The 72,089-nt window shown below is 35.0% G+C and overlaps 1 protein-coding gene across 1 annotated transcript; it reads right to left on the bottom strand.

Moving 5' to 3' along the window:
• Positions 1 to 34,457: 34,457 nt before the first annotated feature.
• Gabra6 (gamma-aminobutyric acid type A receptor subunit alpha6) lies at positions 34,458 to 50,345 on the bottom strand. Its single transcript, XM_046426270.2, has 9 exons — positions 49,773 to 50,345; positions 49,464 to 49,573; positions 48,776 to 48,843; positions 46,518 to 46,738; positions 46,351 to 46,433; positions 45,946 to 46,089; positions 45,410 to 45,562; positions 43,847 to 44,106; positions 34,458 to 35,532 (listed from the first exon to the last, which is right to left on the bottom strand). The coding sequence occupies exons 1-9, from the start codon at positions 49,832 to 49,834 to the stop codon at positions 35,257 to 35,259; spliced, it is 1,377 nt and encodes a 458-aa protein (XP_046282226.1). The 5' UTR covers positions 49,835 to 50,345; the 3' UTR covers positions 34,458 to 35,256.
• Positions 50,346 to 72,089: the final 21,744 nt, after the last annotated feature.

Raw genomic sequence — 72,089 nt, 5'->3', positions numbered from 1 at the left:
AAGAAGAAATCACAAGGATCCCCCTGAATATTAAGTGATTAAACAAGTAATAATCTGAAAAAATGATTAAACAAGTAATAATCTGAAAAAAAATGTATTCCCACAAATTTAAGAACTGATATTAAATAGACAAAGTGTCAAAACTTACAGAGAATACTAACTTGAATAAATGTACAACTACTAAATAAGTTGAATCCATCATAATAACTTTCTGAAGCAAGAAGCTGTGTTACCCTTCTAAAAAGAAAGCAGACCCTAATGGTTTCTCTGGTGAATTCTATCAGTTAAGGAAGAGATAATAACAACTTCCCACCAGCTCTTTGAGAAAATAAATGCAGAAAGGACTAAATTTAACACATTTGATGGGGACATAGATAAAGACATTACAATACTAAAGCCAGTTAAAGACCTTCCATAAAGAAAACCACAGACTAACATTTGACATGATCATTTATGCAAACACCCATGAACAAATAAACTATAAAAATGTGTAACAAGAATATGAAGTATGACCAAATGGGGTTTTTTGGGGGGATGCAAGTCAAGTTTATCATTCAGCAATCAATGTGATCCAACAGATTAATGGGCTAACAACTCAAAATTATGGTTTTTATTTTAGTAATAAACCAAATTGAGTGCCTCATGTGTAAGAGAGAGTTTACAATAATGCTAAAAGGGTGTGTCAAAAAAACAAAAGCAAGATTAGAAAAGCCCGAGGAAGAACCCAGAAAATGATATAGAAATATGACTGGGGTTTCTTACCACTATTTATCTCCACATTCCTGCTTTATTATTTTCTAACTAACACTTTCAGTTTCTCAGGCTCCAGTGAAGAACTTTCCTTATAGCTTAGTGGGGAGGGAAAAAGCTACTAAGCTCCCAAGGACATTTTAATATCTGCATGCATTTAGACCTTCCCGTCTTTGCATATATCCAAAACTGTCTCTTTGCTGCACCTTTACTTGTATTGTATAGATCAGAGTAGACTGGCCGCTAGTCTTTGTCAATTCATTTCTTTAAAGCTCAATGTGAATTTCATCTATAAAAGAAAGTCTTCTTATACTACCCTAGAGAGACTATTCTAGTTTGTGTAGTTTCAAAATATCTATTGTCCAGTTTTAATATATTTTGCCTTTAACTATTTGGAAATAAAGTTCTTTTGTAGTTTCTATCATGTCAAAAAAATTCTAGACACTTAAGTTTCAGAATTATGTCTGTGTAACTCTTTGTATGCCTCCCTCTGCATCAGACACATAGGAAGTACCAACTTTGCATGACTAACTAAGTGAAAAAATTTCATGAAGTACATAAAAATATTATTTGTAAAACATGTTTAAATGTTTTCATGATGTCTCTGTGGAATTTATGAAATACCTACATTCGACCAGCACTAATATAGCTCTAGGATAGATTTACTTTATTCCAGCTGGCCCACAATATAAAAACACGTTATCCGTCATGGAGAAAGGGTATTGCCATTGAGAAATGATACTCTTCCAGTATTCTTAGAGATCATTATTCAATATTTCTGTATTTCATCTGGGTTATTGTGTTGGTGGGTGCTCAGGAATCTTTGCTTGGTCTTGCTGGTCTTTCGGTCCTCCTTAAGCCTCCAGAGGGGTTCTTCTAATGTATATATATGAAGGGTCATTTCCCTGGCCAGAATCCTTTAGTGCATTCTCCTTGCCATATAGATAAAATCCTCATGGTAGCATAACACTCAGGTGCTTGAAACCAAGCTCCTCTCTTGAGTTGTCCAGGGCCAATCCTCTGGAGAGATATCAGCCATTCTAGACTTTCTCTCACCTAATCTACTCAAGTTGAACCCTATTCATCCATAAGGTCATAGTTCTGGAAGCTTCTCCTTCAGTCAATGAGTGGAAAGACTGATATTTCTACTCTTCGGTTGCCAATGATCATCTTGTGTTAACCACGAATCCTTCAGAGCAGGGATGGTGTCTCTTACCACCTTTTAATCAGTCCCTTGCCCAGGGCATGACATTTAGTAAGTTGTCACTTAACATGTTTAAATAAATGAAAGAAAGTAAATGTATTGAAGGACACACTTTAAAAATCCAAACTGCTTATATGGTCAGATGAGAAGTTTCTGCAGCTTATGGGGAGATAGGTAGGTAGATAGATAGATAGATAGATAGACAGACAGATAGATAAATGTATTTGGTTTGAATTGAGTTAATAGTCCCAGAAGACAGAAGGCTCAGACTATTTAAAACAATTTTAATTAGAAATTCCTGAAAACATTTGAAATCAGAATTTTCTTTTTAATAAAGAAGCCTTTGGTAACCTCGGTGACCATGCCATCTGTCACACATTTTAGTAACATCACTTAGCGTGAATTGCATTTTCTAAGTTTGGCCCATTGCTCATCTGTTCCGTGTGCTAAATGGCATGGCATTTTTAGCATGTTTAAATTGCAAGTAATTTAGCATTTATGAAAGTTCCTTGGTGATTTGAGTCACATTCAGACAGTAATTATGATTTGTTTGAAAATGGACCATAATGCGTGATTATTGTATCGTATACATGAAATGCATTTATTGACTTTCTAAATTTTGAGTACAGTAATTACTCTGAAATGAAGCAAAGCCAATTTTACTTGTTTTTATCAACTTCAAAATGTGCAAGATAATGAGATTTGTACACTGGATTTTTTTTTTCTTCTTCTTCTGATTGTTTCGAGTTTTAGCATCAAAAATCCATAGTCTATCCCTTTGATCTGATCAGAGGTTAGGTTTTATTGTATACATTTTTTTTCACAGAGGAATACTTTAGACCTTGAGAACAAATAAGGCTGGAATGAGTTTATCTTCCTCAAAATGTGTTTAAAGATTGCTCAGGAATAATGTATCTATATACCATCCCCTCCCCCGCATGCCTGCTTCCCCACCAGACACATGCAAATTGTATGACAGTCTGAGAACCAATGATGAGATGAATGTAGGTCATTTGCATGCTCCATACCTTTCTAAAAATATAAAGTGAAGTCTTCTACTTATTCACTTGTTCTTTCATTCATCTGTATTTAGCCATCACTTATTATAGAAGAGACACCATTAAGATGCCCAAAGATTCTCATTGAGATGAAAGACATGCCCTCCACCCTCACCTTCACAGAGCTTATAGTAAGGGGCAGGGGGGATGCAGTAAATTGAAAAGGAAAACTACCAATGTGAGTTGTGATGGGAGAAATAAAAAGCAGTAAGGGAATGTATAGGAAAGGCACACAAGAGCCAATCTCGAAAATGAAGAAAATCTTCTTGACCAAAATGACATCTCAGTGGAGAGCTAAATATCAATAGGAGGCAGCTCATCACTTAAGGTGTGCAAGCAGAAACTGATATTTAGAGACCTAAGTATGAGATTGATTCTGGAATCCTGGAGGAGAACAATCTGGACTATGGCATCTACACAGTACCCAAAGGGTCAGGTCAGAACGATTCCTGAGGATCATTATTTTCCAATTTATCGAAATTTTCTGTATTTGTTGTTAAATGAGTTGGTAGAAGGTCTCATCCCAAAAGGCATAGCTTTGTACTTTTGTACTCCTTTGAGAAAAAACAGGATTCTGCCAGCTTTTTCCTGTTTAATCATGTGTTGAATCTTGAGAGTTCCTTTTAGGACGCTGTGTCTTTAAATGAGTCCCTTAGCAAGTCCAGATGTTAAAATTACACATCCTCACCTGAATATACTTCAGAAAGCTTAGTGCTGTGCACGAGTCCTCATTAGGAAAGTGACAGAGCCTTGATCGCTATTTAGTTTAGAGAAAATGATACCTCATGTCTGGGCAGGCTAGCTTGTGGTTTTAAAAATAAATGTGAGATCTCAGAGTCAGGTGGACTTAGCTAGCTCAGACTGTGGAATTCTGAACAGGAAAGATGATTCAGGGACTAGAACAATTTAGCGAAAATATTTTTATTCATTCTTTAATTTTGTATTTTTAAAGGACGTTCAGATTATTTGCAAATTGACCTCAGGAAACATTTAAGCCTGTGAGACTTTTCAAGATGAAATCTTTCTTTACCCTGAATTAGAAGCCTATATAATTGAAACACAATTAGAAATCTGTATGATCACAGCAATAATTCCCTTTTGAAGGGCTTCAGTTTTGTCATCTATAAACTGAAGGAGTGTATTTAGATAACAAATGACTAACACCTGAGAGATAACCATAATTTCCACATTCTGGATGCATAGCAGACATCACTAATCAATCACAGTCCTCTTTCCTACTGAAATCGACTTAAGCTTCAAAATCATTCTTAGCACGGTGCTTTAGGCAACTATGAATCAACTGGAGCTGGAAAAGGAGATAAAATACCTTTCCCATTCATCAGCCACATATCCAGGCCTCTCATACCACTAAAAATCCTCAGGATAATTTTGTAGAGTGTTGTATTTACTTTAGTTCTTAATATTATTTTAATGGAAAATAAAGATGTACATTTAAAAAAAACAAAAATCCTCATAAAAGCAAAACAGAGTAACAGTGAACCCAGATCTCACATCCAGAGATAGCTATCATTAATATTTTTTTAAAGTTTTTTTTAGTTCTATATCCGGTCTTTAAAAGTATATAAACATGCTTTGATTGAATCATTTTTCGTTTTCAAATTTTGTGCCACACAGATGAGCAAGATCTGTCAATTTTCAACTACTCTACAACACATTCTCAAGGAATTTTAGTGATTTTTATTTTTTAAATATGAGATCCTATTATTGTCCTTCCTTTAAGAAAGCAGAGCTTTGTAATGTTTTCAACAACTAATAAAATAAATAAATAAATAAATAAATAAGAAAGCAGATACAGGTCTAACCACAGGGTCTTTGTAATTTTAGACACCAATATGGTTCCCTGTGGGAACAATCCTTAATTCCTGGTTTGGAAACTCTCTCATTTTAATAGGCTAGCTGAGCACTTCATGGGTCCTGTGACTGAAAGGAACTTACAGCACATTTTTATCTTCATGGTCAAATGATACTAATGATCTCTTTGAAATCTAGAGCAAGCTTTTCTACTTGTTCTTTGTTAATACCTTATTTTTTAATCTTCTTCATAGCAGTGAATGTGATCTGTCTAAAACTCAAAGCATGCAATAGTTCTGTGGGCTACCATTGTTCTTATGATAATATACAAATTCTATGACATTGCACATGACATTATTTGTGATCTGGAAATTTCTGAAATCTTCATCTCTTGGTGGCTGTAACCTTAACTTGAACTGACTATAGTATTTTCAGTTATTGAAGGAAGCTTATTTTCAAGAGACATTAGACCTTTGCACATTTATTCCTGTCTTTTCTAGCAAACTTCCCAAGTATGTCTTTTAGGTATTGTGCATTTGCTTTCTCTGGAAAACCTTTATTCTCACAGATTAAATTGACTGACTCTTGCTTGGTCTCCCTTATGACCACAATAGTGACAATTGTAAGCACAACAGAGTACAGCAGACCTTGAGGGTTCTTGGCCATCATCTCAGCAATAAAATCCTCTTACTGTGCATGTATCCCCCCACCCCTGACCCCTAGGGCTTTCTCAGGGGAATACACGGGCACAGCAACATATAATAAACAACATTTTCCTATGCTTCTTTCCACTTTCATAGCTTCTTTGATGAGATGTCTATTTCTTCTTTGGTTCACTTTTTAAGTTGAGTTGTTTTCTTATGGATGAGTTTTAGAGTTTTCCATATATTTTCCATAGCAGTCCTCTATTAGATGTGTCTTTCGCAAATATCCTTCTGCAGTCTGTAACTTTTCCTTTTTTTTTCTGTTGAAAGCATGTTTCACAGAGCAAACCACTGTAGTTTTAATGAAATGTAGCTTATCAATTCTTTGTTTCATGGATCCTGCTCTAAGAAGTCATATCCCAACCCAAGACCATATGGATTTTCTTCTGTGTTAGTTTTTAGGAGTTGAATAATTCCAAAAGCTTTTAAGATCATTTTTGGATTGTATAATCACAAATTTATGTTGATTTTTGTTGTACTCAAATGTTTATACTTAGTATTTTCTCTTCCTTTGATTGTATTGGTCAGTACTTCCATGATAACATTGTGCAAATATATTAACAAAATGCCTTAATTTCTTCTTGATATTAATAGAATTGTCCTCAGTATTTGAGAGAGGTGATGCTAAGTTAGATATTTATCATTTCTGTTTTATAGACCATCTAAAGTTGTGTTTAAGTTGCCCTTTGGCTAAGAGTTTTCAAGTAGAGTGCAGTTTTCCTTCTCAGTTCATTTTTTCTGATTTTAAGTTAATTTCTGATTAAACTGAACTTTAAATAGTCAGGAATTTCTATGAAATGTCTACTATGTAGCATTTACTGAGGTTTACTCTAAGATCTTAAAAATGGCCAATTTTCATAACTGGCCCATGGGTTCTTGAAAATAGAGTGAATTTTCTGTTATCAAATTTATCTATACTAGCCACCTTAATTAACTTAATACCTCTTTTCCTATTCATTTTTTGTCAATCTGAAATATTACAAACTGGAAGAAACATTAGTCTACTCTCTTATTTCCATAAATGATCCTTGTTTTTCCTATTTATTTTGTTCTCAGTGAATTTTATTTCTATAACTTTTTGTTCTACAAAGTTTCATGACATAGAGATCTTCATTCCTGCCATTCTTTTTCAAATTAAATATTGTGTTTTGAATTGCACATTGCTCAACATTAATATCATGATCCTTGTTTTATCTGCACCTCATTTTTATAGTCACTTAACATTTTTTTTTAATTTAGGGAGTCTCCCTTTTGATAATCAATTTACAACATAAGTATTTTTAACAGAAATAGGATTCATTTTAACTGTTTTTTCAATCTCTCTTCCAGTACTCACTTTTACATGTCCTTTAAAATCTTCTTTATGTTGAAAATATCACTATGAACATTAAAATAAATGTTTTTTTCATAAATTAATTTTGATATAGTCATAGGATTTGGAATTTTTTTATAGTTTAGAAACTCATTAAAAGCACCTCTCTTTACACAATTCTGTACTTTGTCTTTTATTCTGCAGATACAAACATTTATTATGGAACAGATGTTCTTTTTCTTTGCTTTTTCATCTTTTCTAACTTCTACCTCAAGAACATCAAAAATGCATAAGTTCAATCTCCTTTGCCCCTCTTCTATACCCAGAGTTTCCTCTCTGAAATCTACTGTCTATTTCTTTCCCAAATGGTTTTGCTGAATTTTCACATCATGCTTTTTTTTTTTTTTTTTGGTTTGGTTCTGATTTGCCCCTACATAACTAACATTGCTGTAGTAATACCTTTCCTCCTCTTGTTGTTTCTGATCTGGCTTGTAATTTGGTGATTATTTCATATACCAAATTACACTCACAGAATTAGAAGCCTCTTTTGCTAAAAGCACTGACTCTTCATTTTGGGTCTGCAGATGCCAAATGGGTAACTAAAAGAAGGACAACGCATGTGGCATGTGTGTTTTCCTTTTTATCTGTGGCCTTGATTACCTTCATCCTGGGCTCATCTTGCTAACTCTGCACATAGGCATGTTAGTCACTAAAGGAGAATAACACAATGTTATTAGCCCTAAATTTACTTAATCTATTTCCTCCCTTTTTAAGACTGGGGATACAAAAGTAAAAGTAACTGAGATATTTTAGAGGTTTACCTGGCCATTCAACTGCCAGACCCTAGAACTGGCACCTAGATGTCTCCAGTCATTGGTCTAAACCTGTAGTCGCCTTGACTACCAGGAAGAATAGAGCCTCACAAGCAATCACCGCATGACTAGGTCACCCCTGAACAGGAGCAATTACCTCATGGCAGTAATCCAGGCTACTTCCAAAGGAGGGACAGCCATCTTATGGGAAACAGATTGTCCCCGCAAGTGGTAAGAACTTCTCCAGAACCACCTCACAGAACTGGAAAATAATCAACCAGACACTGGCATGATCAGATTTATCCTGTCAGTTCTGCAAAACCCCCAGCCATACAATCCCGCAACAATTGTGCTTGTTCTCCTTTTCTACAAAAACCTCAAAGTGTCTGTCAGTCCCTTGAACACAGAACTTTGGTCACTGTACCTCCATATCTGTTTTTCTGATCTGACCATAGTGATTAAAATTCCCTTCTTTCCCTTCATCCCTGATTATCTGTTTGTTGGGCATATTTGGACCAGTGGCCGAACCTGGTCTGGTGAGATCACTAGGTTTGGGGCCTTCACCCAAGGAATCTAGTAACAAGTTCACTTTGCAATATGTTATTTTCCTTGGAATGCTCTGTTCTTTCATCTCTGTTTAATCTTCTTTGATGTTTCTATCTATTGAGATATTTTTAAATTATTATTAATATCTGGTGACATGAATCCACATTAGCTTGAACTTTCATGCTCTCTTATGGACTTCTTATTCTAATTTGTACTTTTATATCTGTCTCCTCTTTTTTGTATGTTTTCCTCTTTCTTTGTTTTAGAGAAATTCTGTGCATGATATGGGTGACATGGGTCCATATAAATCCTTTGTTTACAAGTGTTGTCTACAATTGGGATTTTGGTAAAGTTGTACCCAGTCAGTTCTCTATTTATGCATATGCTTCTTATTCATTCACTCACTGCTTGAAGGAGTCCATTGCAAAGTGTTATCATCACAATATTAATAACCCTCCTTTTTGATTAACTATTCTTTTCATTTTGGGGGAAAAAAACAAAAAAAAAACTTCTTTTGGCCTCTCTGCCTCCTTGGAGGTATCTTATCATTTTCCTGTTCTTGGAAGTTTTCTCTTGATTTTCGACATAATAATGTTATAATTATTTTCCTATCACTCAACTAATAGATTAGTAGAGTCTGAAAACTACTGCTCTTCTTTCAACTAATTATTGCCACAGTTCAGGTGGCATATCTTTTCCTATGTTGCTTTGCTTAGTTTTCCTTGGTAAGATTGACTGTTGGCTTAAAACTTCATAGAAACTTACAACCTGTGAAACTTGATTTCTCGGTTGAGCTCTTGCCTGCTCCAAGAGCCCACTAACCAGGGCAATACTCTAACATTGCAAGTTTACAATTTCCATTTGCAACATTTAACTTTCCACACCAAATTTGATACCTTTCTTGTTGTTTTTAGCTCAGTGAAAAGAATAGGACTTGAATTTCTTCCTTGTGCAATCTAGTAAGTTGGACATCATCCTAAAATCATCCCTATATTCTCCTTCATATTCACTCACCAAATGTTTAAAATGTAATCTTCATAATATTTGTAGATTTCATATACTTAAATTCAGAGCACTGTTTTCTCTTGTATACAGCAAATATTTACCTGATCTTCCTAATTCTATTTTGACTCCTTTTCTTCCATTCTCTCTACTGGTCATTAGTGTGAGCTTTCTTTAATACATGTCTTATGTAGTATCTTTGCATAAACCCATCAGCATTATCCTACTATCTGTAGGAGTGGATAAGAAATCAAAAGGTGTGTGTAGTTACCCCCTAATAAATATTCCTCTGCTTACTATTTTAATTTAATATACTTCCATAGTGAAAAAGAATTTTGTTTCCTATTATACAATACAAAGTTTTCTTTCCTGTTCTGTGTGCAAAACAACTGAATGATATTCAAGCATGGTCTTACCTATACCACTATGGTTAGTAAAGAATGTTCTTTATGGACCATGGCATTATGGCTTTTTTTTAACCCAAACAGCAATTTATAACTTCAAATAAATTTGTACCTCCTGACAAAGTAGATTAGTTAAATTTTTGACTTGGATCATGCCTGCACATAATTCCCCATATTAAAGATTTAACAGCTAAACTGAGGATACATAAAGCAGTATAGCAAGTGATATGACATGTCTTAAGTTCAGGAATAGAAATGTCATTTGTATTGTATGACAGAAAACACAACTGCATTGCTCTCTGCACTCCAATGCTGGCTTTAAGTATCATTCAAATATACACATATGCATGCATGCACACATGCACACATGTATGTACACACAAATCTGATGGGTAAATATAGTAAGGAAAATAACATTTTAGAGATTATAGATAGGGGTAACTATAACAGTGACACACTTTGTCCAGAGTTTATAATTCAAATTGCCCAAGAAACATTACTGCTAATAAAACCAGCCAACATGTTTACATAATAGAAATTCTGCTTTTTGTTGAAATGCAGAACAGAAATATTACTAGTTACTAGGTCTAGCATAGTGCTTTGCATATAGTAGACCCTTGATTTGTAATTGCAAATTGATGAATATTCCAGGTTGCTATGTCAGGAAGCTATTTAAAATTATTTTCTGTTTTCTACTACTGTAATCTGTTGTTCATGGGGACTATACATATAATGTTTTGAAAACCTCACTCTTGGATAGCAATTTTTTAGGAAGAGAGATAATATTTTTCTGTCCTCTCCATTCCTTCCCACTCCATCCATGTACAATTATATTGGAGGAAATACATTGAAGGATTGGTTAGAATTAAGTCTGATACAAATCAAAATGTTCTGTATTCAGCAGGGCATAGTGGTGTATGCCTATAATCCCAGTCACTCAGGAGACTGAGACAGGAAGATCATGAGTTCAAAGTCAGTTTCTGCAACTTCTATAGGCTCTAGGTAACTTAGCAAGACTCTTGTCTCAAAATAAAAATTAAAAGATTAAAAGGGCAGGTGATGTGTCTCAGTATGAAAATTCCCATGGGTTCAATCTCTCATACAAACCAAAACAAAACAAAAATCCCTGTATCCAACATGAAATTTTAAGTTTAAATGATAAGAGACACAATAGTAAATCTTCTGTTGGACTGAAACTTGTTTGATCCATTACATCCATTCTTGAGCCCATAAATATAGATGAAGAATATAAAATAGAGGAGCATAAAAATGCAAAACAAAACAAAAACATGAGAGAGATTAAAGGCATGTTATAAAAAGACAGTGAAAAGAAATGCGGAATTGTTTACTTTAAGAAAAGAAAGCCTAAAAATTGAGTGAAGCTTTTAAATTCAGGTCATTTATTTTTCTGCTTCAAACTGTTCAATGGCTTCTCATTTTATTCAAAGAAAATATTGGCTTCTTTTTAAAAGAGTAGTCTTTAATAAGGGGGAAGAGAGGAGTTTACTCCTGCAAGGGTATCTTGTAAATCAGAAGACCCTATGTTTCCTGTGGAGAGGGTGTATGGGATCTGTTAGGCATACCCCAGGATGCTGCCAAACACCTATAGAGCATAGAACAGCTCTCCACCATGGAGAGGCTTCAAGCCCAAGAAATCAGCAGTGCTAAGGTTAATAAGCCCTGTTCCACAATAGCCTTAAGACCCCCACTAACAAGTTCCAGTCACTTTTCTTTTCCCATCTCTTCTAATTTTCTATGTAGTTTCTTTCTTGTTGTATATCGCCTTGTTGTATATCGTGTTTGGGTGTATTTGCTCTATGCATAATTTGTTGAGAAATTATTATCATGAAAGGATGTTGGATTTTGTCATATGATTTCCCTGCATATATTATGATAATCATAGAGTTTGGGTTGTTCCTTGTAGTCTTGTGGGATATCACAATTACTTATTAGCTTATGTTGAACCATCCTTGCATCCTACGGATAGGTCCCATTTGATCATGGTGGATGTTCCTTTTAATGTGCCATTGAATTTGGTCTGATAAAGACTGTACCAGGGCTGGGGTTATGGCTCAGTGGTAGCGCGCTCGCCTAGCAAGTGCGAGGCCCTGGGTTTGATCCTCAGTACCACATAAAAACAAATAAAGGCATTGTGACCATCTACAACTAAAAGATAAATTTAAAACAATTTTTAAAAAAGACTCTACCAGAATAATGTAAGAACTAATAAATGAATTAAGTAAAATTCCAATTGCAGTATACAAAATCAACATGCAAAATTTAGTACTGTCCCTATAAAATAACAATAGAATATGTGAGAAAAAAAAGAAATCAAGAAAAATTCTCATTGATAATAGCTACAAAAATATAAAATACTTAGGAATAAGTTCAATGAAGGTGGTAAAAGATCTTTTCACTATAGCTGCAAGTCATGGATGAAAACAATTGAACACACAAAGAAATAAAAAATAGTTTCCGTGGTATGTATTATAAGAATTAATGCTTTCAAAAAGTCAGTGCACCTAAAACAATTTACAGATTCAAAAGAATCTCCATAAAAATATCAATGAATATTTTTATAAAAATAGAAAATAAATCCTAAATTTCATATGAAACCAAAAAAGACCCCAAATAGACAAATCAATCTTGAACATTCTATGTTCAAGGAACAAATAGAGTAGGAAGCATCAGACCAGCTCTAGACAAAGCTTCAGTCATCAAAACAGCATAATACTGGCATAACATCTGACACGTAGACCAAAGAAATAAAATCGAGAACTCAGAATTGAGCACACACATTTATGTCAATTTATTTTTAACAGAGATGCCAAGAACTCACAATGGAAAAGGAAAAATCTCTTCAATAAAAGGGAAAAATTGGATATTCACATACCAAAGAATAAAATTAGCCCCTTATTGCACTTCATATATAAAAATTAACTCCAAGTTCATTAAATATTTAGTAATAAAACCCTGATACTATGAAAGTACTAGAAGAAAACAAATGGTAAAAGTTCTATATCATTAATCTGGGCAATGATTTTTTGGATTTGACATCAAAAGCCATTACAAAAAAAGCAAAAATAGACCATATGATTGCATCAAATTAACAAGCTTCTGCACAGCAAAAGAAGAAATTCACACTGTGAAAGACCACCTACAGATTGGAGAGGATATTTGTGAATCATGCATTGGATAGTAAATATCCAAAATATTTGAGAAATGCAAACAACTTAATATCAAGAAATCACCTAATTAATGAGCAGATAGAAAGCGAGAAACAGAGAGTATTGGTATGCTTCCTTTTCTTATAAGGCCATGAATCCTTTCCCAATGGGATCCGGCTCTCTGGCCTCATTTAACCTACATTACGTCCTAATAAAAACAAATACAGTCATATTTGGGTTTAGGAGTTCAACATGTGAAGGATACACAATTTAGTTTATTATATCCCTTCCAGTGCCAGTCCCAAAATTCTGCCTTTTAAGGGTATTCTATCCATAAGCACAAAATGTTTGGGAATTAGGAGCTAATTGTTTCAGCTAAATGTTAATAACTGACTAATATGTTAATAATTGCAATTTATTTCACCATCACTGCCAATAATTCCATTTGATTTCCTTCCTCAATTGTGTATTTCAGTAAATAGTGTGATTTCTTCATCTAGCAATCCATCAAATTAAGGAATTAGCATAAACATACAACCCTGAATTTTATTACTCCTCTGTCACCCTTTTGGAGTTCAATTTCCAGAAGTTTCTATGCATCTGGTAGAAAATTAATAAATATATTTTTAAAACCTTTATCTAAATTTATTGGTGTACTCTAAGCCTAAGATTTAATACACAATCACACAGAAAATACTTTATTGTCTTAATTTCCGATTACTATAGTTTTGGGATTTTCCAATGATCATATTTTAATATCACTGATATAGCTCTCTTTTCTACACAGCAGGAAGGGAAATAGAATGGGTGGGGGCACAAGAGCAAGAGGCAGGGATAATTCCACTGGGTATCTGGGCTGGGATAAACTTAAAATGGTAGAAGTGAAACTCCTATTTTTATCATTTATTCCCATATCTTAAGGGTGCATCATGTGACATGGCAATAGAGGGTATACGAATATGCAATTTTCTTATATGATCTTCTGTAGCATATTCTGAATATACCTGGATATGTTACAAATTTTGGAGACATATTAATGTGTGTCAGATGAAAATAACAGAGATTTTCTAAAGATAACGAAATTCCTCAAGAATGAACTTTGTGATAGGACTAGGTAGGTATGCCATAATAAATCAATTTCAGGAGCTAGCAATAGACCAAGAGTAAATATTAGTAAACTAATATTCAGGGAGGCAAAGGGAGACAGTCATTATTTACAGTAAAATGAGAAGTGTTAAAAAATTGCTTTAAAGCTATTATCCATGACTAACCATGCCAATAATAAGGGTGGCATCAATGAAATGTTGGACAGGCAGAAACTAGGCAGATGTTCTCCCAGAATGGCTTTTTGCAACATTGTGGTGGCCTTTCTGCAAGGTTGTGATTCCGGCAGAGTATTTTGTATACTTCTTGTTATCACACATATTTGAATGAGATCCCCTCCTTCATAACCCCCTGGCTCCGCTTGGCCTGGCTCGACTTGTCCTGGCTTGGCTTGTCCTGGCTTGGCTTGGACTGGCTTGGCTTGCTCGTGTGCTTTATTGTTTGAACACAAGTGACTTCATTTGATTCTAATGATTTTTCACATATCTATGGGCATTTAAAAAATTAAAACTTACTTTTGAAAGCACTTCACATATGGGTTTGAAAACGAAATCCCATGAACTCTGTTTCTTCATTTCAAGCATTTAATTTCAGAAAAGTCAAATACATAACATTTTGTAATATAGATGTAGGAAAATTAAAAAAAAAAGAAGTTGAGGTAGCTGCAAAGTGACAATGATATTATCTTGAAAAATTGACACTTCTTGAAAGAATGGGAACTCTCTGAAGTCCCTTTTAGGGAAAAATAAATGTCTTATCTACAAACATAATAATTATCTATAATTTATACCAGCACACATTATGCATGCCCAATTTGTCTTTCCAAAACCATTTGTCTATCATTTGGTTGAAAAGAATCTTTAAAAAGCATTATGTCTTACTAGAATGATAGCAAAATGAGAAGTGATAGTTAGATGATAGAGTTACAATCATGAGATACCGACACAAGTTAAAAATTTTAGAAGTCAATGATTTCATACCTAATTATTTAAGAAAATGGCATTAACTGATGTTACCATATTTTATCTTCAGGAAACATAAAATGGATGCAAAGAGCAAACATTGTCAAATATTGTCATACAAGGTTTTTAAAGTTTCCTGAATTGTTGGTAACACATCACTGTAATCTGATGTTTGTTTCTTTTTCTTCTCCAGATAAAGTAATCTGCATTGAGAAAGATGGTTCTTGATAGTTGCTCCTGGTCATATTTATTCAAGTAAGAAAAACAATGTTGTCAGCAGGAACAACAAACTTTGTGATCTGAATTACAGCTTTATTAGATCATTCAAGAAGTTGATTAAATATTTATATTGCCTCACTAATTTGAAGATACTATGAGATGAGAATAGATATTTTAATTTTTCTGCAATACTAATATTTCTATGCTGAGAACACTTACTCATGACACATCAGAATCTAAATAATAAAAATTATTTTAGTCCTGATGGATTCCAAAACAAAAGTGTTAAAACCACCATTGTGATTAGAATATACAGAGCATATTCTAATATAAATTCCTATATTGTATATTATTTATGCTCTATCATATATTCTAATACATAGTATAGTAACTATTAGGTAAACTGAAATGAAATTGTAATTGTGTTTCTTCAAATTTACTACATTCTACTTTGGTAATGATGATAATAAAAAGAAGAAAATGATAACCACAAAAGACTTTTTGAAGGGGAAATCAACATTTCAGATACAAATGAAAGGTACATATTTCTAAACTAACATCTTGGTGACTACAATGCTTTTATTTTGATTAGTTTATCAAGCTGGCAAGAAAACTATGCTTATACACTTAGAATTCCATTACTTGAATATTAACAAATAAGCTGCTTTAAAGAGATATACACTGATATACATCTGAGTGGGGTTTTTTGCCTTTTTGCATTTATTCATAGCTTTTATTGATAGATAAAAATGTTTACTCAATTATTAAGGTCAATTCAGGTAAGAAAAAGTTTGTTTTCAGCTTTTCTACAATAAATTTCAGACAACTGCCAATAATTACTCAGTGAATTCCATTACCTAGAAAAATAAAGAGTGGGTTAAGTCATTACTCCAAAATAGTAGATAGCAGTTGAAGTTATTGTATTAGCAAATATTATGTGATAACAATATTTCTATAAAGCTCTTCTAAATAAATCCAAATCCAACTTATGTAACTCCTTTGTCTCGCTGGAAGAGAAAAAGAATTTTGAATATGTCCATAAAATAAATAGACATGGAAGATTGGAACATCGTATTAATAAATAAGCTTATAGACTGTATATCAAATTTCCTTTTTTTCAATCATTCATTTAAAATGTTTCTGCATTCTCTTAGTTTTCACTGCAAATTTAATACTTTCTCAAATTTTATAGCATATAATGTCAAAAATATTTCAGTAAGTTGAACACAATATAAACCATTTAACATGTTTTTTTCCCCTGCCTAATTTTTCATAGTGGCTCAAGAAACAAGTGAAGAAAAACTTTGATTCTATATCCTAGTACTATAAATGGAGTTTGATGTGAAATTATTGCTTCTTTTAAGGAAGACATAGAGAAACTCTAAATACATTACCAATTTAGCTTTGAAGAAATACTCCAAAAAAGTTTTAAAACTATAAAGAAATGGGGAAATAATATCTGTTCCCTTTTCCTTCTTCAAAGAGACTTTGAACAGCTTTCCAGCATTTGAAAGTTAAGAAAGATATTATATAAAGAGAATTCTCTGAAGTCTTTGCCTTTCTAGCATCCTTCATGTTGTTGTCAGCAAAACAGAAAGAGAAAAGTAAAAATTTTCTTCCTTCTCAAAAAAAAAAAAGAATTTTCAGATTAGATTTTTCAAGTTGACCTTAAAAAAATACTTCCATTAAAGCTAAGCAAGTATAAATTCAAATTAGTATGCTATACTTTAGTATGCTAAAAGGAATCTCCATTATAATATGGAGAAAACAGGATAAAAACAAACAGAAGTGAGAAGTAATTTAAACATTTTACTACAAATGCAAAGAGAGTAACACAAGAAATAGGGACAAAGGAGCCATAAAAACATATAGGGAAAAATAGCACGTAATATATTTCCTTTGAATGTAGTAAACTTTCCAATATTTCCAATCAAAAGACAGAGATTGGATACACACACACACACATACACACACACACACACACATACACACACACACACACACACATATATATATATATATATATATATATATATATATATATATAAAGTTTATATATATAAACTTAAAACAAAAATACACCATAAATAACAAAGGACATTATATATTAACAAAAGTTCAATAGCATAAGAATATCTAATAGTTATAAACAGTTTCATACCTAATATAGACAGACATAAATGTAGATGAAATAAAATCTAAAATAATTGAAGAGAGAAATAAAAAGTTCTACAGTAATCTTTGGAGACTTCATACACTTTTCTGAATAATGGACAGATACCTTCTGACAGATTGGTAAGAAAATAGAGGTCTTAACTCAAGAAACTAACTCTAATAAATAGATGCTCACATGGCATTCAACCCAACAAGAAAGGCATACAAATTATATTCAGGATATTTCCAGGATAGTTTTTGTGTTGGGCCATAAATTAAGTGTCAATAAATTTTTAAAAGACAAATAGGTGAGGTATTTTCTCTGACCACAATGGAAGAAAGTTATAAATATAAAGTTAGAAATCAATAACAGAACTAAAACAGAAGATTTTATAATATTGTTATGAACAACATGCTATTGAACAACCAATAAGTTAAAGAAGAAACCTCAAGAAAAATTAGAAAATACTTAGAGAATAATGAAAATTAAACAAACATACCAAAAATCATGAGATACTGCCATCAACAAAGAATTAAGAGAAAATTTTATAGGTATATGCTGTGTTTTCAGTATGAGGTGTCTCCCAAATGTTCATGTGTGAGACAATTCAGAAATGTTTACAGGTGAAAGTATTAGCTTATGAGATTTGTAACGTAATGACTGGAGTAATTCAATTGATAGATTAATTATTCAAAAGCCCTTCAGTACTGGGTAAAAACTGTAGGCAGGGTGAGTAGACTGGAGAAAATAGGCCACTGGGAGCAAGCCTTTCAATTATATATATCTCTTGTCCTTGGCTCCTGGAGCTCTCTGTTTCCTGGCTACCATGAGTTGAGAAGTTTTCTTCCACCACCTGCTTCTGCCATGATGTTCTTGGGCCCAGAGCAATGGAAGCAACTTACCTTGGAAAGATCTTCAGAAACCATGACCCTTCAGGCTGGGGATGTGGTTCAAGTGGTAGCATACTCACCTGGCATGCGTGCGGCCTGGGTTCCATCCTCAGCACCACATACAAACAAAGATGTTGTGTCTGCAGAAAACTAAAAAATAAATATTAAAATTCTTTCTCTCTCTCTCTCTCTTAAAAAATGTTTAAAAAAAAAAACATGACCCTAAAATAAACTTTTCAATCAAAAGACAGAGACTGGAAGAATAAAGAATAAGAAAAGGGAGAAGCAAGAGGAAGGAGTATTTATTTTAGATCCAAAGACACAAATAGATTGAAACTAAAAGTTTGTTTAAGAATATCTTTTGGATATTTTGGTCCTGGATTGAAATGCTAATTAAAACATTGTAAATATTTATACTTGAGAAACAAAGATTTCAAATTATCAATCCAGGTATGCAACTTAAGGAACTAGAAAAAGAACAAACTTAACACTAAGCTACAAGAAAGAAGAAAAATAAATAAATACTAAAACAGGGATAAATGAAATAGAAAAACAATAGAGAAAATAAATGAATCCAAATTATATATTGACAAATGGGATAATCTAGGTAAGATAGACAAGTTCCTGAAAACACAAAACCTAACATCACTAAATCATGAAGAAATAGAATATCTGAGGAGGTCTATAATAGGTAAGGAATTTTAATTATTAATTGAAAAGTTACCAACAAAGAAAATGCCTAGCCTTGATGATTTCACTGATGAATTTTAATAAATATTATGGAGTAGAGAAAGAGGATTGAGAGAGAGGGAGAAGGCGAGGGCATAGGGGAAGTACTGAGGAATGAAATCTACCCATTTATGCTGTGTCTATGTGTAGATACACCACATTGAATTCTACATATATCCTCTGTATGTATCTGTGAGGATAGACATACATAATATACCCAACAAAATAATAATAATAATCAAATGAGCATTAATAGAATAGAATAAGCAGATTAGGGCAGGGAGAAGAGGAGAGGGAAAAGGGAAGTACTGGGGAATGAGATTGATCATATTACATAATCTGCAGGGACAAATATGGCATAATAAGTCCCACTATTCCATATAATTATAGTGCACAAATGAAAATAAATAAAAAAAGAAAAAAGCTGCCTATTTCAATCATAAATACATAAATAAATAAAAGAACATGCCATGCACATATTTTAAAATTCAGATATGAACAAGAGGTAATACTTCCTAATTCATTTTATAAAGCCAATAGTTGCCTGAAATCAATGCCAAAACAAAAAGATTAAAAGAAAAAAATTACAGGACCATATCCCTTATGAGCATTGATATTAAAATTCTCAACAAAATACTAAAAATTCAGCAGTATTTTAAAAAGGATTAGGATTATATACCTTAATTAAGTGAGGTTTAATGGTGGAACACACAGATGGTTCAACATATGAAAAAGAATCAATATTATGTACTACATTAACAGAGTGAAGGAAAGTAACCAAGTGATCATCTCCATCTGAAAGATAATGTTACAAATTTCAACACCATTTTATGATTAAAAAATTAAAAGCAACTCAACAAAACACCTCATCTCCATTAGGATGTTTATGTAAAACTTAAGAAAGATAGAAAACAAGTTCTGGTGAGGATATGGAGAATTGGAACTCTTGGGCACTCCTGGTGGGAATGAAAAATGATATAATCACATATGGTGGTTCTAAAGAAGAAGAAGAAGAAGAAGAAGAAGAAGAAGAGGAGGAGGAGGAGGAGGAGGAGGAGGAGGAAGAGGAAGCATTATTTAGCTATATGCTCCAAATAATTGAAAGCGGGCTCTTAAGAGACATATGAACAGTCATGGTTATAGCAACATTATTCACTGTAGCTAAAACATGGAGGCAATTCAAGTGTCCAACCACAGCAAATAGATTACCAAAAGTGATATGTCCATTTAATGGAAAATTATTTAGCTTTAGAAATAAAGGAAATTCTGACAATGTGGATAAAACTTAGGGACATTATGCTAAGTGGCATAAACCAGTCATAAAAAGAAGTATACTACATATGGATACTTAAGTTAATCAAAATCATGGACACGAAATGGAATGGCAGTGTTCAGGGGCTGGAAGGAGAGAACTATGAGGAGTTCATGTTTAATAGGTATAGAGTTTCAGTATTACCATATGAAAAAAGTTATGGAGAGAAATGGTGGCAATATTTGCTCAGCATAATGAATATATTTAATACCACTGAGCTTACTGTGCATTTAAAAATGACTAAGAAGTTAAATTTCATGTTTTGTCTATTTTTCCATGATATGAAATCGAAAAAAAAATTCTGTATATCAGACCAGATGATAGAATTGTGAAACTCAGCTTTAGCTAACATAGTTTCTCTGAATCATGATATCATATTTTAAGCATTTGCTTTTTGTGTGATCTTTGTACAACTTTGTGTCAGTTATAGTTTCATGAGTCTTTTACAATTTAGTAAATTTATTTGTCTATACACACTGAAATTTATGTCAAAAGGAAGCTTATTTGTTGTTTATTTTTATATGGTGCCAGGGATTGAACCCAATGCCTCATGCATGCAAGGTAAGTGCTCTACCACTGAGCCACTACCCCGGCCCCAAAAAGAAGCTTTGAAGTTCGCTTCAACAAACTACAACACGTGTGCACACAAAGGAGATATACCGTGGATCTGTAGTATCATGCCAAAATCAATTAACAATTCACTATCACAGATCATTGATGTCACATTTCAAAGCTTCTTCCAGACAGTCTCAGATCTATATTGCTTTAAAAAAAAAGAAAGGAAATTAAGAAATTTTTAACAAATTTTCAGGAAAATATTTCATTTCTTATTTTATGGAGGAAAATTAGTTGAATTAGGTAAATATAAGATAATAGGAATGCTGTTTAAAAGACATTATTTAGATTTGTTCTCTCAATAGGTTAAAATTTCACTTTTCAAAAACTTTTTAAATTATATAAAATTTCTTGACTTATCTTTTGAGTAATTGATTCATACTAATTAATATTTGGTTGATTTTAAAAGGAAATTGGGCAAGTACAATTGCAGTGTTCCACAAGAGTCTAAAATTTGTGCTAAAACAACAAAACAAAAAGAATTTGCCACTTGAAAATGGAGTTATATGGGATAATTATGTGGGTTTCCCCAAAATTCATATGCTGAAACTCAAATCCCCAATGTATTTGTGGCATTTGGGGGTGGCATTTTTGCAAGATAACTAGGTCATAAAATTGGATAGCTCACAATGGACTTATGCACTTATGAGAAAAGAAATAATCAATCTCTCTTCAAGGAGAAGAAAGCTATCTGCAAACCAAAAAGAGAGTCCACAGCACAGACCTGTTCTGCCTGTGTTCAATCTTAGACTTCCCAGACTCCCAGAACTACGTGAAGTCTTTTACTTGGATAAACCATGTTGTTTCTTTTATAGTTAAGATACAAATTTAGGAATATTTCACCCATTGATTCAAAAGTTTAAAAGCAATTGGAACATGAATTTTTTTTTCTATATGTGGCATCATAGTAAATGTCAAATGAGAATTTAAGTTTCTTAGATAATTTAAGAAAGAATAATTATTATTGCTGATTTGTGGGGATCAAATACACTGGTTGGCAAAATCAGTTAAGTCTGGAAGGTGTGTACTTCTACCAATTGCATTAGTTTGCTTTTCATCACTATGACAAAAGTACCTGATAAGAACAACTTAGAAGAAGCAAGATTGATTTGGTCTCATAATTTCAGAGTTCTCAGTCCATGGTCAGCCAATTCTTTCCAGGAATTATGGCAGACGGGTGTGACAGAGGAAATCTTTTCAGCTCAAGGTAGCTGGAAAGCAAAGAGCGAGAGAGAAAGGGCTTCAGAGAAGATAAACCCTTCCAGGGCACATCCCCTATGACCTGCTTCCTCTAAGGAAGTCCACTTCCCAGTAATCCACTCAGAAATCAAGGGATTAACCCCTCAGATGGACTGATTCAGCCCTCATGATCCAATTATTGCTTACCAGTCCCACTTCTGAAGTTTGTTGTTTGGGTCCATGCTTTCAACAGGAGTTTTGGAGGACAATTCAAATCCAAACTCTGACACTAATTATGTGCCTTTTGTTTTCCCAGCAGAGTCCAGAATTTGTTTTTACATTCTGGTAGAGGACGGTGACTAGCAACTTCTTGTGGTAATTGTAGTTGTGTACCTGTTCTGGACAGCAGTTTCGAGTGGAGAAATCTTCATGCTCTCCAGGATCAGTCAGGTTAGTGAGTTCCTGCATGTATCAAATGTTTATCTAGATAGCACTTGTTTTCAGATGTCAGAAACAACACCTGTTCCAGGAGACATTCCTTTTATATATGAAAATAGATATACACTGATGATCTGTCTGTGTGTGCCTAAACCCCAAATGTCCATAGAATAAAGAGATAAACATCCATTGAAAGGATGAAAAAATGAAAGAAGTCAAGAATGTGTGTCTGGCAATAGTATTGCATTTAGTAACTCACTTCACCATTCTGCCTTTGAGGGTTTTCCTACAAAAAGTGGTATTTGAAAAATTGTTCTCTGATTCCCTCACACTCTTATTCTATAATTTGTGTCTAAAACTCTGCTTCTTTTGTTAAGTGCAGTTGCTAAATGGTGCAAGTCTACTTCCTTGTGAAGTTGCTCTAGGAAGTAAAATTGCACAATGATAGATATTCACTGAATTGTGCTTCATCTCACTAATTGGAAATAATTGTGATGCAATCATGATATCTTAAGATGTGTGTGTGTGTGTGTGTGTGTGTGTGTGTGTGTGTGTGAGAGAGAGAGAGATAAACTGTATCTGAACATAATTCAATCAACCATCATAATGTCCCTTTAAGGAAAGATAAGTTGCTGGTAATCCTAGATGAGGAAAGATGTTCATTTTACTCTAAGAGATACTTTTCAATTTTATTGATTTATTTGTTTATTTTTAATAAATGACAGTGGATTGCATTGCAATTCATATTATACATATAGAACACAGTTTTTCATGTCTCTGTATACAAAGTATATTCACACCAATCCATGTCTTCATACATGTACTTTAGATAATGATGTCCATCACATTCCACCATCATTGCTAACTCCTTGCCCCCTCCCCTCTCCTCCTATCCCTCTGCCCTATCTAGAGTTTGTCTATTCCTCCCGTGCTCCCCGCTCTAGCCTGCTATGAATCAGTCTCCTTATATCAGAGAAAACATTTGACATTTGTGATTTTGGAATTGGCTAACTTCACTTAGTATTATTTTCTCTAACTCCACCCATTTTTCTGCAAATGCCATGATTTTATTCTCTTTTATTGCTGAGTAATATTCCATTGTGTATATATGTCACATTTTTTTTATCCATTCATCTACTGAAAGGCATCTAGGTTGGTTCCACAGTTTAGCTATTGTGAATTGTGCTGCTATAAACATTGATATGGCTGTGTCCCTGTTTTTAAGTCCTTTGGGTATAGATCGAGGAAAGGGAAATGAGTAAAACTACCCCATTTACAATGGCCTCAAAAAATAAAATACTTGGGAATCAACTTAATGAAAGAGGTGAAAGATCTATACAATAAAAACTACAAAACCCTAAAGAAAGAAATCAAAGAAGACCTTAGAAGATGGAAAACTCTACCTTGCTCTTGGATAGGCAGAATAAATGTTATCAAAATGACTATACTGCCAAAAGCACTATACAGATTTAATACAATTCCAATCAAAATACCAATGGCATTCCTCGTAGAAATAGTAAAAGCAATCATGAAATTCATCTGGATAAATAAGAGACTGAGAATAGCTAGAGCAATCCTTGGCAGGAAGAGTGAAACAGGTGGCATCACTATAAACTATTCTTCAGAGCAATAGTGACAAAACAGCATGGTAATGGCACCAAAACAGAGTGGTAGACCAATGGTACAGAATAGAGAACACAAAGACTAAACCACAAAATTACAATTATCTTATATTAGACAAAGGTGCCAAAAACATATATTAGAGGAAAGATAGCCTCTTCAACCAACAATGCTGGGAAAATGGGAAATCGATGTGCAACAAAATGAAATTAAACCCCCATCTCTAACCATGCACAAAACTCAACTCAAAGTAAATCAAGGACCTAGGAATTAAATCAGAGACCCTGTGTCTAATAGAAGAAAAAGTAGGCCCTAATCTTCATCATGTCGGATTAGGCACCAACTTCCTTAATAAGACTACTATAATGCAAGAATTAAAATCAAGAATCAATAAATGGGATGGATTCAAACTAAAAAGTTTCATCTCAGCAGAAGAAACAATCTGTGAGATAATAGATAGCCTATATCTTGGGAGCAAATTTTTACCTCTCAAATATCAGATATAGCACCAATTTTAATAGTAATTACTTCTTTGCCTACAGTATGCTGAAATGTTCCAATAACAATACATATGTTCTGTCACAGTGGTCAAACATTTTACAGTTCCATTCTATGAATTTGATATTTCAAGAAATGTAATCCTGTACTCCTACCGCATGAAATCCAAAATTTTTCTAGTTTTCCAAATAAGAATTTAATGACTAAATTGAATTCTCCAGCCTTCATGAACTTATCAGTCCTTCCATTAAATCACTGTATTCTTGCTCAAGTTAAACTTTCTTCCTCACTTTCTGATTTATAAAGGGCTGATAATTATTGTATTATTGTTTTAATATCTTAAATACATTGTACAATTTTAAAATACCTGTATTGCCATTACATCTGACATCAGTTCCATAAAAAATGGAAAATGCCAGTAGAATCAAAGACAGGAGGTTTCAAAACCAATTATTTCAAATTTCCAAAAGTTCATGGAAATGTAAGTACAAAACATACATGTCAGTAAGTCTCACTTCCTTATTTTATTTTCTGTTGGTTGAACAAATGAACTGTGGATAGGGCATGAATAAAGTTAGAAATTTTCTTTGGATGTTACTGGGTATTTATCAATGTATAAAATGCTGGACTTGGAAATGACCCTGGTAATCATATTGCCCTCTCATTTTCAATATATTGAAGCTCAGTAGAATGATTAATAGAAAAATATTGGAGACTGGTGTGAGTTTGACTACTGACTACCACTACTTGCATAGCTTTGTCTACAATCTAAGACTTAATTTTTCTCTCAGTTATATAGTCAAGTTATTAATTTCTAATTCATTGAACTGGTTAGTGCTAAGACAATTTATTCAAAGCACCCAACATACTGAGAATAAAAGCAGGAAGAATGGGAGATAAAAAAGAGATGGAGCAGTGTACTCCTTTGTTCACAGAGTCATGGGAGGACTCTTGTTGGACAATAAGAATGAGGCCAGTTTCCATTGCCCTCTTCCTCCTCCTCTCCTGGACTAGGCCATGGATACATAATACATAAGCACCAGCCTGCAGATGGGTCTGTTCTGCATCCACATCTCTTAGCTTCCATTGCAAGTAGATTCCATTGAGAAACAAAATGAGAAAGGTTGGGAGAGGGCCAATTTGGCAACAATCACTTTCTCTTCCTTTGTTACTTACTGCCCCTAGTAGACTAGGGCACTCACTTAGGGTCTTCTCATTATCGCTGTATTATGTTGTAAATATCTCTATTAGCACTTCTTTCCCTGGATTGTAATTATAGGTTGATATTTCTTTTGCTGCTAGACTCAAGAATTAGTCTTAAAGGCCTAGGCTTTTTTTTTTATTAATTCTAGAATATCTCTGGTATGATCCGTGCTCAGGATGAATGAATAAGGTTTATATTTCGGGTGAATTATGGGAGATAGATTCATGAAAAGACCAAATACAGAAAACTATACATATAATATGTATTGTGTTAAAGAGACAATCTGATGTATATAACTTATGCCCACCATTCTTGGTAAGATGTTATGCTTAGCACAGCCCTGAATATGTGGGCTCTCTTTTCAACCTGATAACCTCATCTGGTATTCATAGATAGAGTTGCATAGAAGATGAAGAAATGATCCATTTGTTGAAAATATTGCAACTATAGCTTAAATTTCTCTTCCTAATAAGCTAGTTTACTGATCTCTGAATATGTACCATGCATGGTTAAAACACTCTCTTGTGTTTAAATTTTAGTTCTTATAATTATAATGAAGGAGTTTTGATATCCTTATTTTATAAATGAGCACATTGAAGCATAATGGTGAAAAATAGTCACACTAAATCCGCAGTAATTGTACACGTGCATTGGTGTTGCTCTCTTTCGCCAAGTGACTTTCAGATGACCTGCTAATGAATTTCATAATGGCCTGATCTAAATCTGTTTTTGCTAATAACAGTGAGAAAAGAATCAGCAGTTGGACAATTACTAGAAAGATGAAAGGGTAATGGTATGAATAATGCACCTACTGGATAATAGACCCATTTGGGTTGTCTGGGGGCAGAGGCACTCCACCCTCATCTGTTCTCTCCTACATAAATGTCTCAATATATGGGATAGTTTCATAAACAGGGAAAGGGTGTGGGATTCACTGAGGATAATTGATTACTAAGAGCCCACTGTGGCAAACTCACCAACATTCACAAATGTCTTAGGCGGTGTAGTGCTTCTGAGCATGCTCAGAACTTTCCAATTTGCTATCTTAGGCTTCAAGGGCTGGCAGAGACAGACAGAATGCTCCCGTTCAGACACAGGAGAGACCTGACTTCAGTCTCTAGCTCTGCCCTCTGGCTAACCATGAACAAGTTATATGATCTTGCTCCTCATCTTAAAGTGGGAAGAAAACATCTTAGTCATACCTTCCTTAAGAGACTTTGTAAAAAATAATGTGCTTAGTCCATTATATGAGCTGGAACAACCTTTTCAGGGAGGCAAAGCTGGTACTATAGGTAGAGATAGGGGGAAAGCCTTGAAGAAGACCATGACATTTCCTCAGTGAAATTTTACAGAACAGCTATAAAATATAAGATACTGCAGTAGGCACTAGGGAAATAAAGAGATGCAAATTCCAACATGTAGTCATGACTCCTCACTAATTGTTGCTAATTAATAAAAGATTGCTCTGAGGCAGTGACAATTTTTTTTTTCAACACATTTTATGTCCAAGTCTGTTTTACCTATTTACATGTATTTACTTATGTTTCTGTAACAGCCCTATAAGATAAGAATGATTGTTTATTAGAAAAGAAACCAAGGTTCTGCAAGCTGCCCAGGATGGCATTTTGAAGAGGTATTTAGCCGAACAAGATTATCTTGGTAGTCCATGCTCTCGACTCTGAGACTTGGCCTCTTGTGTATTTTCCACATTTAAATAACTGCTTGAAGAAAGGATAATAACTTCTGGTTAGATGACATGGAGGGATGTTTGTCCATACTTCCTTGCTCCAAATATGTACGAAAGACACTTTAAAAATAAATAATAATATTCAGAAAGAGAGAGAAAGAGCAGAGAAAATGTCCTCTGTATCAGCCCATCCTTAGTAACGGGTACTGACGTCATATGTGGTGCAGAGTGAGGATCACATTCAGTCACTTGAGTATTCTTGCAGAATGTGGGCCACCAAACATGATGGCAGAGTCAGTGGCTACATACAGTTGTGGTCAGGGACAGTGTTGCTCATCAATGGCCTATAGTTGAAATAGCACCAATCGTGTGTCCTGGGAATCAGACCATTCCTGATTACCTGTAACTCCAAAATGAAGCAGATTATCTGTGCAACTTGGAGAGACAGTGTGGTTCGGTGGAAGCCAAAACAAACAAACAAATAAATAAATAAATATACAGAAACAAGCATGGTGGATCTTGTCTCACCATGATACATTATGCAATTAACGTCACTTATCTGAGTCATGGTTTATCATTTGCATGTACAATGTGTGCAAATACAACATTCTTTATAGAATTGTTGTACAGACTAAACCAAATAAGATATGTAAACACATAAGCATATCATACACATGCTGCTATAACTTGAATATGATTTGTCGCCTCAGAAACTTGTGTTGAAATTTGATTAGATTGTAGTGGTGTTAGGAGGTAAAACGTTTGTGTTCATTAGGCCATTAAGAAGTATTAATGTCTTTATTGTAGAAATGGATTCTTTCTATCTTGTTACAAAGTGAGTCTAGCCCCTGTGCTTTTTGTCTTCCACATATATTCCTCTACTCTTCTGCTTTTTCCCCATGTTATGACACAGAACAGGGCTCTCACCAGGTCCAGCTGCCTGGTTTTGAACTTTTGCCTTCTAGAGCCCTAAGTGAAATAATCTCTTTATCTTCATAAATTATTCAGTCTCATGTATTCTGTTATAGCAACAAAAACAGACCAAGACACAGGCTCATCACAATTATTAACTCACATTAAAACCAAACAACTGTTATTTAACTACTTTTGGGTGGAAATATTTTTAAAACATGTGACACACTCTTCTGATGTTTTAAATGGATACAATTAAAAAATCATTATGAAATTGTAATAAGGCTAAACAAAATTCAGTGGTTAAAGGATTTTAGAAATTATTTAATGAAATCCTCAAAATATAAATATGTACAAATAAAAGCTCCTAAAAGTAAGCGACTTCCCCAAGGGTGTCTGACCATTGTGGTGAACTAATGCTATCAGGTCACTCAGACCATATGACATACTTTTGCAACAGAGAGTGTATACCATCCAAAGCACAATGAACTCATGGTTTTGAAACTGACTTTTATAGCCATCCATCTCACTTACAGTTTTCAGTATGCTGTGTTTCTATCTCTATTCTGGTTTTTCTATATTTTACTCCTTATATCCCTTTGGGCTAAGAAACAAATTAACTAACCTGACGTAGACTTAACATATGAGTAGGAGAGTCTGGATGAGAGTATGGTGACTATGTGACTAAAATGCTTGGCTTTCAATTCTTTATTTTGGTTCACTTGAGTAAGTTTACAGGTACACCGGTGAGAGTTGGGGTACTCTGGGCTCAGTGTCACATTATTGGTTCTCCGCATAACAAAGGTCATTAGAAAACTGACCTATATGCAAAAGTAAAACTTTGCTACTTCAACATTTGAACAAATGTTAAAATCAGACATTGCAAACAAGGGAAAACATATTAACAAACCAATCTAGCAGCAACTGCAAAAATAATCTAGAGTAAGTAAATTATGGGATGTTAATGTGTTCAATTAAAACTAAAATGCAGAAGTTATACAAAAAAGGTGGTCTACTTAATTCATTTTGAAATAACCAATGAATAAGCAAAGAGATTTCAGGAATGTACAAGTAGTCTACTTGCATGTTAGCTTTCTGACTCGGTTTATATAACGAGTCTAGTCTGGAAGACTAGTGTGAGTAGGCTTTATGTTATAGATTTCCTCCCCATTTTCTACCCCATATGCTCAAAAACACATGCGGTCAGAAGAATGAATACAGCTCGGGTTCTGGAAGATTTAAAACAATAATCGCCACTGGTTTTTCTAGGACAGAAAACATTCTGGGGACAATCATGAATTGAGGCGTCATTAAACAATAACACATGATCAAGTAGCCAAACTTTGTGGGAAGCTCTTCAAAGTTGTGAACTTTTAGTAGCTAGAGTCATGCAATGCTCACACTCTTCAGTACTGCAGTACTGACTTGTGTTTTTTTTTTTTTTTTTAGTTTGAGTGTGTTGGAAGATATTTTATTTTTGTGTCGGCTAATGTATGTCATAAGCAAATCCATTCATGATTATGCCTGAACTGACAGGGAATGCTTTTAACCATAATTTTATCAATTATATATCAATGCTAACTACTGGAATATAAAGAGATGATCATGATGATACTCTAACCAATCATGCATGACCAGGCCATAGACATACCACACACCATTTTAAGCAGTTTTCATGCATAAACTCATGTGTGGTAACATATAGAAATGGATCTTTACCAAGAAGTACTTCAGGACAGAAGCCTGTCTTCTGCATGGCTCCCTCAACCACTCAACTTTGCTCATGAAATGCAACCACTGAGCAATTTTAAAGGGCTTAAGCTGGATGCCAGAATAGGGTAGGTCCCTGTGTTTCCTAGTGTCTCTGTTGCAAACCTTCCCTTCTAGGCCTAGCAGGGTGTGCTTTTCCCATGCTTTCTGCTAGTTGTGAGGAAAGACAACAGGGAGACAAAGGCCAAGAGGAAAAGGGAAGAAGGGATTTCTGCACTCCTCCTATTGCTGTTCTGCATGAGTTTCAGCTCGTGTCCTCACACACTGGCAGCAGCAGTTGGTGTGGCCTCTAGGTTCTCTCTGTCTTCTCGGGAGCAGCCTCATCATGCCTCTGGTATTGACTTCTTCTTAAATTTCTGGGCTCTAGTTCCTGGTGGGGTCTTCCCCAAAGAATTTAACTCCATGTCCCTCTCTTTGTCCCCAAGTCCCAGCCTTAACAATGCTTGCCATTTTTCTGCCTGAATTGTATCTGGTAACAGAAGACCCTGGGCTTCCTTTGGAATGTCCATGGTTTTAGTGAACTACTGACCTCCATGCCAATTAAAAGTGAAACACTAGTGATTTGTTACATGAAGCCCAGGGTTCACCGTTAATTAAAATGATCACTTTTATTTGGTTATAATGAAGCATCTGGAGAACAAAGAATCTTCTCTACTAATTTATTTTAATAGTTATAATGATGATGATAACTGTGACTGAGTGGCCTCTTTTGACTGGAGAATTTACAGACAGAAAGGTTTATGCTCACAGGTTTTAGTTATCTGTACAAATAATGAAGAACAAAAGACCTCCAATGGCAGTTGTAAAGAGTCTCTTACTTTTTATTGTGGTGGGCTGCTTCTCTCAAAAAAGCAGATGCATATTTTATTTGTGCTGATGGTAGAGTAATGATATAAATTGAAATCTTACTTTTGACAAGTCACCTAGGAGAATGCCAGGACATTAATTAGGAAGGAAAGTGAGGCTGAAATTTATAGAAGACTTAGACAAGGTTGGTGATCATAGAGCCTCAAGGTTGGGAATAATAGAGCCTCAAGGGTTTCTAGGATTTTGTGGCTGGTGGAAGCAATTTTCCTAACAAATTGTCCAACACCTGGACAAAATTGTCCCACACCTGAATTTAGACTCTATGGAGCTGGGTGTGGTGGTGAATGCCTGTAATCCCAGTGACTTAGGTGGCTTAGGCAGGAGGATCACCCAAGTCTGAGGTCAGCCTCAGCAACTTAGTAAGGCCCTAAGCAACTTAGTGTCTTAAAACAAAAAATAAAAAAGGGGACTGGGGATGTGAGTTAGTGGTTAAACACCCTTGAATTCAATCCCTAGTACAAAAAAAAATTAGTAACACTTCTGGATAAAGAACCCCAAATCAACCAGGTAAGGTGTTGACTGACAAAAAAGGTAATAGGAAAAAAAAAGTTATAAATATCAACTGTGGTCATGTAGCCAACTGCAGAAACAGAGACTGTAATAGCTATGCATATTTTATCCTTTGCTTAATAGCCTTTTCACGGGTATACATATAATGTACACGTACATGAAGCTCTAATAGGTATTTTATATACTGAGGGTTGTTTATATTAAGTAATCTCTTTTCTGACCTCCCTTCTCCTGTCCCTTGAACTGTTTTATGAATGCATTTTTATTTCATAATTGAGACTTTAGGAAACAGAGCATTCCAGTGGGGCTGTAATTGTATTGGAAGAATAAATATCATCATTCAGAAATGGGTACTAGGATTGTTGCCTAGAGATAGATATAATAACTGTTAAGATTTTGTGCATTTCCTTTTTGGAAAAATCATGAGAGTATTTCTGTTTGTACAAAGGATCATCACATCTTATTATTGTGAAGCAGTATGAAATGTACAGCAGTATGTATATAGTTCTGAATCACCAAAGGGCTAAATTATGCCAGTTAGCAAGCAATTATCTGTCAGTTCCATATCCAACCGTCTATATTCCATTTTGTCATGATGGGGCTGAAACCCTGTAATTTTTATTCCTTCTCCTCAAGACAATTTCTGTTTGGTTCTGCTGACAGAAAGCCCTGGAGAGATGGAGGTAGGTAGATGGAAGGCAGGAGGAAAGGACAGGTACTGTATCCTGTTGTTGACTGGTTTTGCCTGAGATAAGCATTGGTTCTTGTCTCTAGTTGTTCTGTCCTCCCAGAACCCACCTCATGTTCTCCTCTCAGAGTAATCCAGTTTCAGTCAAGCATCACATCCTTGAGTCTGATCCCGAATTTGCATTGTTCCACCTCAAGCTCCTGAGAATCTAGCAGTAAACCTTGGAGGTCTGAGACTCAGCTCTGAGAATTCCTCCTCTAGTGAGCAGAACTTCCAGTGGCACCCTATCCTTGAAGTCTGATCCCCAGCTCTGGGTGGTCTGGATCCATACAGCTTCTTCCCTATTTCTAGGTTCTGTTACCCTTATCCTCTCCTGCTCCATATCTGCTTTCACAGTTAACATCTCTGTGTGGCTGAACAGGTCCTTCTCTATGAAATTCCCTCTGTTGAAATAAATACTCTGGTTCATTTTAACACAGTCGCACTTTAGTTTCTAAATAGCTATTTGGACTGGAGTAAGTCATGCATGCCTTCAGAGAAACACAATCCCACATCTGTTTGATTGGGGGTTGGTAATAGAGGACATGGTATAGACAGTAACATAAGTGGTGCTTTGAAATTGTTTTCTGGGGGATGCTACTGCTAAGATTTTCTTTTGCAAAACAACACAATCATATGGATATAGCAAATATTTTCTTTTAATCAGTTTTCTTTATTTCAGCTTCTAACATAAATGCTGAGAAAGAGTGTCATTCACAATGACATGTTTATGAATGCTGTGGAAGGACATGGATGATATCAGAAAACCATGGGAATTATTACAGGGAAAGTGTGAGAGATTTCTAGTGGGAATGAAGGCATAAAGTCCCATTGTATTACACGAGGACAGGTGTGAATACAGTTAAATGAACAAGTTGTCAATTCATAGTATCTGAGCTTCATTCTGAGCCATAGAATCTGACTGCTACTTGATTTTAAGCACATGTTTTTCTCTTCTCTGTGCCTTGGTACCCTCATCTTTAAATGGAGAAAATAGCAATACATACTTGACTCTAAGGAGGATGAAACTGAGATGAGGAACACCTACCTACCTAATGTTAAATTATGTCTAATATACTCCACAAAAGAAAAGCAAGCTCTATATAATTATAACAAATTCACTTAGATAGGAAAGAATAGTTATGAAACAACATAAGTGTGCACAACGGAAGGGGCTTGGGGAGGAATCCTGTATTAGTTTCTCTAGAGAAACAGAATCAACAGGAAGTATAATTATAAAAGGGTAACCAAAGCTGAATAGTCCACAATGGCCACCTGCAGGCTGGAAAGCTGTGAGAATGAGTAGCTGTGCAGTCCAAGAGGCTGAAGCCCCAGAACAAGAGGGATCAAAGGTGCTACCCTAGTTTGAGACAAAAGGCTTCTGGAGAATCTGCTTTGGAAGAGTGAGGAAGCAAGAATCTGATATCCTCAGAAGTTCGCAGCAGCAATAAAGAAACCATTCAACAAGAATTGAGCTTGCATCTGTGGCTGCTTCCTTGTTCTTCCAACTTTTATTCCATCCAAGCCATCATCCTATTGGTCAGTGGGAGGTTTTCTATTTCAGTTGGCTATCCCACATGCCAATCATTTCTAGACACACCCCCATCAATGCATCCATAAACCTCTTAATCCTTGACCTCTTAATCCAATCAATTTGACAATTCAAATTGACCATTACAGATCCAATACAGTTTCTTTGTTCTATAAATAAGAACAGAGCTGCATCTCCCAGAGACTTAAGATATTTAGTTAAGGAGCTAAATGATGGAGAATTGGGGTGGAAATCTCAGTCTCTTTACCTTAGCCAAGGGCTATTTCAATTAAGATTGAAGTTGTTTGGGCATTTTTACATTTTCCTAGATGGTGGCTAGACAGTTCTGAGTTCTGGGTGACTGCAACAATGTCTAAGACCCAGGATGTCTAATGAAGGTTTTATCCATTTGGACAAACCACATTCCATGCTTTCTCTTACTCCTAACTCTTGTTTTCCCTGTATAGTTCAATGTAAGAGAAGCAGAGGAAGCATCAGGAAGAACTGCACTAATAGAAAGAGGAGTGTAGTCTCATCCATTTTTCATTGTTGATAGAAGAGGAGGAAAGGAAGAATTAACTATTTAAATGTGAATTCCAGTCTTTATCCAGTGGGGCTACTGGGTCTGCCTCTTATACCTCTACCTCTTACAATCACCAGGGACACTAACCCTGGCATGGAAGTAACCAGGTAACCAGTACATCATTCAGTATCTAAGGAAACTGTTATCCCTAGCTTATGAAACAGATCTAAAGAACCAAGTTCATTCATATTTTATTTAGTGTTATACTTAAAAAGGTGGAAATTACAAGTGGTAATACAGCCATAATATAGAGAGCTTCCTTAAAATCTCTAAGATTTTCCACAACTGCATCGAATTCTGGTAAGCACATTAATTTAAAGTAGAATTTAATAGGATAAAACAACACAGTATAGCAGTAAAACTAAAGCTATGTACAAATGCATACATAATTTATGATTGATGTATAATTTATATGTATACAATACCACACTTTACTGAGGTAAAAGAGCACAGCAAGGTTAAAAACAAATGTCTAAATTCAATATAAGCTTTATAATGCCACCGAAAGGCATTTTGCTAGCATAAAGGCCTCCAACATGCTGGTATAAACCTACTGATGAATATTTAGACTGCATATTTATTTTACACTTGTGTAAACTAAGCCAAAAAACATATTTAAGGCAACCTTTGAAAGTTTCAGTATTTCTCATCTGCCTTGTTACCTTGTTATTTGCAGTGACAATTAAAGTACTGAATGATGAAGGACATTCATCTTGAATCCACTTTATCCTCTTATAAAAACTTTATCTAAGGTATGAAAATGTTACATTTTTCAGCCGTCTCCCACTTACAACTTTGACTGGTAACATTATTGCTTTGGGCTCCATACATGTTTAGTCAAAGCTATGAGTTACAGATTTTCAATCTTGATTTCATATCAGAAAAGCATCTACACAAGTCTCAATGCTATTGTGATTTTTTTTAATAACAGAAAATAGGAAGTTATATAGAGTTATATTTTCCTGGCCACAAGCTATTCGACCCTGCTACTCACTTCCATTGTGTCTTTGGAAAGATAAACTATCCAGTAGACAAGATTGAATCCTGCAAATGCAACTGGGAAAAGAATTCGGGAATACTGGTCTATCTTACTGGTGCCCCCAAAGGTTGGTGAGAGTGGTGGTGGGGTGACAGGTGTTGGCTGTAGGATGGGTGTGCTGGTGAGAACTTTGTTCCCCTCGGTGGATGGAACTATTGGCAAAGTCAGCGAGGTAATTCTTTTTTTCAGATGGTACTTGGAATCGGAATGCTGTGGAAAAAATCACAGAGATATTCATACTGGGTAAAAGAATAGAGGTCACTTTAATCTCTCATTTTTTTCACCATTGGCAAATATTATTGACTACGTACTTTGTAAGGTAAAATATCAACAAACCCTTAGTATTATTTTATCCTGCTTCTTTCCCAGGAAACTGTGAAAGCAACTGTTAAAAACAAACAACTTGCTTCAATCTGACATTCTAAAATTTAATGCATCAACAGTTGATGCCAAGCATATTCTATGTTGCAGAAAATACAAAGAGTGTCACACCTTTAGGAAAACTTGAGCCAGCTGCAAGGTAAGCAAAGGCCACTAAGGAAATGGATGTAAACAATGGTGTGTGTGTGTGTGTGTGTGTGTGTGTGTGTGTGTGTGTGTGTTGGATTCCAAATTACTTAATTCAGGGAAACCAGAGTGCAGGTCATTTACACCTTCTGGACACAGATCGCCCCCCCTCTCCCCGCCCATCTGCATGTTCACTTGCTTGTGAGTTTGAACCAGATGAAATGTAAGAAGAAAAATTAAGAAATGTAAGAAGAATTAGTATGACACGGCTGGTGACCAAGTACAAAGCCTTCAGCTGACTGAGAAAATGAAGGCTTTGACATAGATCTGCCTCTTCACTAGAAGCTCTATACTAAAAGTGTTCTTCTTCTCACTCAAAAATTCTCCACTGGGTCCCCTCCATATTGACGTCAGATTTGTTGCATGTTCTTTTCAACCATTAGATGTTTTGTTCTACTGAAATTGCAAAGCAATCAACTTCTGTCTTGAAAGAAATGTTTACCACATTCAATGACAGTTGAGAAGCTAGGTCCAGTCAGGTGAGATGCCCTGTCTGTGATTCCCCGGCTAGCAAAAAAGCTCACTGGTCAATTTCAATGCTTCTTCCATCCCAACAGTTTCTTGTTGAGCCTATTTCACAGACTTTGGATTCTGTCTTATTTAGATTTCTTTCATAGTGCTGGATCTAGGGTGCTTTCCTCTGATTCCTATTGTTTCTTGTCTACATCCTGTAACAATCGCTCTCCTTCAGGCAAGGTTGTCTTGCTGGGTCTCTACCTTCAAAAGCTTGCTGTACATTACCACTGACCTTGCAAAATGGCCTTGTTTCCTCCCTGGCAGCAAAATCACTACTTTGCTGCCTGGCAGGGCATCCTCCTCACATGGGCTGACTCCCGTGGCTTCAGCCAGCAACCCTGAGGCAGCAGGATGAGATAGCCACCTCCCCTGTGTGGGCTGAGCCACAGGACAAAACGACCTGCCGATGTGGTGACATTTGGGCTGCAGGAATAACAACCCCAAGAATCTCTTCTTTCTATTTTTCCTCCTGAATTTTGCTTTTGATTTGCCATGCAAGTTTCTGATAATAGTGGTCATCATAGAGAACTCAAGCCCAATGTGACTTTAGAAACTATGGAAAAATCTGCTTCTTCATCCAAAGCATAAGAAAAAAAAAGAAAGAAAAAAAATCTGTGTACTCGCAGGTGATTTGAAAATTTCAAGCAAGGACTATCTTATCTATTGACCTGGTATTGCAGTAGGCAGTCTGGACAAAACTCAATAAACCATTGTTCTTGGAGGTAGAATAGGGTTTAAAATAAAGGAAAACCTCGTCTGCTGATCTTGGACAGGAAATAAGTGGAAATCTTTATTTAAAATGTGTGATATCAGAGGAATAAATTCCCAGGGTCACCAGACTCTTTGCCAAATAAGAGTTTTCTATCATGTTTCTTGAACTCTAATTTTATTTTTCATCCATTAAATATGCTATTAATATATTGTCCACCTGAAAGAGAAAAATGCATTACTGGTTCATCCTCCATAAAGACCTACTCTCGTCCCACACATAGGGAACACTGAAATACCTTCCCCTAGGAAAAGTCCTAAAGATCATGATGGCACAGGAAGAGAGCAAACCTTCAGAGTGGATTTTCTTTCCAGGCTTGTCTTGACCTTTATTAGCACACATTACCTGATTGAAACTTGTCTTTGTTTTACACAGAGGAAAGCAGGCATGCCACTTCAATGGAATAAAAAGTGACTATAAAACATCATTTACCATAAAAATGAAAGGCACTGTGATTTTCTTCTTCTAACTTAGGGTGTGGGGTGGTAGGGCTGCTTCTGAATATCTTAGCATTGTCACATTGTCACAGAAGACTTAATGAGGCTTGCCAAATATCCCTGGTCCAGAGATTAAAGGCTTCATTCACAACCAAACACCATGAAAAATTTCAGTAAAATGGCATTAGCCTGGAATTAAGGGTCCCATAGAATAGGATTACTCTCTTCCTCATTACTGTCCCCAATAATCTCTGTAGAGAGTTGCCTAGGAGTGAGGGGAACAGGGGAGGTGGAAATCTTCAGATTACAATTCTCTATCTGCTTCTTACTTGTATATGACTTAGACATGTCATATATATCAGAGATTCTGATTTTCCCTAAGCTTCAAGATCTCATCTTCAAAGTTAGGGATAAATTACTACTTTCCTCACAAACTTATTCTTATTTTTAGAATTTAAGCAAAATGAATCTCTCTCTCTCTCTCTCTCTCTCTCCTATCTATCTCTCTCTCTCTCTCACACACACACACACACACGCACACATGCAAATTTACACAGCAAATCTTAGTTATAACTATTTTTCAATTATCCCCCAAAATATGTCTGATTATTATTCTTACTATTCATTTACCTTTGCTTGGTTTCCTCTTGCCTAGAGTAGCGTGCACCTACCACCCCATCTCTATCTTTCCTCCACATCTTTTGATATCAAGCTTATGTGCCAACTGATATCACTAATTATGTATGGCTTTATACACTTTTGTGCCTACTTAGCTATTACAACTAGTGTGACTATAACAACATTTTCTCTTCTAAGTATAATTCTTCTGTTGTGGCTTATCACCCTTTCTATTGTAATGTTCCCTTGATGATATAGGATACCTTGCTCCATGCCTGATCCCTGCAGAGCCTAGAACATAAAATGGTTTAATAAACTTATGCTCAATCAACAAATGAATAAAAATCTAAATATTTTTCAAGATTTGTTAGAGAAGGCAGGAAAAGAGACAAAAACAAAGTTTTATGATAACATTGTATTTAAAAATTTTTTTGATATTACATCCTATCATAGCTACCATTTCTAAAGGCTTACTGTAAGTTGGCCAGCATTACAAGGTAATTTGCTTGCATCATTTGGCTTATTCCTTGACGACATCTTTAATGTCATTATATTCGTTATAATGGAAGCTACAGCAGGAAGCTTACACAGGCAGTAAGTGGCAAGGCCTAGATTCAATTCTTCTCAGGTACCAAAGATCACATTGTTAGAAATTCTTATGCTATTCATTCCCAGTTTAGGCATGATTTCTCAAACTCACAGCTACAGGGATTTGGGTGGATAATTCTCATCGGGACAAACTATCCTATGCATCCCTGGATGTTGATCAGCTTTCCTTACCTCCTCTGATGAGATACTAGTAGCACCCTCCACCCCGAATTGCAACAACCATGAATGCCTCCAGATATTGCCTAATGTCTTGTGGGGAGACTGATCCCCTTTAATAATCACTAATTTGAAGTCACCATTGTTTCACTGCCCAGCAGCAATGGGGGTGGGGTTGGAATTTTAGCAGGCAGCAAATATGGTATGCAAAAGAAAATGCAAGAGTCCTGGCCACTTGACACACTTAGTAATCGGTACTGGATCATCAGGAATTGGCAGCCTGAGGAAACTGGACACCAATTTAGAAGAAAATGCATTGAATTTCTAAAAAGAAAGCCAACTTTGCAAGCCTTTCGAGCTCCAGGCTTGTATCAGACCCGCCTACTCTACTGTAAGCCCAGCAGCTTCAGTTGATGGCACAATAGGCTTTTGTCAGAGTCCAGATGAGGGCTCAGCTTGGGGCTGTCACTGTTTTGAGTGGAATGCCTGTGGTTGTGAATTTTTCCAAGGCTCCCCTGCTGCTGAGTGCCATCCTGCTTTGGGTATTTTTAGAGCACCTCTTTGTTTTAAGTAATGTCACACTGCAAAGGTGCTCTGAGTCAAAGTGGACAGTATGACAATCACTTATTTGGTCTAGGCATAAGGCATTAAGAGAATATTTTTGAGCAATTTCAAGTCTAATATTTTAAAAGGGAGAGCACAATGGGTAGCCTTTTAATATATACATATTCTAACGAGGACTATACTACTGAATGGGCAAACTAACTGTTTATAAAATAAGCATGTAGAGGCACACACACACACACAAAAAAAAAAAAAAAAAACAGAGAGACTAGGCTTTGAGAACATTTAGTATTTGAGATATTTTAAAACCATCATATCAATCATTATGGAAAAAAATCGGAACTCTGCTTGTATTTACATTACAGCTAATAGAGTTGAGAGCAGAGATAGCTCTTGAATTTCTACAGTGAAGCAGCAGGGGTGCTAGGGGAAACCCAACTCCAGAAAGAAGTATTGGGCAGGAATTTGATTGGACATATGGCAAAATAGCTAACACTCCTTACATCCCTGATCATCTAGTCCACCCCACTCTCCCCATCAATCATAGAGTGGTATAACCATAGAGAGAGGGCACCGTGATTTTTCTGGTCCTTAAAGCCAGATGTCTTAATTCAATCCTTACTTCTATGGAGTAATGACAGTATTCAAAGAAATTTTGGCAAAATCTGGAAGAGGGAAAGATGACCTTTTGGCATTCTAAAACCTTCACATCTTTCTATGTAAGCTTGGAAATGGACCACACACAGCCCCACCTTGAAGAGGAGGCAGGAAGGACATAGGTCTTATTTCCCTCTCTATACTTAAGTTTTTAGCAGCTGGCTTAGTGCTTCTGTAACAGAGCCAGGTTCATCTTTCTCTTCTCAGCTTAGACTTCACTCCTCCAGAAATGGAGACCCCCTCCAAACTGAGACACTCACGTGGTTCTTCATCCTGTCCTACATCACTGACCATAGCCTTTATCACAATTATAAAGCCTTGTTAATTGGTTTCTTCCAGAGTTGTCCCTCTTTCTGTTGTACAAGAAGCTCCAAGAGGATGTCACTCAGCATTCAACAAAGGACTTGGCATGTGAAAGCACTTAACAAACAATTGAACAGCATGAATTATTGAATAGATACTTAAGTACTCAACAAATGGGTGCCCAATGGAAACAAAAGAAAATGAATGAACAATATGAGCAGTATAAATGTAGTCATTTTCCTGGCTAGTGAATTTTAATCCATTTTGTGTGTAGATAATGAACAAAAAGTTTCATGCACCTTGTAGAGACAACATGCCAAATCAGGAGTAATGACAACACTCAAGGAGAAGGTTGATGGGGTAGGGACAATTCATTCTTAGGAACACAGCCATGATAACTTAGACCTTTAAATTAATAAAGAAACCAGCCAGCAGTGCCAAAGGAGGTCAAGAACTGAGCTTTGTCTGCCTGGAGTACAGGAATGCCCCAGACACATCAGAGGTTCTAAAACCACAAAGTCAGGAATGACTGCAATGTCTAGATAGCACACCAAATAAAAACGGCAACCATAAAAACAGGAGAAAGGCTACTGAAGTTTCTTCTCAAAATCTACAAAGTTAAATTTCCAATTCCAAATGCCTTAAAAGCAAAACAGATGATGAGTGTTCTAGCATTCTTTGTTTGTTTTGTTTTTTTGGGGTTTTTTGTTTTGTTTTGTTTTGTTGTTTTTTGTTTGAGAACTACCTTTTTAATACCTGAATTCTTTTTCATTATTATCTTAAATTTCAAAGTCAAAATCAAAGTGACAAAGGTAATAAACTTTTACCTACATCCATGCTTAGTTTCCTATGAAGTGAACATATTTAAAATATGCAACATAGAATCACACGAAATACCCAAATCTCAACTTCACCATATTAGTTTGCTATTTCAATGTCCAACTTACTCAAATAATGATGTTTTGATTACAAATGAATAGGCATTTTTAAATGTCATGGTATTTTCAAGGAAAAAAATGACTTTGCAATCATAATATACTATTGTTTAATATAAATTGCAAATATGAAATTTGTATTTGTTCCCCCCCCACTGTATAAGACAACCTGCCAAGTTTTCATGTGAACAAAATGAAAAAAATCCTGCATGATTACCTATATTTATTTTGATATGTTCAAAGTTTGCATTGTTAGCTTTTGTTGTTTTTAATTTCTACATTTTAGCCTTTTGTAAACAAAATTCTCCTATTCATGTTTAAAAATATTATAAGTGGAACTAGGTTCAGAAATACAATTTTTCATAAGAAAAAATGGCAACTTGCAAGAAAAAGTACTTTAAGGTGATTTAAATGCAATTTTTTATCCAGTTTCCCAAAAGACCTGCTCATTATATGTTACTATTTTAGGATTGTAGGAGATAGTTTATATGAAAACCTGAGATCTTAGATTCTATCTTATTAATAAATTATACGTTTAAAATAATAGCCTGAGGAGGTGATTACTGTTTTCTCCAAAGATTTAAAATCATATTCCTCTCAGTACAAGATATTTCAAAGAAAGTAAAGATAAAGATTACTTTTAATTTTAATATCTGACCACTGAGTATATTCAAAATCATTCCAGTTGCTTTTTACCCTATTTTTATTTAATTTCTCTTTTTTATTTTACTCTATGTCTCAAATAAGTTTTTAAATTGAATTCTGACAAATAATTTATTTCTCAGTACGTGTGAAGATAATATATGAGCTTTGGATGATATTTGTAGATTATATAACTATATGCATACAGATAGCTTATAATAGAATTAATTAAATTTAAAAACCTAAAATAATTTCCAAATATGTCATTCATATATACTCTCAAATATATGGAAATATACTTATGTCAAAGAAAGAATTTGGGGAATGACCTTACCTACATTCTCAAAATGTTTTATCCCCTGTATGTATTCTGGTATATCTGAGTCCTTAAGAAACTGTGGGAAAAAGAATGCTTCATTCTACATAATTTTATGAACATCAGGAGTTCTAGAATCAATTCTAGGTAGTTTTTCTACCCAGTAGTAAATAATATATTTTCTTTTTGGAGATCCAGTTTTCTCATTTGTAAAAGAAGGTAATTACACTGGGTCACTGTATGGCAAAAGTTTTCATTCTTTTTTTTTTTTTGCCATGGCTGATTCAAGAAAAATAATATGTGAATTATATATCTCGACTTATTATAAGGCTGGTCTCTCATTTCCTAGAGAAAATGTAAATTCTTAAACAAACTTCTTCCTTTATCTAAGTGAAAATGATCAATTAAAATAAATATCACATTTTTAGTCAAGAAATTTCTCAGAGAGAGAAGCCATACATAGCTTTATAATTTTTATCATAAAGATAAAATAAAGATGAATGAGCTATACATGGTTTTGAGATCTAGAAATGCTTGCTAAAATTCATCAATTAAAAAAATCCCCAGTTCAATGTGTCTGCATTACTCAATCTTACTAGCAAAAATTATCTCTTTCCTAAGAGTTACTCTTTGGAGTTCATATTAATACAAATTCATATTTGTCAATCAATTTTCAAACGCATTTTTAAAAGGGTGTCCAGCTTAATTGTGTAAGAATTCACTCATCTATGAAACAGATAAGTAGGAGTAGATTTATGGCCCTTTAAATACCAATGCTATCCTTTGTTTCCTATTCAAATACCTGTGGGGACCAGGGCTTGACCATAGCAAATTTAATGTAAGTTTATGAGCATTTCTCACTGGTTATAAAACTTTGAACATAACATGGGATACATGTATCTAATATACAAATATAAATATGAGAATATTTTAATGTGAATCAAATATTTGGACTACGATTAGTTCAGAGAATCTATTATTCACCATTCACGTCTTGTCCTCATGAACTAAAACAGCAAACAGATTTCTAACAAAAACAGTCCATTCCAAAAGGGTTCCTGTTCCTTTCCTTGAGAATCTAAAGTCTCATTAGGAGATATATATATATATATATATATATATATAAAACCTGTTCAAAGGAAACATCTAAAGGCTAAACAGAATTTTCTGGTCTCCTTTGAGAGCATGGAATCTGCCAGAATAAGTAAAGATGATGAAAGAAGGATGTGAAAGTTTGGAGCAAAGATAAATGAAGGATTGTTCCTTCGCATTTTTTTCTGTGATGTTAGAAGTGAAATCGGCCTTGCTCTTGGAACTAGAGTTATGCAACTTTTAACTATGTAGCTTGTTATTTTGGACTGTTTATTTGTATGTAATCACTATTTGGGCTGCTTTTTTCTAACTAGTGGGTAACATTAGAAAAGACAACAATTACCACAACAATCTCTGCTTCCAAGGGTTCTGCTGCCTTTGATATTGTCACTGGAGATTGGGCTGCAAGCTGTGCCTTCCTTTTGGCCTTCTGTGACTGTAGGTTGGTGAAGTAGTTGACAGCTGCAAACTCAATGAGAGCAGAAAAGACGAAAGCAAAGCACACAGCTATGAACCAATCCATGGCGGTTGCATATGATACCTTGGGCAAGGAGTGCCTAGCACTGATGCTTAAAGTGGTCATCGTTAAAACAGTAGTGATACCTAAAATGAGAAAAAAAAGAGAGAGAGAGAGAGAAATTCAGTAGAGAAATTCAGTATTAGCATCAGGAAGCCAATAGCAGGATCAATTGAGAAGATGTTGGTAGGTAGAGTAATAAACACTCTGTCACTGCAGTGCAATGTTTGTTACCTGATTGCATTAACATTGTTCATAATTATTATCATAGGTGCTATCATTTTTGTATCACTCAAATTTAGTGCAGTGACTTATACAACAGAATTCCTCAAAGAGTTGTTCAACTGTATTTATTTAACTATTGTAAAATTTAAGTCATGAATCATTCTTAGTTTTTTTAATTCACTAGAAAACAATACATTATTATCACTTAAGTAAAAAGAATTTTAAATTTTGGGTCAATTTTTGTAGCTGAAATATCTTTCATTACAATTGAGAAATCTGCTAGGTCTGAGTATTAATATGTAATTAAGTTATATTCAATTTGAAAAAAATTTCTTAGCTTGATTTTAGGGTAAAACATCTACTTACAAAAAATAAATTTCCTCATTCATCTGCCACCAGTTTCCTACTTGAACTTCAGACTTGGGGAATTTATAGAATTAGGAGATGTGTGACATTGATGGTCAATATAATTATACAGATATACTTTTGTAATTTGTAATTTAGTATACTAAATCAAAGGACTCAGGATTTATTGGAGATTTCAGTTCAATTCAAGTATTTTGTATATACTACTAAATTTCTGGTCATGAAAATCTACAAAAGGATGGATTTCATTGCTAATAATATTCTTAGTTATAGCTTTTTCTTATTATTTTGTTTCATTCCATCAGAACTAGTAGTGGTTTTATAACACATAAATGGGAGTAAATGTTTGGGTTGAACCATAAGAAATAGGTGACATTGGAGACCTGCAGAATGCCAATTTAATATGATTCGACCTAGTAAAAGTCAGATACAATTTCTGTATGAGTAGTTTCAGTATCTTAGTTTTTTTTTTGTTTTCCTGGATTTGCATGTCAGTTTTTACCTGTCTGCTTTTCCTTCCTTACAAAAAAGCAAATCAAAATAAAACATTACTAAATAGGGCACAGAAAAAGTCATAGAAAACCAGCCAGAATTCTTGCTGAGACAATATTTTTGTTGATTCACTACGTATCTTGCAGAAAGATGAGTGTCATTTTACAAATATACCTGTCTGGATGAGATAGGAGTCTATTTCCTTTGTGGACTGAAAAAGTGTCCTGATGTGAATATTCACCCAAAACACACAAGCAATGAGAGGTGGAGGATAAATGGAGATGGAACACAAAGTGCAAAGCATACCAAAGACAGTTCTTGCTGGTACTGACTCCTTATTAATCCAGAAAGACACCTGGGAAAGAATGACTGTCATAATGCAGGGAGTGTATATCTGTATCATGAAGTAGCCCATCTTCCTTTGCAAGTGGAAATAAACCGTCATTATTACGTATTCACCTGTTGGAAGACACGTACATCAGTATTATTGCTCTTGGCAGTCTGTAAAAGGAATGCAGGTGAATATCAATCATGCAAGATTTAAATTAGTCTGGGCTGGAAGAAAACAAAGACATTTTCCAGCTCATGAAAGGCTACTTGCTCAGCAGCTGATAGAGCAAAGAGACACATCAGATCATTGTTTTTGTTGGGGTTCTAAAGACTCATTCGAAGATTATACAAATCTTTAAGTACGTCTGGTTGCAAAATTAATTTTGAAGACAACACTCATCACTTCAAAACAGCAAGTTTAGCTGAAAATGGCTAATGCAGAGGAAAAAAATAAATATCTGATTTGAAAATGTACACTGGAGTCCCCTTACAGACAGTATTCAAATTTTTACCTGTGTTAGATTTAATTGTTTCACTAGACACTGTTTGTCCAATCAAATCATACTGCAAAAGACTAGAAGATTCTTCTGGGACTTCTACTGAGTAAAGTGGTCCTTTTTTCCATGTATATATGATTTCACTTTTGGGGTAAGCATCTGAATTTGAAAAAAAAAATTAAACATAGCAGTGAATATGACTAGCTGTCTTTTTTTTCCATTCAAACTAGAATTGTCTATAGAAAAAAGGAAATGCAAGATAAATTTATTTTTTTAATCATGATGACTAACATCTCTGAGAGATTGACAATAAGAGTGTCAAAGTATTTTTTCTCTTATGTTTCCCTGTCTCTGACTAGAATCATATAATTGAATATTTTGAATGCATTGTTTGATGTTCAGAAGCTTTTTGTAACTTACAACTCCCAAACTTGAGTGGACAAGCATGCCCATCCATAGGAAAGTTAACCAGCCTCATGGGACAGTCAGCATTGATGGTAAGCCTAGGGACATTGAAACAAATGGTTCTAAGTTAGTACCATGGGCAAGTCAATTCGGTAAAGGAAATAGAATTAGAGAAACCTCACCTCATGGTGTAGAGAATTGTTCCATTTTGCATTATTCTGAAGAGTTTATTAGGGGTTGTCATGTTGTGAGCAATTGACTTTTTGCCATTCCTAAAAAAAGTGTCAGGTGTCCAGATTTTACTGACCATCAGATTATTTAAACTCAGAATCTCAGTAGGGCCGCCGAACTTCAACCTCTCATCGGTCCAGGTCTGGCGGAAGAAAACATCCATTGTATACTCCTAGGAGAGAATACAATATTCACACGGGATGGAGATATGGTTTATTAAAAGTAATTCACTCACTAGCTTATAAAACTAATTCTAAAATTAAGCAATAAAGCAACACTTTATGACAATAACTTCTCAGTAAAGCTAAATAATAATTTAATAACTAATGATTTTATAATCAATACATAATTGATTATTATAATAAATGAATAATTTATCATTAATGAATAATGATTTTTGGCCAATCATCATTTTTCCCAAATGCAGAACTGATATGCTGTATTGGGCGAACCTCCTTCTCCCCCACCCTGGCTATTCTCACCTTTCTCTCTGTATCTGTTCAGTAATTTATCTTCCCACCTATGAACCTATGTATACCTCCCTACTCAATTTAGAAGAAAAACACATGAAAATATTTATAGTCCAGGTTGTTTGCAGACCTTCCTACCATCAATTAGTCTAATCCTCTGCTCAGTACTTCATTCACCTGCAAAAGAGTCTCAGAGCATTACAGTACCATTCAACAAATTCCCAGGAATAAACCTTACTGATTAATATGTTATGGTCACACATCGTAACTATTTTATATTTTTGTCAGAGAAGAGACAAGCAAATGTTTCCATGATTATTCCAAATAGAGAATCATTTAAGTCTGAATATAAATATTATAAATATAAATAGGAGTTTCAGCTTGTGACTTTCATGAAATAACATCAAAAATTTTAAGAATTTTTATAAGGTTACTGTTATTGACAATAACTTGTAATTATACAAAAGGAGTGTCAATAAATGTTTTTTTGCCTGTTTTATAAATTCCTTTATGATACTTATTAGTACTGGTAGTAATTTTGTTTCTAAAATATAACACACAATATAGTCATACAATAATTATCTGAGCTACATTAGCTTGGATACAAATCCACTTTAAAGAAGAAGACATATGTTTAAGTTAAAATTCTAAGTATACCCAGAATCATTTAATTCTGGGTATACTTAGCTGTTGAAGTACTGGTTGTTTCTACTTGAGGTGAGTCAGTATTTGAATGAATCATATAATACAAAAATAATCAGTATTCTGAGTTATGGTGACTTTTCTTTCTCCTCACGTTACAGAATACTTATCTCTTCATAAAACCCTCCCTTGCTCTCTAACCATATCCCTTGTTTTCTTTCTTTCTTCTTTCTCCCTCCCTTTTTTCTTTTCTCCTTTATTCCTTTCTATTTTTCTTTCTTACATCTTTCTTTTTCCCCTTTTCTTCTTTTCTTTCTCAATTCAAATGGCAAAAAGATAAAAAAAAACTCCCTTAACTATTTATCCAGAATTATATTTCCCTAATAAAATCAAATGGCACAGCTATTTAAAGATAGTTACGTGTGTTTCCACATTAGTATTTGTATTTTAATTTCAAAGAAAAGAATGCTACCTGAGAACTGTGAAAGGATATCATGGTACACTTTGTTCTAGAGGACTAGCTCAGGTTTTCATCTCCACCTACTATAAATACCTTCTTACGAATCCTACAGCCATCTGTACCTGGAACAGAATCCCCAGAACACCCACTGGTCCATTGCAATGTAAAAAGGGGAATGCATGAGCTGTTCCAAATATTCCTTTACTGTTTTAACAAAATAGACTGACAATGATGTATCGCAAAAGACAGGTATATTTTAAGTTTCATAAGTAACCTCCATATATTTTTATAGGGCATAGAATCTTTTTTTTTGTTTGGTTGGTTTGGTTTGGCTTAACTATTCAAACAATTGTATAAGGCCTTCACAAAGGAGAAATTCTTCTCTTCATATGAAAGAATCATTGCATGGCATGTGGAAGAAAGAGAGGATCTAATCTTTAAAAGGCCTTCAGTCCAAAATATTCCAGCAGAACCCTCAGTGAAATGTGAAGATAATGGCGAGCCCTCCCTGCATGAATGCACATATTGCATCGCATCGTGAATCTGGAGCCAAGCTTGGTGACCCGGTGTCATTAGTTGTGGGACTCCGCTCTCCTCTCCCAAGTAAAAATACCCAACTCAATCAGCACTCACTCACCATCTCCACATCTGACACAGGTCCAAAACTGGTAACATAAATGTCCGTTTTGACTTCGGTGACAGCACCTGGAATTAACCCAGAGAGTAGGGGCAATTATTGCCAGGCATATTAATTGAGACTGAACTTAATAACTCCACAAACCCCCCCCCCCCCTACCCATGACCAGAGTCTACAGATCCACTACAGTGGATCCCAGAATATTCCAGTTATGGGCCACCTTGAATCTTTCAACTCTGAAACCTCACACTAGTTACATTATTTTAAATTTAAATTTATTCTAGTATAATTGAGGAGATTTTTAAAGAATAAAGAGAAAGCATTGTAATAAAATAAAATAATAATGCATAAATATATACATATCTATATATTTTCATGGAGCAAATGCTAAGGAGTGCTTAACATAAGAGAATTTCATTCTACATTCTCTGTATGAGGCAAACATGTTTGTACACCCACAACATAGACCAGGATTCTAAAACTTAGAGGTCAAGTAACTTCCGTAACATCACTAATTGAGGAAGGGGCAGAGATTAAATAGGAATACATGAATGGCCTATCTGTGGAACCCCTATTCCTTACCACTCTGATGACCTACCCCCTTTCTGACCCCTCTAGGACTTGGAAGGGCTATAAAGAATGAAGGAAACTACAGTTGTCTGATTTAGCAAAAAATGTAGCTTCTTACCTCCAAATCCCGGCCGTAGCCGATTGTCATAGCCTTCAAGCAAGTTGTCCAGGATCCGACTGATGTTTTCTGGGTAGAAGTTGCCTTCATCTGCCAGAGCATTTTCTAACCTGATGGTAAGACAATCAATGATCTATCCTTCTGGTCTCAGAAAAAAATATGTTGTCTATGCTACCCTAATTCACTCCATTATAAATACATGCTACACCACCCCCTGGTTTCTTTTGCAGTTTGGTAGAGAAGTCACCCGGTAGGTATATACTTTTCCTTCTCTCCAAGCTAAAAGGAAAAATAAGAAAAATATCTTACCATAGAATAATGTATAGCCAGGGGAGGAGTAACACCATCCTACAGTTCACTGAAATGCCCATTTCACCCTTCTCCTGGTTTATTCCTCCCCCTCGACCAGCTCTCCTTTGCCAGTCAACTAGAGAAATCCTCCAAACCCCTCATGTCCTGCTTCCTTGCTTGCTTCCAGTCAGTAATCCAACAGATGAGGAGGTTGTCAGAAAAACTTTGAGGAGTCCCCAGGCCGTCTTTGATCTTGTTTCTGTATTTTCACATGGAATGAGGTGGTTTATGGTCTTAGACTATGTCCTGGAGATACCCAACCTGCTCCACCTGACTCAGTTGGGAAATGAAGCCTCTGAAGGGACAGTGCACGGTCGGAGAGCAGTGACAATAATCGAATAAGGCATTAGGGGAGATTAGAAGGAAGAAATCCACTGCTAGTTTTGGCATGGAATTAGCAGGGCCTGTGAGGAAATCTGGAAGGCAGTGGCATCTTGCTGATTGAGATTATGTTCCAATGGGCTCAGCATTTATTATTTCTATGGTTCACAGAAGGATTCCTGCATAGCTCTTACTGCTTGAAGAGTTGAACAATATTGGAACGCTCCTGGATTCTCTTTCTGAATTTTATCTGCCTTATGGGAGGCAGGCACACCCTTCCATTGTATTTAAAAATAACCCCTCACTATTCATTTACCAGCACTTATAGCACACCAGAACAATTTCAACTTACTCTATTTTTTTTTCTAAGTACATTGCAGATTCTCCTCTTTTTTTCAAGCTAACTCTTAAATGTGCTCTACTGCTATCCTTAGGAACGTGGTCATAAAAACTGTCTATAGAAGACAATGTCTGAGAAATGGCTGGTTAAGTTTTCCCATGAAAAAATATTACAAGAATAAACATACATAGTCATGGTAAATGATGATGTTGCTGCCCCTATTTTAAAAATATTGCTTAAGTCAAAGCAACATGCCTGAATTTGAGAAATAGCTTTCTCTATTAGTTTTGATAGGAGGAAGTTGTAGTTAAAAGAATTCCCCTTAAACCTTAATGTTTTAATATTTAAAGTGAAAAAATAAAAATTATAATAAATAAAAATAATTATAATATAGTAAATATGGCTAAGATAATATAATTAAAAGCAGAATAAAACATTGTGAAAATTCAGGAACATAAGATCAAAAATCAAGTGATTCAATTCAGCATTGTCCTACCGATTTCATGATTTCATTTCATGATTTCATGATCTAAAATTCTGCAAAGCCTTTGTAACTACACAGACACGTAGCATACTCTTAAAAATCATACATGAAGGCAATACATGAGTCATTTTAATAAATAAAATATAGACAAAAAGAAACAAGTTAAAACAGGAACAAAACAAGATTTTCTATGATTTTAAGATTGCTAAAGCTTGTGGTTACATGGAATTTTCTGGTTACCCATCACAAATCTGAATTCCTTCCAACATCCCTGGCAAGTGATTTTCAGCATCTGTTTCCTCATATTGTTTTACTTATGCTGTAAGAAAACCTGTAACCTGGTCCTAGCCCTCATCTTTGATCCCATATAAAACAGATCCTCAGGGAAAGCCCACATGGCCACCATTAAACAAAGATGACCACTGTGTTCTCTCTGATTTAAGCTAGGCTCTCCTAAAAGCCTCTGCTCACTACAAAATTGAGTTTCCACAACTCTCCTCATCCTTCTCATTCTCTGCTGACCACAGTACGTGTTTTTCACTCACAATGATTGTACTGTTACTTTAAATCCCCAAATTTCTGATATATGTGATGCTTTTAAATAATACAGTGTCCATTTTCACTACAATTTGTTTTTTATTCAGGCATGGGCACCAGTATTTAAATGGTACTTCATTAGATTTGTGTCATTTATATCAAAATATTTACTATCCATTTTATTGCGTGAAGAGTTGAACAATATTGGAACACTCCTGGATTCTATTTCTGATTTTTATCCGCCTTATGGGCAGCAGACACACCCTTCCTTTGTATTTAAAAATAACCCCACACTATTCATTTACCAGCACGTACAGCACACCAGAACGATTTCATCTTCCTTTGCATATTTTTTTCTAAGTACATCACAGATTCTGCTCTTTTATCAAGCTAAATCTTAAATGTGTTCTACTGATATCTTTAGGAATTTGATCATAATATCTGTCTATAGAAGACAATGTCTGATTCATGTGACTAGGAAGAAAGTTTAGTGAGAACTCTAGGAAAGGACTTTTTATGTAGCAAAGAATAATTGAATATAGTTACATTTGTCTCTAAAGAAAAAATACATGTATCTAGTTCTACTTTTTGTAGTTGTAGATGAACAGAATGCCTTTATTTTATTTGTTTATTTTTATGTGGTGCTAAGGATGGAATGCAGTGCCTCACACATGCTAGGCAAGTGGTTTGCCACTGAGCCCCAGCCCCAGCCCCTAATTCTATTCTTGATAGGTGTTCATTGGTAAATAATTAATGAAGAGAAAAGAAGCTCTTTTCCAATCTCAATAGGAAAAAAAAAGTATACTAGAGCTGGAAGAAATGATAAACTAGGTAATCCCAATTATTTCACCTCAGAGAACCTCACCTTTAAATGACTTTGCTAGACCTGACCATCTTTAAGGTACTCAAGTTCTGTAATTCATATACAATAATTCTGAGGATTCAAATTATTGTATATGATAGTGTCTGCATGTAATTGTTTATGCATAGCTGTTTGGAATTGGGGCAGACAAGGTCTATTAGCAGCACTGCTAATTAAATTGTTCTGGTGTGCTGTAAGTGCTGGTAAATGAATAGTGTGGGGTTATTTTTAAATACAAAGGAAGGGTGTGTCTGCTGCCCATAAGGAGGATAAAAATCAGAAAGAGAATCCAGGATTGTTCCAATATTGTTCAACTCTTCACGCAATAAGATGGATAGTAAATATTTTTATATAAATGATACAAATCTACCAAAGTAACACTTAAATACTGGTGCCTGTGCTTGAATAAAAAACAATTTGTAGTAAAAAAAAAAAGGACACTGAATTATTTAACAGCATCACATGTATCAGAAATTTAGGGGTTTAAAGTAATGGTACAATCATTGTGAGTGGAAAACATACTGTCGTCTGCAAAGAATGAGAAGGATGAGGAGAGATGTGGAAACCCAATTTTGTAGTGAGCAGGGGCTTTTAGGAGAGCCTAGCTTAAATCAAAGAGAACACAGTGGTCATCTTTGTTTAATGGTGGCCATGTGGGCTTTCCCTGAGGATCTGTCTAATATGGCATCAAAGGTGAGGTTATTGTCCTATGGAACTAGTAAGAAAAGAAAGTTCAAGAATGCGGCAATGGTTATAACTTTGGCGGTTGTATAGTCACTTAGGTAGCATTTTGTTTACAAAAATCAAGCATCAGTGGTCTCGCATATAGGTAATGACCTTCTTCTGGCAATTTGAGAATATTTATTCCTCACTTGTCCATGTCTCAGCTGTTTCTCCAAAATATGTACTTTTAAAAAATCACCTTGGATATTAACTTTCTTGCTTTTTTATTTTATTTTATTTAGTTGTAGATGGACACAATACCTTTATTTATTTATCTTTATGTGGTGATGAGGATCCAATCCAGTGCCTCATCCATGCTAGGTGAGTGCACTACCACTGAGCCACAGCCCCAGCCCCACTTTTTTGTTTTTTCAAATGTTCATTAAGATGTCTGAAACTAATGTACTTCCCAACAATACTGCTATTAATATGCTGGACTTTGCAGAAGGACAATGTGTGGGAAAAAGAATTCTCCCCTCTGTGTCTTGTATTTTAATTCTTTGTGCCTCTGTCACTAATACAGCTTTGTCTATACACAATGCCTTATCAAGGATTCAGGGAAAGTTGCAGGAATTATTGCACAGAAAGAACAACCATGTCACCATGCACTAAATAGAATGTTTCATAAAAGAACCAATAAATACACAGATATATGCCTACATGCATACATAAACAAACAAAATATTCAAGGTAGATACAGAATTACCTCTTGGAAAACACATACTTCCATCTTCTCACTGCCAATCTCAACTGATTAAAAACAAACAAAAATCATTGGAATTGTGTTTTCCACAAAAATTGTGTTTTTCCACAACTTGGTCAGTTTATATACTGGTACTCAGTGTATAGAAACCAGGCATGCTGTTAAATATCCCATAGTGCATGGAACAGACTCCATGAAAAATAATTATCTGGCCCAAACCATCAGTGGTGCTAAGGTTGAGAAACATGACTCCAGCAAATTACTCCTCAAAATCTAGCAAAATGGGTGGTTTAGCCTCTCAAGCCCAACCACACCAAAGTTTCTTACCAGTTTGGTATCCTTCAAAGTTTTATTTTCACCCTGTAATATACTGAGAATAGCTCCACATGTTCATACATTTACGTATTTCTAAGACAGATAAAATAGCATGCACACACTATGAAGAGAGATAAAGCAAGAAACACATTGAAAGAGTATATTTTCACATGTATAAGATGACTGCTATGTTAATATATGATAAATTAAAAGAAAATAAATAGCCATAATTAGTCATAAATCAGACATATTATATATTTACAATTTCCATTTAAAAGGCCAAGAAACACGAAAGACAGCCATCATCAATAGTAATCAATGAAATGCAAATGAAAGAAAATCATTGTAAATTTATCCCACAGTCATACATCATTAATTCTAACAGGTGGATGTTGCAGGGTTTTTCAATGCAATGTGCTATTGGCATTGGGGGAAAGACAATTCTTCATTAGATGTAACCTTCTTACACATTTCAGGATATTTAGAATTTCTTGCTGTAGCCCACTAAATATCTCTGGTTCTATAAAAACTAATTATGCCTATTATGTTTAAAAACGCATCCTAGAGACAAGTTACTTTCTCTGGTTGAGAACCATTTTGAATGCAAAATCCTCGAGTTTTACACTTCTGAGTTTAAAGTAAAACATGCTAAAGTCTCCATAGGCTAAATTCAAAGAAAGTCGTGGTATTTAAGCCCACCATATTTCTGCATATACAAACTTCATGACAGCCTTACCATAGATTGGAAAAATGAATTTCCTCAACCATCACTGACCCAAATTAAGTATAGTAATGAATTACTTAACAAGAGGGATATGCTCAAGAAAATGTTTCATTAGGTTATTTCATCATTGTGGAAACATCACAGAGTATATTTGCACCAAGCTAGATAGTAGAGCCAACCACACACAAGGCTAGATGATGTATACTTTTATATATCTGGTGCATTGTTGACCAAAATATTGTTATATAGTGCATGAATGCATATAATGGGAGAGAGAAAAGGAGAAATATATCTTTGGGGAAAGCCATGACTTAATGAGAAGCTTCTTCTTAGCTTCTCTAGGGAGCAAAAAAACTGGTCCCTTCCCTGGCAAATGAAGGAGACTGTAAGCCATCTTCTTCAAAAATTGAGACTCTATATTCATCACCTGGCATTGCCTTTTTCCCAATCCACATGCTATAGAAGAACCCAAAGGCCCATATGGAGGCACCATTGAAGAACGTAAAGAAATTTGGCATTATTCCTCTGAAGAATGGTTGTATAGGGAAACATAGAGCCTGGGGAACTTTCCAGTTCATAGGCAGCAATCCTCCCACAACTTCAGTGTGGTTTGAACAGTGTGGAGTGGCATGATGAAGATGGAGTAACCTTCTCCTTTCCAGTCTAGGAAGAAATGCATGAGTACAGAAGATTCTAGCATCCCCCATGGCTCTGTAAGCTGTTTATAATTGTGTCATTGGATATCTCAGCAAGATATAAAACTTGCCTGACTTTACCCAACTAGTGAGTGGCAGAATTAGGATTCCAAACCACAATTCTTAATCATAAGCAACTATGTAGAAGTCAAGGTCAGTGAATAAAGGTTAACAAATTTGTCAGTTCTATTGGAAGTTCCCAGAGTGAGTTAGTATGTCCAAAATATACACTTTTATACATCATGCTTTGTGCATGTCAGTCTGACTCCTTTTGCTAAAGTAACAGCTCTTCAACTCTCTGGGCCAATGGCATTTTATATTGTTGTTAAGGGATGCTCACCATCCCAGTGGACACTCAAGAAAATCCCATGTGATCCCTAATGGAAATGCAGGGCAATAAGGATAAAATTGCTCTGGGAAGCAAAAGACAATAAAGGGAGATTCCTCTGGAATGCAGTTTTAAATTGTTCTGGCTTGGTTAGGAACAGACTGTTGAGCACATTGTGGGCTACTCTGGTGCTTTCCAAAGCTAAACGCAGACAGTAGCCATTTCAAATCTCAAAACATAACGACTGAGGTACCAAAAGCCTTTTTCAAAAAGAATATAAAGGGTAGGAATTGATGATTTATACTTGCTCCACCAGTATCCATTCAGTTTAACTTTTCTTGTCATGTTGTATGCCTTAATTCTGTCTTAGCTTTCAATTGATTAGAACACTGTGGAATTAGGTAACTTGAGTTCCCTAGCAGTCAAATTACATAAGCAAGTTATTTATCTTCTCTAGGTGTCATCTTTATCATCTTTATAAAATGGGATTATAGAGTCAGAATGAGAATGGAATGAAACAAGCATGAAGGTGCTTATCCTGAGACATACCCACACAAACATCTAGCAACAATGGCACCACCATCATTGACCTCATCATCATCATGGCTGTGATCATTTTTAGCCAAATCAAATATTTTCTCTCCAGCATTTAGAAATGGGACTAAGAAATTAGATCTGTCACTAAGGCTGTCAGTGCTGGAGAAGGGTGGGCTTGACCAAGTTCAGGGAATGGCACAGAAAGATCTGTGGAACAGGAAGTAGGATTGCAGCAATATTAAATAGAGAAGCAGAGAGAAGAGTCACTGCCATCCAGGTGTCTGGGCAAATAGCTCCCTGGATTTTTGACACCATCTCTGATTTAACTCCTTCACCATCTGGGGGTCATTTCTGTCCTGTGAGTCCCCAAGAAAGCCCTGTATTCTTATTATCAATGCCTCTGCTTAGCTGAAGGAAACGTAAGTCAATTTCTGTCAGCTTTTAAAAGGAATTCAAACTCAGAAGACTGCATTCCAAATGTGAGAGCAAAATTTCAGATTGTGACAACACAATGTGACACTTGGATAGACTGTGACCAGCTGGAGAGCAAACCCATATAAGGCGGAGTTCTGGGCCTGTTTCCTGGGCCTCCAGAAAGAATCAAGCTAATTGGCAGTTAATGAACTTGCCGCTTAATGAATCTCACACCTCCATGGAGCAGAATAAGCACTTTAGAAAGCTGCAAGAACTCCTTCAGGCCACTAGGGGACTACTGAGCATCACCTGCTGGCAGTGCTACCCATGCCCCAGAATTGGTTTGGCTCTTTATCAGGTGCTTGGAGTATAGGAAAGAGAGGACAGAAATTTGGGTTCCAGCCCAGTGATGAGCTCTGGGGAAATGTTATAGAAGAACAAGCAGAATGGAAGTCAATTAAACACAGATTCTGTTGGACTTGGATAAGAGGTAAATTCCAAACTCACATAGAGAAGAGACATTTTCAGAACAAGTGATGAAGATAAAATTTTGAAAGTGCCACGGGAAAGGTCAAAGGCCTTCATGGGATTGGTTGTGTGGTTCATATTGTCATTTTAAATGGCTTCATGTTTCCTGATAAAAATGTAAGAGAATTGCCTTCTATATGCAAGTGATTCAATATGACAGAAAAAAGAATAAATGATGGGGGGTGGGGATCACTTACAGAAGAAGCTGAGAAGTGTTTCATGTGCATTTTGGAGCTAATGATCCATCAGGGTGTCTGATGGTGTTACACACACACACACACACACACACACACAATGATAACAGCTCTAACAAATCCTGACCATCAAGGAAACAAATGAGTTGCTTTAAAATAGTTTTTAATAGACTTTGAAATAATCGTATCAGGATGAGAGTGTCTGATATCAGAATTAAAAGAACTGTTTAACTGTGGACTTACATTAACTATTAATGTTGCAGTCTTTTTTGTTAGTATGGAACTATATTTGTAAGTAGCCTGTTAAATGTAAAAACAGAAAACACAACTTGCAATGGTGAAACACAATAGCATATATTTCTTACGATAATGGAGTATGGATGTAGGCAGCTACTGGCTTTAGCAGCTTAGACATGTCAGTGCTGACATCTCTGAGTTTTTTTGTTTTGTTTTGTTTTGTTTTTGGTCCCTTCTCTTGTGTTTGCAGGGTGACAGCCTCAGGTTCAGTCAGCATATCTGCACCCAACATAAGTAAAGAACTGAGTCATATGACCATCTCTAGCTGCTGGGAGTCTGGGAAAGTTATAGCATACTTCTTGCTTTCTGAGCTAGGACATGACTATATACAGATGAATGTTCAGATGAAATCTGCAAAAATCTTTTCTTACTATCAAAACTAAGAAAATTGAACAGATTTCAATCACCAGGGATACTCTTTTTCCTGTTGCTATTCTTTGTGATTTAGATAGCCTAAAAGATGAGACTTAAGGATAAATGTTCAACTGGGCAACTAAAATATCTAGCACAGGCAGCAAACTTCCTCCATGCATATTAATAATACAGAGATACACCTTCCTCTGGGCTAAATACTTAGGCAGTGGAATGCAGCCTGCATTTCTGTTGCCACTGGCACACTCCAAAGTTTCTAATGGGAATTAGAAGATTTTTTTTTTCTCAAGGGTCATTCCGACTTTTGAGATATTCTGAAGAATATCAGTGTCAACCAATTATGAGTAATCCAGCTACTGTCCAAAAGTTGATGGAAATGGGACCTGACTTTCAATTAAAGCTCTTGGGCCAGCAACCTAAATACTTAAACCTCATTAGTTTAGTAACTCCCAGAATTTTCCTTCCTGGATCGTATTTCTAAACATAATTTTTAAGTCTCATATAATAGGAAAGAGTTAAAAGAAAGTATTTGTGTTCCAACAATTAGTATTTTCTTTGAGTCTCACCTGAGGAGTTTTCTATAGAATTAACAGGAAAACCTTTGTTTTCAAGAGGAACTGACATACTTTCTTCCTTCTACAAAAGGTTTAAATGAGCAAGTTTTTCCTTTTGGCTTTGCTGCCTGGTAAGCAATAACTGATTTACAGCTGACTTTTATTGGTGCTGGTCTTCTATTATTTTTGTGACTGTTTTTCTTTTTGTACTCAATACTTTTGTACTTTGTGAAGTTCCTAAAATTTGAGGAAGAAAGATGGAATAAGTAAACAGAAGTAAGTGAAAAAGCTATTGTTGATTACCTTGGGCCTTGCTTCATACAGAGTAGTATTTGAATCAAAACCAACGATGGAATAATTCACAATGCAAAAGACCTTAGCTCTGAAATGAGAGTTATAATCAGAAGATTCTAGCAAAATCAGACATGGAAGTAGAAATTATATTACTTACAGAATAAAGGTAATTTCATTTGACTACAGCAAATTCTTACATTGAAATTATATGAGCAAGATATTGCATATCTTCTGGTGTTTTAAGGAAGAAGGAAATATTGTTTTCTTTATATGAAATTGCCATTTTTAATGCTCAATTTTAAAATTTATTTTCCCTCACAGTAACAGTCTCCAAATTCCCCTATACTGTCCTTCTATAACTAAACTCTGCAATGACCACTAGTCCCTAGAAGCCACTCATGGTGTTTTTTACCTCTATAATTTGTTTTTGCACAATGTCATATGCATAGAATTACATAGCCCATAACCTTGAGTTCAGCATATTTGAATTAGTGTAATTCATTATATATACATCAATGCTATTGATTACATCAATTTTTCCTTTTTTAAAAAAATAGCATTTTCTTGTAAGGATCTATAGCAATTTGTTTATCCTTTTTCTAACTAAAGGACAATTGGATTATTGCCAATTTGGATCAATTATGAATACTACTGTAAACATATAGAGATTTTTTGTGCAAACATAACTTCTCATTTCTTTCATTTTCTTCTTTCTTTCATCTTCATTTCAGCTATAACTACCTAAGAGTAGAATTGTATGTTTAACTTTATTTAAAAACCACCAAACTATCTTTTTAAAATATCTGTGCACTCCCAAGAGCAATGTATAAGACTTCTAGCTGTTCCACATTTTAACCAGTTCTTGGCATTATTGATTTATTTCTTTAGCCATTGTAATAGATATATAGTGATATATTATTTTTTCATTTACTAGAGCATTATACTTATACATAATGGTTAACAGAATCACACATATATGGAATTTGATTTATTCCATTTCAGTCCTGGGTACTCCTACTCTTCTGGCCCTCCCTTCACTCATTTATTTATTTGTTATTGATGGGTACTTTGTGGATATACATGAAGGTGGAATTCACCGTGCTATATTTATTCAGGCACATCATATAATTTTGTTAAATTCATTCTGCATTTCCTCCTATTTCCCATCCCTCCTCCATCCATCTTAATCTCCTTCTACTCCACTGATATTCCCTACATCTTTATGACATCTGATCCTCACCTCCTTTATTCCCTCATTTTGCTCTGCTTTCCACATATGAGAGAAAATATTTGACCTTTGATTTTCTGACTCTGGCTTAGTTCCTCCCATTTATCAGCAAATGCCAAATTACGTCTTTTTCATGGCTGAGTAAAAACTACATTGTGCATATATGCCACATCTTCTTAATTCGTTCATCTATTGACAGGCATCTGGGCTAGTACCATAACTAGGCTTTAAACATTGATATGCCTGTATCACTATAGTATGCTGATTTTGGATGAACACAAGTAGTGGGATAGCTGGTGTTTCCAGTACTCGATTTTTTGAGGAATCTCAATACTGCTTTCCAGTTGTACTACTTTGCAGTCCCACCCACAATGTATGAGTGTTCCTTTCTCCCCACATCCTCATCAACATTTCATATTATTTATGTTCTTGATAATTGCTATTCTGACTAAAGTGAGATGAAATCTCAAAGTAGTTTTGAGTTGCATTCCCCTGGTTACTAGAGATGTTGACCATATTTTTATTATTGATTGGCCATTTGTGGTTTTCCTTTTGAAAAAAATGTCTGCTTAGCTTTTTTGCCCATTTGTTGATTGCATCATTTTTGTTTGTGTGTTTGGTTTGGTTTCTTTATACAGTCTAGATATTAAATCCCTGTCAGAAAACAACAGCTGGAAACGATTTTCTCCCATTCTATAGGTTCTCTTTTTACATTCTTGTTTCCTTTGCATGGTTTTATTTCTTAAGCATTAGGTGTCTTGATCAGGACTTTAGTGCCTGCACCAATATGATGGAGTGTTGACCCTATATTTTCTTCTAGCAGTTGCCATGTTTTAGAACTAGTTTGTTCTAGTTCCTAAGTCGTTGATCTCCTTTTATTTGACTTTTGTGTAGGGTGAGAGAAAAGTATCTACTTTCATTCTTCCACATATGGGTGGATAGCTTTTCTAGCACCATTTGTTTAAAAGGCTATCTTTTCTCTAACATATATTTTTGGTACTTTTATCAGGTATCAGATGATTGTAACTATGTGGTTTTGTCTCTATGCTTTCTATTCTATTCCATTGGTCTTCATTTCTATTGTGATGCCAATACCATGCTTTTTTTTATTACCATAGCTCTGTAATATAATTTGATCATGTATTGTGATTCCTCCTGCATTGTTCTTGCTCAAGATTGCTTTGGCTATTCTGGGTCTCTTATTCTTCCAAAGGAATTTTAGGACTGTTTTTTTTCTAGTTCTATGAAGAACATTGTTGATATTTTGATGGGGATTTCATTGAATCTGCATAGTGCTTCTGGTAATATGGCTATTTTGACATATTAATTCTGTCAACCCCAAAACATGGGTGGTCTTTCAATCTTTTAAGGTCTTCTTCAAATTCTTTCTTCATGTTCTATAATTTTAATTGAAGAGGTCTGTACCTTCTTGGGTAGATTAATTCCTAAGATTTTTTTTTTTTTTTTTGCTCATTGGTTTGTTGTTGTTGTTGTTATTTACATTGTGAAAGGGATAGTTTTCCTGATTTATTTTTCAGCAGAATCACTGTTGGAATATAGGAAAGCCACTGGTTTATGAATGTTGATATTGTATCCTGCCCCTTTACTGAATTCATTTATCAGCTGCAGAAGTTGTTTGGTGAAGTGTTTTGGATCTTTTTCATATAGGATTATGTCTTTAACAAACAAATAATTTGACTTCTTTTCCTATTTGTATCCCTTTAATTTTCTTCTGTTACTTGATTGCTCTACTTAGGGTTTCAAGAACAATATTGAATAGAAGTGGTGACAGTGGACATCCTTCCCTTATTCCTATTTTTAGAGGCAATATTTTCAGTTTTTCTCCATTGAGTGTGATGTTGGCCTTGGTTTAGTCAAATATAGACTTTATGATGTTGAAGTAAGTTCCTACTCTCTCTAGTTTCTCCACGTATTTTACATGAATGAGTATTGCTTTTTATCACAGTTGTTTGCTGCATCTATCAATATTATCATATGATTCTTGTCCTTAATTTTATTATGTGGTAAATTACTTTCTTTGGTTTCTGTATGTTGAACCAACCTTGCATCCCTAGAATAGTACACTACTTGATTATGGTGTATCATCATCTTAATGTGTATTTGAATGTGGTTTGCTAATATTTTATTAAGGATTTTTGCATATATCAAGGTTATTGTCTATAGTTTTCTTTCCTATGTGTGTCTTTGTCTGATTTTGGTATCAGAGTTATACAAGCTTCATAGAATGCATTTGAGATTGTTCCCTCCCTTTCAATTTCATAGAATTATTTGAGAAAGATTTGTGTTCGTTTTTCTATAAAGGTCTTTTAGAACTCAGGTGAGAATACATCTGGTCCTGGGTTTTTCTTTGTTAAAAGGCTTTTAACTAATGTTTGAATTTAATTATTTGATGTTGGTCTGTTTAGGTTTTCTAGAGCTTCCTGGTTCAATTTGGTTGGGACATATACATCTAGAAATTCGACAATGTCTTCTGGATTTTCTAGTTTAATGAAGTATAAATTTTCAATATAGTTTGTAATGATACTCTGGATTTCAGAAATGTCTGTGGCGGTATCACCTGATTCATCTCTGATTTTATTTATTTGGTTCTTTCTTTTTGTTTTGGTTAGTTTGTATAAGGGTTTGCAAATCTTATTTATCTTTTCATAGAAACAACTCTTTGTTGTGTTGATCCTTTGTATTTTGTTTTTTAATTCTCAACTCTTTAATTGCAGCTTTGAGCATAATTATTTCCTCTTTCACTAATTTAGAAATTAGGTTTTTTTTCTTCTCTTTTCTAATTTCTTGGGGTTGAGTATTACAATATTCTTTTGGAGTCTTTCTATTCTTTTAATGTAAGTACTCAATATTATAAATGTTCTTCTTCTAACTCCTCTTATATTGTCCCAAAGATTTTGATATGTTGTAGGTTTGATATGCCCTCATTATTTTTAAGAATTTTTTGATTTTTTTTCTCTCATCTCTTCCATAGTCTGTTCCTCATTTAAAATATTATTATTCAATTTCCATGTTTATGTGTTTTCCATTATTTTTCTTATTATTCTTTTGCAGTTTCATTCTATTATGATCTGATACAATGCATGGAATTTTTTTTATACTTGCTAAGACTTAACATTGTAACATAAAAAAATGATGTATTTTGGAAAAGATTCCATGAGCTGCTAACAATAAAGTAAATTTAAGTGTTTGGAAATGAAATAGTCTATAGATGCCTTTTAGGACTACTTGATTTATAGTATCTTTTAGGTCAGAAATATCTTTATTGATTTTATGTTTGGATGATCTATTGGTGATAAGGGTGCATTGAAATCACCCAGCATTATTGTATAGATATAGATCTATCTATAAAATTATTTTTTTTAATTTAATGAGGCACACTGATATTTGAGATATATATATTATAAATATATATATATATATATATATATATATATATATATACACTATACACACTATAAATATATTTATATATTTACTATAATTGTGTTTTCTTTGTGTTTTTTTTTTCCTTTACTAGTGTGTAGTGGCCTTGTTTGTCTCCTCTGGATAACTTTTGCTTCAAATCTGCTTTATCAGGTATGAGAATAGGTTCTCCTGCTTGCTTTTGGACACCATTTGCAAGGAATGATTTTTATATCCTTTCCATTTCAACCTGTGTGTGTCTTTGCGTATGAGATCAGTTGCTTGCAAACAGCATATAGTTGGATCTCATTTTTAATCAATTCTTCCAGCTTATTGCCGCAGTCTGGCTGGGCACAAATGCCGCAGTCTGGCTGGGCACACAATCACGAGCCACCACACAGCTTGTAGATTCAAACAGCAACTCTTTATTCCCGAACTCACACCAGCCGTCTACAACCACGTTCTGGGGAAATCCACGTTCTCTTCCCAAATCCACGTTCTCTGCCCAAATCCACTTCCACTGGGCTTCTATCTCCCAAATATATTGTCTGAATCCCGTGAGAACTCAAGGGGAACTCAGGCAGCAGGATACGCCCTATTCCCAGCAGGAATAATCTTAAACCTTAAACCTGGAACCTAAACTGGGAACGCCCTAAACACGATTATCTTAAAACCAGGAACACCCTAATCTGCCTTGGTCCTTGAGCAAGGTCACGTACATTCAATGTCACTGCAACATGGGGTACGCTGGCAAGGAAATTGTCATACCTACTTGGCTAATGGCTCCCAGCAGCTTATGTCTTTTAATTGAGGAGCTGAGACCTTTTACATATAGTATTATTATATATAGTAGTTTGTTATTTCCTGCCATTTTGGTTTGTTTGCTATATTTAATTATCTCTTGATTTTTATTTAGTTAGTTGCTCTTCTAGTGATCTTCATCTGTTTGGGAGTTTGGGGGTTTGTTTATAATACTTCTATGTGCAGTTTATCTTTGAGTATTCTTGGTAATTCAGGCTTAATGGTTATGAATTCTATTAGTTTACCCTTATCATGGATAGTTTTTATTTCTTCATCAATCCTGAAAGCTAGCTTTGCTACATATAGAAATCTTTCCTGGCAATTTTATTTTCCTTGAATGTTTGGACCACCTCATTCAAATTCCTCATTGATTTTAGGGTTTGCATTGGGAAGTCAGAAGTGAAAATTATTGGTTTGTCTCTAAATGTGACCTGACGGTTTTCTCTTGGAGCTTTTAATATTTTTGCTTTCCTATGTTAGACATCTAGATTGTGATGTGTTTGGAAGATATTCTTGTTTATTTTGTCAATTTGGGGTCCTATATGCATCCTTTTGTGAATATCATTTGCAGATAGTAGAAATTTTTCTGCTACAAAATGTTCTTAATGCCTTTATCCTCTATCTATATGTTCTCTTCCATCTCAAAGACTCTCATATTTGTTTTCTTTGAGTTCTTTGAGGTCTCTGTTGTCTCAGAATTCCAGTACATTCTGATTACAATCTTTTGTTATTTTTCTTTCATTGCATACTGAGTATTCAAATTTATATGCCCTATTTTCAAGACCTGATGTTTTGTTTTCAAGGCCCAATCTTCTATTTTTCATGCAATCTAATCTGTTTTTGATGTTTTCAAATGGATTTTTATTCTGATTCATTTTGTATTTTATTTAAAAGGGTTCTAATTGTTCTATTTTCATTTTCTCCATCTCTTTATTTAAAAGGTTATACATATTTTATATTTGCTTTCTTAATTCATTGCTTAATTCTTTTTTAACACATTGAACATTTTAATAATCAATTTTTATATAATTTTTCTTTGGAATTTCATCCACTTCCATATCTGTGGGTTCATTTTCTGGAAGATTGAAAGTTTGGGGAAAAGTTTTGTTTACTTATTTTCTCATGTTTTCAGATGTCTTAGACTTATACATCATTTAAGATTAGATTCCCCATTCTCTTTTATACACATGTCATTTTGAGTATAGTTATATTTTTTGTTCTGGAACACCTCTGTTTTTTTATGAATTTATAGATGTCCAGGAGTGGGACCTGAGGTTGTCCCTCCTTCGGGCCTGATTGTTCATTTGGGAGTTTTCTCTCTCCTATTCTATGGATCGAAGTATTCTTGAGGCTTAAGTGGGGATTGTTTGTGTGGAGCAAAATTCAGTGTTAATTGGCTGAATTGAAAGTAGTTCTCAGCATCACAGTCTCTACCCTGTAACTTTAAGTGTCCCAATCACTTTTTAGCCTTTCTTAGAGGGAGTGGGTAATTAGGAATGGCAATTAATTATGATAGAAACTGTTGTATGGTCTTAAACTAAATATCCAGTGTTTACTGGAAATCTAACACACAAATTACCACCTATTTAGAAATTGTTGGGTCAGCATTTAACATCAACACCAATAATAAACAACCATGAACTAGATCATCCATTAAATAGGAGATGTCCACTACATTGTTCATTCTATTAATATTTAAAGCAAATGAATGGGATGGAAATTGCATAAACTATATAATTATATCAATAGTATAAATAAATTTTCTTAAGTAAAGAGAAAATAAGGTAGGAAGGCAAGGAAATATTTGAAATATTTAAAAAATGAACAAATGAGAGGCAGAACATAGGTAGTATATGATGGCATGAAGAAGGAGGAGTAAAAAATACAAGTAATAAAATTTTTAAAAAAAGAGACAACAGGAAAATTTGACTATTTGTGAAAGAAGAGTGAAGAAGGGTCAATAAGAGGAACAAAATTCAAGGCACAAACAATCAAATGTAAGATCAAAATAACTCAAACCAACATATAATTTTACTCAACCAAAGTTAATCTGATGGCAAATAATAAATGGATGAAGAAGAAAACAAGTAAAATTAAAGTGAATATATATATATATATATATATATATATATATATATATATATATATATTATATATATATGTGTGTGTGTGTGTGTAAATTAATCTATGCATTAACAACACACAGTCACATAGAATGGAAAAAAAGGAAACAATACAAATACAAATGAAATTTTAAAAATTTAAATTTAAATAAAAAAGATTGAAAATGGGGAAAGAGAAAAAAGATATTTTTTTTAACTTACGTATCCATGTTTATTTTGGCACTATTCACAATAGCCAATATATGGAATCAGCTTATGTGCCATCAACAGATCAATGGATAAAGAACATATGGTACAGATACTTAATGAAACATTATTCAGACATAAAGAAAAATAAAATGCTATCATTTGCAGGAAAATGGATTAACCAGGATGTAACCATTTTAAGCCAGATATAGAACAAGAAGTATCACATGTTTCCTCTCATATGTGAACACGAAAAAATAAAATCAAATAAACACAAAAATAAAGAATGACCTGAAAATAGCGAATGAGGTATTAGGAAATAGGAGGGGGAAGATAGGAAAGGGGAGAGAAGGAAGCTAGATGTGATCAATGCATGATGAATGCATATATGGATATATATGCACATCACAGTGAAATCCAATAATTGTTGCAATTAATAGATGATAATAAATAAAAAGAATCAATGTTACAAAGTATTGGTAGACTTCCAGAAATGAGCCACTACTTAGGCATGGTGTTTGCTGATTTGTGCAAGGCATTCTTCGAAACAGAAACAGTAGGAATATAGCAATAAACAAATGCAAAGCATATCTTGCCTTCTTGAGGTTTATATTCTAACAAGAAAAAAAAAAGAGATTTCTTTAAAAAAACTACAAAGTAATTCACACAGTGAGATAGAAGATAGAAGTTGTTATGAACAGAAGTAACACAACAAATAGAAGCATTAGAGGTCATGGTTGGGGGAATTGCTTGCAACTTAAAATAGGGAGGTCAAAGAGGGCCTCACTGAGCAAAGACTTTAGAGACCTAAGATAAAAATCATATTGACATCTGGGGGAAGAGAATTCCTGGAAGAGGAACTAGAATAGGTCATGTGCTGAGACAGGAACATGCCTGGTGTGTTCAAGGAGCAGTGTAAAATAAATCTGTGGTGGATGTGGAATGAAAGATGGGAAAGAAGTAGGGTACGAGGTCAGGGAGGTAGGGAAGGACAGATCAGGTAGGACTTTGTAAACTATCATATTGAGGTGGAAATCATGGAGGGTCTTGGTCTTAGTCCATTTTGGGCTACTGTAACCAAATATCTGAGACCAGATAATTTATAAAGAAAATACATTGATTTTTTTATTGTTCTAGAAGGAATTTATTGAGAAGTCCAAGAGCATGGCACCATCAGCTACTTAGCATCTGGTGAGGACCTTAAGGCCAGATTCTGATGCCCCACCTTGGTCACTGACATCCTTGATCCCATCTAATGGCATTTAAGCTGAATTGTTAGATAAAGCATCTAGGCAGTTGGGAAAGGGGGATGAGCTCCAATCTAGCCTGAAGTGCATGCCCAGTCCCTGAATGGGTGCCTTCTTTAGGACTACAAGATAAACATGTTCTGTTTGAGGGTGACAGCTCCCTCTGTAGTAGGGGTCATTGAGTCGACCACCTCAGACTCCAAACAGAGTTTCAACTTTTGAATCAGCTGGATCCCGCTTTCAAACAAAACAAAATTCTTAATGAGAAATAAAGGGCCAGTTTCTGCTGAAATGGTCAAAACTCTTGGCAAGGATGGATTTTCATTCTTTGTATTTATTTGGGCTCTGTGACCCGTAAGTCAAGAACTGGGGTTTGTTAAGTCCAATGGCTCTGTGTTCCTCACCTAGCTGCCAGCTGTTGTGATTAGGAACCAAAGTTGGTTGTGATAGCTCTCAGCTTCCTGTCTCCTCAGTCTAAAGTGGAATAGACTGGGGAGTGCTGACAAATTAGGTACTCCTACAGCAGGTGTGGTGGAGAGTTCTAAATTGGAAATTCCAGTAGTTGGGATTGAGTCTTGGCTGACCTTTGAAACTCTGTTGGTGGGGTTTTGAGATTTGATCCACACACCCTGCTGCCATGCAGATGCCAATCTCTGTTGAACATTTGGGTCTCAGGGATCTCCTGTACCTTCCACATTTAGGGTGCAAAGTCTAAATCATCACAGGTCTCACATTCACAGCTATAGATGTAAATTACCACTTAGAGCCCTGGAATGCAGATGCTCCTGTCTAGCTGGGTATTGGCATCTTCCCAATAGCTCTTATGTGATGCCAGCAACAAAAGAAACTCTCTCTCTCTCTCTCTCTCTCTCTCTCTCTCTCTCTCTCTCTCTCTCCAGCCTGGATGCCATAGACAAAATTTTCTTTGTCCCTATTATATTCTTACTGGTCCAGGCATCCTCTAGGTCCCACAGTAGGTGACTGCTGTGTCAGATGGCCACTTCCTTTATGAGTTTCTGATCTCCTGCCTCTGCTCACTGTCACTCCATGTTTATAGATAATTCACATGCCAGTGACCCCAGTTCCCACTGAACTACCGCCTGTGGGTTGAGTGCTTTGGGTTGCTGTTCACTCAACAACTTCCCTCGTTGATGCTGGGTCTGTTCAAGATCAGTCTCACTCTTAAGTCCACAGAGTCCCCCAAGCATTTTCCACCATGCTTGCTTTTTTCTCTCTTTCTGCCTGTGCTTCCTCTCTCTTCTGCAGCTGCAGTCAATACTACCAGCATGTCCAGTCAAGCTGTTACTGCCCCAGTGTAGGAAATAGCCGATTATGTGTTGGAAATTTCTGACTTTTTGGGTTGCAATTGTTTCTTTCATTGTCAAGTATTGAATTGTACAGAGTTCCCTGAGTTAGCCATCTCATTGAGAAGCAGACTTCTCACTTTTTAAACCTTGAGCTGAGAAACTGCTGGGAAGTACACTCTTCCTCTACTCCACAATCTTTGCTATCACATTGTTTTACTTTCCATTCCCTAACGACCAATGAGCATAATTTCAGGCTCTTATTTGCCATGTGGGTATGTGTGTCTTCTTTGGTGAAGTGTTAGTTCAAACTTTTTAAACATTATTTTTAAAAATCGGTTACTTATGACTGAGTTATGAGAGCTCTTAATATTGTCTGATTGTCTTTTTCACATATAAAATTTGGAAATATTTTCTCCTGGTCAGCAACTGGAGTTTTTATTATTTAATAGTTTCTTTTAGAGAACCCAGTGATTTAATGTTGTAAAGTCCAATATGTCATTTTTTTTTCTTTTGTAGGATATGATTGGGGGGAAGACATAAGAAATTCCTAAATCAAGGTCATAAAATTCGGCTCCTATGATTTCTTCAATTATTATTTTTTTTAAGTTGGAGGTTAGATGGCAGGATGCTAATTGTGAATGAGACTGAGTTTAAAAAATGTTTCTTCTTGTTAATTTGTTTTGTAGAGGTTTTTAAAGTACAGAAATTACAGAGATCAATTAAAATGTATTCTAGCACACAGCACCAGAATCACAGACTGAAACTTTTTTTAATACATTTAAAACACTATTATAGATAAAACTAGTCTGTATGTTTTGTTCCACATCTTATTCTACTCCTTCAAGAGAGTAACTGACATCATAAACATGTTATATACCTTTATAGCACATATTCTTATATTTTCGCTATGTGTTCAAAAGAATTTGAAAGAATTCGTCATGAGCTTCCAGTTTACATAAATATTCTATGTTAGTCTGCCATTTGCTGTCTTTCACTCAATGTTGTTTTTAGCTAACCATATATAACAAAATTTAATTTTAGATTCTGTTTGGATAAATATTGGGGTCGTTTCTAATTTTTTATATCATAAGTAATATTATAATGCATAGACATTTTTTGTCCCTCTGTAACAGAGCTGGGGCCTTCTGAGAAACTGAGGCAGCACGAAGACCTGCCCTTCAAACCCCAATTCTTCTGATCAAGTCAGGAAGATTTCACATACGTTGCTTAAAGTAACAGGAATGATTTTATTGAAGGGACAGGAAAAAGGAAAGGGGGCACTCACAAGGGAGAGAGTGGGTCATCTCAGAGAGGAGAGAGACAATGTCCCTCTCCTGCACTCCAGTTCTACTGGGCGATCCCAGAAAAGTTTCCAAAGAGTCCTGTCCAGGTCCACCTCTTGACTTTTGAATGACAGTAGGGTGACATCAGACTTTCAAGTACCCACTGCCACAGTAACTCGAGGTCACGTTGGCCCAGGCCTACCAGTTCTGATTGGATTCTGAGCTATACATTTTTACAGATTTTATGTTCAGGAGAAACTATCCTTATCTCCCTAGGTTTCAGGATATATTTATTTTATTTTCCCCTTCACAATAACTTGGGTTCCTCTTATCAACATTATTTTGGGCCTGCATTTCTCCTACAGTTAATAAGCAGTTTGCTGAGGAATGTGGCAGATCCTGTACACTTAGGCCAGGCAGGGATGCAGGAAAATTGCTTCCTGGAAAGGGGAGCATTTGAGGGTCAGTACAGTGGACCCATTTCATAGAATTATTTTCTTAACCTTGTGTTCCCACCACTCACATCTGTCTGTCCCCCAACATCTCATTCTGCATATAAAGAATCAGGAAGTTTTGCTGGTGCATCTCATATTTTATTAGATATTGAAAAAAGATTTTCCCCAAGTTGTACTACCAGTATGTAAGTATGAAAAGTGTTATCTCCTTTGTACCAGATCTTGATATTGCCAGATACTTTTAGGTAATATGAGAGATTTGACATAATATTTCATTGTTGCTTTAATTTGTATCTCCTTATGCTTGACTTTTATTTTAATATTTAAAATAATATGCTTTTATATGGCAAACAAGTTCCTTTTCCCATACTGTTGCTTTCTTTATGGTGTATTTTGTCATAGAGATTTATTTTTTTCTGGTTGTTTTGTTTGCTTGTGTTGTTGATTAAGCCCAGTGGCTTGGGCTTGTTAAGAAAGCTTTCTACTGCTGAGCTACATCCCAGTTAGAGTTTTAAAAATATATGTTTTATTGTTGGTCAACTTATTTTTTTCCTAGTCATATATGGTCTAAAGTTTTAATAAAGTATTTTTTCTATTAGTTAAGAAATCATCTATGTTTTCTAATAGTTTTACAGTATTTAAATTCATATCTGTAATATAATTATTCCATTTAAATTATGCCACTTAAATCCTTAATTACCTGGAATATACTTTTGTGAATGTTGAATAGTAAAGATCTGTTTTATTTTCTTAATTATGATGCAATTATTTAATCTCAAGTGTAAAACGGTCTATTTATTCCCCACTGATTTACAATGTCTGCTCTACAATTCAATGATTTTTCTTTTTTGCTGGAGGATATATTTGGGCTTTCAAGTGTGTTTCATTGATTTTTATTTTGCTTTGTTTGGTTTACATGCATAACACTGTTATTTCATTTTTCCCTTTAAATACTATGTGTAGGAGATGTTTCAGTGTGTGTCTTCCAAAAGAAAAAAAA

The sequence above is a fragment of the Marmota monax genome, unplaced genomic scaffold, assembly GCF_021218885.2.
Source record: "Marmota monax isolate L192 unplaced genomic scaffold, Marmota_monax_Labrador192_F-V1.1 WCK01_AAM20220418_F8-fsc00246, whole genome shotgun sequence".
Lineage (NCBI taxonomy): Eukaryota > Metazoa > Chordata > Mammalia > Rodentia > Sciuridae > Marmota > Marmota monax.
The sequence above is the reverse complement of the archived record's forward strand: the minus strand, read 5'-3'. Positions and strand labels throughout refer to the sequence as shown.

What these genes read in the sequence shown, in the direction of transcription:
- Gabra6 (XM_046426270.2), bottom strand. Translation starts at nt 49,834, where the DNA reads ATGGGCATTTCAGTGAACTGTAGGATGGTGTTACTCCTCCCCTGGCTA. An exon ending in GCTACGGCCGGGATTTGGAG is followed by an intron (nt 48,844 to 49,463) that starts GTAAGAAGCTAC and finishes GGTTAATTCCAG; the next exon opens with GTGCTGTCACCGAAGTCAAA. An exon ending in ACAATTCTCTACACCATGAG is followed by an intron (nt 46,434 to 46,517) that starts GTGAGGTTTCTC and finishes CAATGTCCCTAG; the next exon opens with GCTTACCATCAATGCTGACT.